This window comes from Alligator mississippiensis, chromosome 11 (assembly GCF_030867095.1).
Source record: "Alligator mississippiensis isolate rAllMis1 chromosome 11, rAllMis1, whole genome shotgun sequence".
Classification (NCBI taxonomy): domain Eukaryota; kingdom Metazoa; phylum Chordata; order Crocodylia; family Alligatoridae; genus Alligator; species Alligator mississippiensis.
The window spans coordinates 49,182,067-49,253,178 of record NC_081834.1 but is presented as its reverse complement, the minus strand read 5'-3'; the positions used below and the strand labels follow the sequence as shown (position 1 = coordinate 49,253,178).

Here is a 71,112-nt window from a genome sequence, read left to right as displayed (position 1 = left end):
CAGGAATGGGGAGTGGATCCCACCTTCCAGCACCTGCTCCCAGACTGAAGGGAGACCTGCGGGGCAGGCAGGGAGGAGCAGAGCCTGGAAGCCACTGCTGACCCGGAGCAGGTCAATGGGGGATCCCCGCCTCCCAGCCTTTTCAGCCAATCAGAGGCAAGGGGTGAGGTGGCAGCCATCCTGCCGGCAGCCCCTTCCCTCTTTCCCGGCAGGCTGTGCCATGGTCCACAGTGCCATGAAGACTGCTGGCTCCTTCTGGGGAGTCAGCATTTTCTTTTTTATTAGTATTTTTTTGCAGGGAGAGAGGAGGGGGAGGGGCAGGGGGCGGGGAAGAGGTTGTTTTGGGCTTTTTGCAGCCAGCCTAACAAAATGACAGAGTCTGCTGTTTTTCACATACCCCGTCATTTTGGCAGAGCCCGCCCAAATTGGTGGTTTCCGCAAAAATTGCACCGCCATGAATTTCGTAGGTCTCTATTCATGGAGTCATCTAGTCAACCCCTCCAATGTGCTGTGTTTGCTACTGTACACATTCAGGCTGTGCACGTACCTAGCCATGCTTAGTTATTCACATGCACTGGGCTATGTATCCAGGAAGAGAATTCCCCTGGGCATGTAAGCACCCAAAATGCCATGTAGGTAACCAAAAAAATGACCACTTAGATGGCCAAAAAAGTACTGAATGCCAGAACCCAGAATTGCAAGTCCAGTACAAGAGTGCCGTGGCACCCTGAGGTAGTGCAGGATCCTCTGAAGGGTGCTGCAAGGTGGGAGGAGATAAGCATAGACTCCGGCATGTCCCTGCCTAGATTATCCCCCACCCCGACTGCCTGGCCTCTGTGCAAGGAAGTACTGTAATATATAAATTAGCTTTTTAAATTGAGTGCCACCCAATTCACAAAAGTTATCGAGGGTGCCTTGAGTCTAGTGACTATTTCCTCAACTCTAAAAAAGTTGAACAGTACTGAACTAGAGAACTAAAAATTGTGAGAAGATTTCATAGATTTTCATAGACGTTAAAGCTGGAAGGGACCCTGGAGGATCATCAAGACCAGCCCCCTGCCCCAGGGGCAGGAAGTGAGTAGGGATCATAAGATCCCAGCAAGATAAACATCCAAATGTCTCCTGAAGCTGTTCAAAGTGGGTGCTTGAACCACCTTCGATGGCAGGCTATTCCAGAACTTGGGGGCTCGGAAAGTAAAGAAGTTCTTCCCTATGTCCAGCCTGAAACGGTCATAGAGGAGTTTGTGACTGTTCGATCTTGTCATCCCTTTGGGGCGCTCTGGTGAACAGACATGCCCCCAGATCCAGGTTAACACCCCCAATAAACTTATAGGTGGCCACCAGATCACCCCGGAGCCTGCGCTTTTCCAGGCTGAAGAGTCCCATAGCTCCCAGCCTCTCATCATAATGTCTTTTTTCCTGACCCTTGATCATGTGCGTGGCTCTCCTCTGCATTCTTTCAAGCTTCTCCACATCCTTTTTGAATCGTGGAGCCCAAAACTGAATGCAGTACTCCAGCTGCGGTCTCACCAAGGCTGAGTACAAGGGGAGAATGACGTTCTGGGACTTGCTTGAGAAGCATCTATGGATGCAAGCCAGTGTTTTGCTCACTTTACTAGCTGCAGCATCACACTGAAGGCTCATGTCCATCTTATGGTCAATCATGCCCCCCAAGTCTCTTTCACCCTAGCCAGCGTAGCACTGCTCAGCCTATAAGGATGCTGCAGGTTTTTCTTCCCAAGGTGGACAACCTTGCATTTTTTTGGTGTTCAACACCATCAGGTTCTAGACCGCCCATGTCCTGAGCCTGTCAAGGTCAGCCTGGATCGCCCTCCTGTCCTCAGGTGTGGACGCTTTACCCCAGAGATTCACATTCTGCTTTGGATTGAAAACATTAAAACTTGACATTTCCCACAGGAAAGAGGAAAAAAAAAACCTCTTAAAATGTCACTGAAGTAAAACTGACAAAAGTTTTCTTTTGTCCTTTCTGAAATGCTCTTCTCTGCCCTCACTCGCCCCAGGCAGAGGATGCCAAGACATTCTCCCAAATAGAAATCTGCAGAGTCGTCAAGTAACTGAAGAGAAAGTACAACTTAATTAACAACTAGGGACAAGATTCCCCTTAGATTTTGAACTTATCCCTGTGAGTGATGTCATGGCTCCAAGTTGGACCTGGCTTTTTTGAAAGACTGCATTTCATTCAATAAGTTCTCCTTCCGCTCTACTAGGTAATTTATTTGAGTAGCTCCAGAAACACATCTAAGAGTCAGAGGTATATGCTCCTTTGTTCAATAGAAAGGTGTTTTGTTTAATACCGAGTTCAAATTTGTTTGTTTTTTTAAATCTTGTCCATGCTGTATTTTTTCAACAGATTAAAATACTGTTCATTTTTTCAGACTAAAGGCCTGAATCATTGTTATATCATTTTGCTTTTGGAAATTCAATGCAATTCATGCCTGAAAATCTATTAAAGCAGTGTCCTGTGTTAGAAAAAGACCATTACCATATACTAAAAAAATGCTGTTTTAATTTTTAATTACCTTTAAATTATTATATTAAATTAAAGCTGGCCAAAAGAGATGTATGTGGCTTGCCCATTTATTTACTACTGCAACTGCTTTTGAGCTAATAACTATTCATTTCTTATAGATGGTCATATGCCTCTGGGATAGGAAAAAGAAAGCATGCGACAAGTAGAAAACAGGAGAAGAGACCTGGAAGACGCCTGGCTTGAGAGATTCTTTTCAAAGAGAGCCCCCTATTTTTGGCTGGAAATCGAACTTCGCTCTTTTCTAGAATGGTCCAAGGATGGGATAAAACAGATCAAGGTAAGTGATTGTTTTATATAAACTATGGCATGTAAGAATAGGTGTTTCTGAATTACACATCAAACGTTTATGCTACTTTAAAATCTGCATATAATAATCATAGAGAATTGGTCACATGAATGTTTCTCGACACATACAGAGGTACCCTTCAACTACCTGAAGTGGGGTACAAAAGAGGATGGAGGTAGAAATTGCCTGATCCTTTCTCTTATACCGGCATAACCTAGGAATGGGAGGGTGGGGAAGAAATCCTAGGTGAGGCGGGTAGGGGACATAACTCATGAGGAAAGAGTGAAGGACCCGGACTTACTTAGTCTAGAGGAGGGGAGACTGAGAGAGGAGTTAATAGCAGCCTTCAACTACCTGAAGTGGGTTCAAAAGAGGATGGAGCTGGACTGTTCTCAGTGGTGGCAGATGACATGGCAAGGAGCAATGGGCTCAAGTTGCAGCAAGGGAAGTTTAGGTTGGATACTAAGAAGAACTTTCTCACGAGGAGGGCAGTAAAACACGGGAACAGGTTACCCAGAGAGGTGGAGAAGCTCCATCCCTGGAGGTGTTTAAGACCCAGGTAGACAAAGCCTTGGCTGGGATGATCTAGTTGGGGTTGGTCCTGCTTTGAGCAGGGCCTTGGACTAGATGTGACCTCCTGAGGTCCCTTCCAACCCTAATTATTTTATGATTCTATGATATTTCACCTGCTATATTTAATTAAAGTTAAACATACATATAATTACTTCTAATTATTACATCTACTAGCAGTGCTACTAGGGAGATGTATTTAATTTCATTTAGATTTTTTAACTGAAAACAAGTTACTATATGATAATTATGCTGTGGAAAAGAGGCAGATAAGATTATTAATTATTTGGTCCTTGCAATATTAATGAACACAGAAAATTCCTGCTAGGATCTCTATATACATTGATGCATTTCAGAAAAATTGAGGAGGAAGAGGAAATTCTTGCTTTTAAGGAGTAAAATCCTGGCTCTACTAACATCAGTTACAAACTTCCCATTCATTTCAATTTGTCCTGGATTTCAAACACATATGAAATCCTGGATGGATTGAGATGAATGGAAATGTTGTCATTATAATGTATCCATATTTACATTCATAATACCACTTAATGCATTCTCATTTCTAATGCCTTTCAAACCCATCCAGCAGAAGGGACGTTTTGTTTAAATTACTCCACAGCCCTGTGTCCCACAACCAGGAAAGGAGGAGCGAGGCTTTCACTTCCCCTTTTTTCTACCTTTGCAGTTTATGAGCCTCCGTTCACCTTCTGTGCCAACATGCAGCTGCACAGGTACAGAGCGGCAGAGAGTAATACTTCTATTTTCTGAATACGGATTGTGTTGGTGCTGTACCTGTAGCGCTCAAATGAGACCCCACACAGGGTATTTGGCATTGTCACATGGTCACTCACTAGACATTTTTGGAATGAATACATAAATTGAGTGGGATCCCCCTAAATTGTTCCGCACCCTAAAATCATTTATGTTAATGGAAATGCTGATGGACATATTTTGTATTAATTATGTTTCAATAGTCTTTTAGTACACACAAGATTATTTGCTTGAAAGTAGTAGCAAAATGAAAAAAACATTAAAATAATATCCAAATGTCAAGTTTTCATTAAAACAGCTTTCCATCTTTAACCTGCTTCTGTCATGTACTTTATTTGTTCTTCTCCATTTATATCCCTATATTTGATATTATCTAATCCTTATGATTTACTGAACATCTGTTTTGGTTGCCAAAGTTGCTCTGTATTGATTTTCAAAAAAAAGCTGAGTACCTGCCCCCCCAAATTCACATGTATTTAAGGGGTATCAATTGGAGCACTTGAATAGTAAAAAACTAAAGCTAAGGAAAATCTTCTATTAAAAGCATATATGGTGGCACACTTGCTTTTAATGCTTAATAGAAAGTTATAGCTTTCCATTTTACTTCCAGAGTAAAATTACTTGAAATGATTAACATATAGCCAAATATTCTGTTAAAAAAATTCAACCTCCTCCACCCATAGCTCCGGGCATTTCTGGCACTCTTGAACCTACCTCATAATTTTAGATTACAGTGCGCAGATGTTTTCACTGTATATTCCCTCAAATATAAATTGTCCCACCAGAACGGCCGAACAGATGGGATAATGCACAGAGAGGGATTTTAGCATTTATTTATTAAATGCTGAGGTGTTGGGAAAGAGAGGTTTTCTTCACACCGCCGTGGGCAGTGCTTGAGCTGCCCTCTCAAGCTACTCCTCCTCCTTCTAGTGATAGTGGTGAACACAATCGGGCACTTGTCCACGTGACGGGGGCGTTTATTCGATGCCGCCTAAACTGAAATGTTGAAGCATCGAATAACACAGTGAGGACTAAACCGTTTGTATTTTTTCTGTCATGTTATGGTGATGGGCCCTACCCTTTTTTTATTTTTGTCAAAGCTGGAGCCTGCTCACGGCAGGGGGGTGAGCTGCCAGCGGGCCAAGCAGCCCCTGAGCTGGACGGGGCCCTGATCCTTCCCTCCACAGTGGTGCCACCTTCAGGGGCCACTGGGCAGGCTGGGAGTGGGCCGGGTGCTACTCTAGCTCAGAGGCATAACCTGACCAGATGCAACTCTTCTCCGAGCCCGCCGGGGTTTCCAGCTTCCCGTGCACTGTTCCCTTCACTTCCCGCTGCCTGGGACCACCTGAGAATGGGCTGGCTTGCACATGGGGCAGCATGGGACACAGCAGGAGGGCAGTTGGGTGTGCTGGCACGTGGAGAAGGTGGCAGGGATGGTGCACGGGGCACAGGAAGCCTGAGAGGGCTTGGGGAAGCTCGGGCTCGTTGGGCTTCTAGCACCTTGTGCACCATCCCTGCTGCCTTCTGCAGTGGCCAGCACACCCTGCCGCACTCCTGCTCTCTCCCCGCACTGCCCCAGGGTCAAGCCAGCCTGTTCCCAGGTGGTCCCAGGCAGCGGGAAGGCAGCGGGAAGACTGCATGGGATGATGGATGCTCCAGCAGCAGGGTGGCCATCATAGAGGTCAGTCTAGTTGTCCTTTATCCTCTATTGATATGAAACCAGATGCCTTTATGTCCTCTGTTTCTCTCTTCAAGAGTATCAGAAAACCAGAATGCCCTCTATGATGGCCACCCCACCCTACCCTACCCTACCCTACCCCACCCTACCCCAGCTCAAATGCAGCACCTGGCTGAATTCAACTCTTCCCCAACCCTGATCTGGAGCAGCACCTGGCTCATTAGCACCCTGGCCTGGCAGCCCCAAAGGGCACTGCACTGCAGGGGGAAGGACCGGGGTCCCCAGGATCTCATGGGCTTCTTGCCCTGCTGGTAACTTGCCTCCCAGACACGGGAGAAGCAGGCAGTCTCCACCAAAAAAATAAAGGATCAGGTGCCTGCTGAAGGAAAAAGCAGCAAGGGGCCCAATCCTCTTTCTCTGAAGAGCCTGTCCGCCTTCCTGCGGTCATGGGGTAAACTGAAAGCTGCATCATTGCAATTTGTAAAGTTGCAGACTAAACTACATTTGTATGTAGTTTAGTTTCCAGCAATGCAAAGTCATTTAAAACCTCCAAAGGTCTTGCATTTGTATATTGTGACACCATTAAGCCACAGAAAGTGACATTTGTCATCATGTGCACATGTTAATGGCATCACATGTACAAGTGCCAAAGTTATCTCTGCTGAAATAAAGAAAGATTAACCTGGGCATCTTAAGGAATTATGCTCCCTGAATCAAGGCCGCACACTCAGTGTGTGCTGACTTCTGCATTGCCATGACAGGGCTGCAACCGGTACCGCAGTGAACTGGATTAAACCTGGCTCTGGTGTCTCCTGACAACACTGCAGCTCATCCCACACCTGCAACATATGTATACCAAAAATTAAATCACTGCAACTCCACCTATCAATGGGCTTCCAGCTACATAATGCAAATCCTTAGATAATTAAATTACATGTTATTTAACAATCTTTAGACTAACTAAACACAATTTCCAAGGAAATGAGCCAGTGTATTTTATCAACCTTCATGTCTGGGATTTCTTTCACAGGAGGGACAGCCCAGTGACTGCCTCAGATCCCACTAGCGTTACCCAGTAAAAAGTGTGTGCATATCCCACAAAGCCTTGTTCTTCCCCACTGCTTCAGGCCCAGCCATGTAGAAGAGGAAATGGAGACACAAAATGCAAGTTCACCAACAGAATTTGTTCTGCTGGGACTCCTGCACCACACCAAAGCTCACTCCTTTTTCCTTGCCATCATTTTGCTTGCCTTGGTTACTGCCGTGTCTGGGAATACTCTCCTGCTCATTCTAATCCAGGTGGATTCCTCCCTTCACACCCCCATGTACGTCTTCCTCAGTCAATTGGCCTTCATGGACATCTGTCAGAGCCTGATTGTAGTCCCCAAAATGTCAGCAGACTTTCTGACCCCAGGAAACCCCATTTCTCCAGCTGGCTGTGGGGTTCAGATTTTCCTCTCACTGACAACGGGAGGAGCAGAGTGCCTCCTTCTGGCAGTCATGTCTTATGACAGGTACGTAGCTATTTGCAACCCCTTGCAATACCCTCTCCTTTTGAGCAGGAGAGTCTGCCTGGGCCTGGCAGCTGGGGCCTGGGTTGGGGCAGCTGCAAATGCCTTGATCCATTCAGTTTATACCATGCATCTGCCCTACTGTGCTTCAAAAGCTATTGACCAATTCTTTTGTGAAGTCCAATCCCTGCTGAAACTGTCCTGCTCTGACACCTCTCAATATGAGACTCTGGTATTTGTGAGTGGCATTGTGCTGCTCCTCATCCCTTCTTCCATCATACTTGCCTCCTATATTCACATCCTCTCTACCGTCCTGAGGATGAAGTCAACCAAAGGACAGCAGAAAGCTCTGGCCACTTGTTCCTCGCACCTGACTGTGGTGGGCATGTTTTATGGTGCTGCCATCTTCACGTACATGAGGCCCAATGCCCCTCGCTCACCAAAACAAGACAAGATGGCCCCTGTGTTTTACACCATCGTCACCCCAGTTCTGAATCCACTCATCTACAGCCTGAGAAACAGGGATGTCTTGAGAGCCCTAAGGAAGCTGGTTATGAAATGCAGAGTTCTCCAGCAAAACTGACAGGACTTGGTACTGGATGGGGTCAAAGTTGATAACGCTGCTGCAAGGGTTTTCTGGAACATTTAGGTGGTGATTGTATTGTAAAAAATAGCTTACCTGGCTAATGGTCTACATCCCACTGGAAATCAGGGGCACAAAGACTCTCCTATCACACATTGACTTTGGAAGTAGTTTCAAGACATCGTCCCCACTACTATAGGCCATTTATCTAGGCATAGTGATTAGTAACCTTTTGCTTGTGAGCACTACAGCTTACAACCCAGGCATGGCTGTAAGATCCAAGTCTTTCCCCCTGGAGTGACCGGCTGCCAGCACTCATTTTCACTGCCGATTCCCACACCCTGTGCAGTGAGGGAAGCATGGACGTGGCAGAGGAGCAGGCTCCAGAGTAGAGGGGCTTGTGTGGTGCCACCACAGGTCTGTCACCAATAGACCCTCTATAAACCTGTTGGGACTTCTTGGGGGGACAGATCTGGCTCATGGAGCTTAAGGTGCCACCTGTTGCACTGAACTGGACAACTCTGTAGCCATCACCCTGGCACTCTCCAAACCCTGATATTCTTCTGCAAGAAATAGGTCAAGTGCTTATGCAAGGTCATTTCCAGCAGCTCCTTGTCAGTACTTTGGGCCTGGAAGTCTTCTTCCTTGCCTTGGTTTTGAACCCATTTGACCACCACCAATGAGCCTGCCCCAGCCACCCTGCTTTTGCTTGGCACCTGACTAATTTGGAGATGAAGCAGTAAAGCCACCTCAGGGCACCTCCAGCACCAGGCTGAAGCTCTCTGTCTGCAGAACTGGTGGGAAGTGGTGCAGGTGGTGCCCTAAGGACTGTTTCCTCGCCTCTGTCTCCTTTGGCACAGACAGAGCAGGGGCGGGTGGGCAGAAACATGTACTCAGGAGGTCTGGGGATGTGGTACAGATGCAGTCACAGGTAGCATTGCCCTGAATTACACCCACTGTGCTAAGGATTCCCCTTCCTCTCTGCCCTGTCACAGAAGCAGGCTATTACTGTGTGGTTCAGGCAGTGACATGCTTAGCATAATAAACATATGATGTATAGTCAGACACCTACTGCTGGAACTGATTGTATTTTTATTTTGGGAAGACAATATAATAACCTTTTCATAATGTGATACATTTTTAAAAATTATTCTCCATGTCCAGGGCCAAATGGCATCTCATCCTGGGCCACTGATACAAAATGCTGGGTAGTCATTATTAATATGATAAGGATGTATCAACATAGGAAACGTGTCTTGCCAGTCAACGGTGTCCTCAAACATGCTGGGTTAACTGGTCCTTCCTTCCCACCCACCTTCACAGGAGCACATGAAAGGAAATATTCTGGTTCTGGTGTGGGGAGTAACATACACCAAATGGCCCAGTGGACTTAACAGTAGCATTGCCTAGCCTGATAATTTTGATAATGTAGATATAGCCTCATTGGTAGTTTAAGGACCTGGTTACACAGAGCTTGCCAGACTTTACATATGGGCAGTGGTCTAAGCTGCAAGGAGCAAATAGCTCATGATAGAAACACACTGCCTTGTCCATGAAGCCAGGTACAGGACAATGGAAGCACTGCCAGCTCTGGTGAGTCTGGCTCAGTCCTGCTGGTCTGACTAGAAGACTGACCAAACACCCAAGCAGCAGAATGACAGAAAATGCTCACAAGCTTTCAGGAGACTCGCTGGGGATTCAAGGGGAAAATATTTCGAGAAGCACTCCAATAAGGGACTTAACAATTTGTCAACTATTAAACCAGCTTAAGTTACCATTCTAGGATAGTCTGCAACACAGACATGTAGCATGTGTTTGGGTTTGTGTTGTATCCAATTCTTCATGCTATAATACAATCTTGCCATGACTGAATAAAACTATTTCAGAAGTGCTTTAAGAACCGTGGGTCGTTATTGCACTGGTCAAGCGTACCTGAGGAATGGAAACACATCCATGCAAGACACATTCATTCTACAAAACTCTACATGCCTGCTACTCACTGTAGACTGTAGCCAAATTGGACCAGTACTGAGGGGTTCATCCCGAAAGCCTGGGAAGGGCAGAGAAGTACTAGCAGGCCCCAGCCCAAGACACCTACTTTGGCCTGATCACTCTCTTAAGTCTTCAGTGAACTGGGTATCCTCTGCCAGTTCTTTTGGAGAGTCCATGCATTACTGTTTAGGGAAACAAAAGCTTGTCCTACGAAGCCTGCTCCAGTAAGATTTCCTTCAAGGTGTGCTAAGCCATTGTCTTAACCATCTCTCTGGTAGCAAGCCATTGGCTGCTGTGCTTGCAGGAAACCAACACAGCTTTCAACCTAGGAGGGCAACCTGTGGTGGACTGGCTGCCCAAAATGGGATAAACCCCATTTCTCTGCTGTGCTCGTAAGTGGAATCCAGATAGAGCAATTGTAGCTGTGTGGAACAGTGCATAAGCACAAATAATTACACTTACACAACTGCGTTTTCCTTGTAGGCTCAGGGTTGCTTATGCTCAGGAGGCTGCACTGTGGCTGCATAAGTACCCAGGGTTAACAATCACTTGGGCATGTGCTTAACAGAATAATCTCCAGAAACTTGAGTCTTCCTCTTTTCCTGGTATGTATGTCAGGTGGACAATCCTAATCCAGCACAAGAGAAAATAGAATCTGAATATTGGGCATATGCCAAAAATTGCCATAAGGCAACTATGAAGATGCCACTTGGTATGTCAAGGTGCAATAAAATTGAGCTCTAAGTATCCTGGTGAGGTCATAGCTTGCCTTGACTTTGATCCCTGCTCTCAAACCCTTTTCCTATACCACTGTTGTCTGAGCCTGGTTTCTAATGTTTGGTTGCCTCCTGATTATGGCTCAGGTCCTGACTGCTGGAGTAAACCTGAGCCAGCCCTGTCTCTCAGGACCTGAGTCTAGCCCCTAATGCTGGCCTGTTTCTGAGCTACTGATTCTGGTCTCTGGCTAAATTCCTACTCAGGAAGACTGATGGCCCATGTCCTGGTCACGGACATCCAGTAGAGATGGAAGGGCACTAGTTTAATGAAGGCCTGAATTAATAATAATTATTATATATTATTAAAATTATTCTATATTAATTATATAATAATTATTATATATTATAAAATTATTCTGTGAGCCAGAAAGCATGAACACTCACCAGGGCAGAGACATGAGCAGGCAGATGTAGAAGCAAAAGAAGAAAAGTGTGTGCATTTTCCACAAAGCCTTGTTCTTCCCCAGTGCTTCAGTTCATAATAGTTTCAGTTAATCAGATAGCTTGACCAGCATGGTGGGTAGGTACCGCAATGTGGCCCATGGGAGCCTTGAAGGATGTGGGCATGGGTGAATGCAGGAATTTGGAAAGAGGGGTGCAGGAGACTACACCTGTGTCCCCGTCCCCCACCAAGGGCAGGTGCCAGCATGACAGTGGCTGTGGGTGACTTTTTGAAGTCCTTGAAGTAGGTAAACTCTTCCCTCCACATCTTAGCACCCTCTCCCTTCCAGTGCAAGTACCCCTCCTCTCCCACACTCTCCAGCAGAGGTTCCTATGTGTTGCTTCTGGGTGGAAGAAGACTGACTTGTCCACAGCCCCCGATGTCCACAGGTCATCCAGGGATGGGGGAGTGCCAGGGCTGCTCCAGGCAGGGCCAAGGAGAAATGACACCCTGAGGTGACAAGCTTTGCTGGGGATAATGAGAGCAGAGGGTGGTTCCTCCCTTCCAGGCCCTGCTCCCAGACTGCGAGGGACACCTGGGAGGTGTCAGGGAGCAGGAGTGCCTGGAAACCTGCTGCCACTGCTGCCTCCAGCTGACCAAAGGCAGGTCAATGGGCAATTCCCCCATGCCAGGCACTCCTGCACCTGTCCAGCCTTTGGGTGTTCCCATTGGTGGAAAGGGACGGGGAAGCATGACAGGCAGCCCTCTAAACCAATCAGTAGCAACGATCAGGGTGGTAGCCATCTTGCTGGCAGTCCTTCATGCTGGCAGCCCCTTCCCCAGTCTCCCCTTAGCAGGTTGCATGGCCGGTCTACAGTGTCACGAAGACTTGTGGCTCGCTCTGGGGAGTCACCATATTATTTTCAGCAAATGTTCATTTAATTTGCAGTGAGCCTGCCAAAGTTGTGGAACCTGCCATTTGTCTCAGAACTCCACCCAAACTTGCAGTTTCCACATAAATTGCACAGTTGCAAATTTGGTAGGACCCTACTCATAAGGTCATCTAATCAACCCTGCAGTGGGCTATGTTTGCGACCGTACGTGCTCAGTCTGTGCTCCTACTCGTCCTGCTTAGTTATTCATGTGCACAGGCTATGTATCCACAAAAACAACATTTTGCTGGGCATATAAGCACCCAAAATACCACATAGGTGACCAAAAATGACCACTTAGATGAGCACAAAAGTACCAAATGTCAGAACCTAGAATTCCCTTTCCATTAGAACGGTGCTGTGGCACCCTCGGGTGGTGCAAGATCCTTTGAAGGGTGCTGCGAGGCACCTCTGCAAGGAAAGAAGTACTGCTATGTATGAATTTGTTTTTTTGAAACTGAGAGTCACCCAATTCACAAAGGTTATGCAGGGTGCCTCGAGTCCCCTGAGGAGTGCCTGTAGTCGAAGAAGGTTGAACACTACCGACCTGGACAATCGAAAATTGTGAGAAGCTTTACTTTCTGCTTTGGATTGAAAAAATTAAACTTTCACATTTACATCATGGAAAAAGAAAATATAACTATTCACACATCATATAAGGACAAGTAAAAAAAACCATGTTTTTGATCATTTCTAAAATATTTTGTTCTGTTTCCTCACCCACCCCAGCCAGAGGATGTCAAGAATTTCTCCCAAAGAGAAGTTTGCAGAGTTGTCAAGGAAATGAAAAGAAAGTGCAACTTAATTAATAACTTGGGACAAGATTCCCCACAGCCTGGGAAAGTTTTTCTCTCCTTAGTGTTAAAATTATCCCTGGTGAGTGATGTAATGGCTCCAAGTTTAACCTAACTTTTTAAAAGACTTTATTTCATTAAATAAGTTCTCCTCTCTCTCCATATGCCTCTGGGATAGGAAAAGGAAAGATCCTGCAAATATTATAGATTCTGTGATGATAGACCAGGCAGATTCTTGGCTTGAGAGGACAATATTTATTGCTGGAAATCAAGGCTTTCTTCTTTCTAGAATGGTCAAAGAATGATATAAAGTAGATCAGGGTAAGTGCTTACTTTATACAAGCTTAAGGCATTGAAAAATATGTGGTTTTGAATTCCACATAAAACCTTTGTGTTACTTTCAATTCTGAATATAATAATCTCAGAGAATGAGTCACATGAATGTTTCTCAAAACATATTTCAGCTGCTTTATAAAATTAAAGTTAAACATACATTTTATTACTACTTATTATTTTACCTAGAGCTACTACTAAGAAAACATATTTTATTTGTGTTAGATTTTATAACTGAAAACATGTTATTGGATGATAATAAGGATATGGAAAAGATGCAGATAGCATAATTGTTTATGTGGTCCTTGAAATGATAATGAAAACAGAGTCTTCCTGTTGGCATGTCCACATACATTGAGGCATTTCAGATGAATTGAAGAGGAAAAGGAAATTCTTGTTTTCAAGAGGTAATATCCTGGCTCTGTTGAAATCACTTATAAACTGCCCATTCATTTCCATGTGTCCTGGATTTCAGACATACGTGAAATCCTGGATGAATTGAGATGAATAGACATTTTGTCATTATAATATATCTGTAGTTACATTCATAATATCACATACTATATTTTCATTTCTAATGCCTTGGAAACCCATCCACTAGAAGGGTTGGTTTGTTTAATGTACTCCACAGCCCCGGTGTCCCACAACCAGTTTGGAAACCTAGCTCCAACAAAGGACAAACTAGGGTTCATCTCTTCCAAGTTGTCCCCTTTTTTTTACCTTTGCAATTTCTGAGCCAAATATTTATTAACCTTCTGTGCCAACATGCAGTTGCACAGGTATGGAGCTGCAGAGAGTAATCAGTAGCTCAAACATTCTGCCTGGCAGGTGCAAATCCCCTTGGGGAGCCTCAAATATGCACTTGATCTTTATGGAGATATCTATAGTATCTACTTCAGGGTTTTTTTCAGGCACTCCAGGCATTAAAAAAGTTGGTTTGCTTGCCTGGCAGGCTGTTGTACTCAGCAGCCCCAGCCACCCTTCTCCACCAGGTATAGGGAAGCCAGTGTGACAGCGCGACTGTTCATCTAGCGAGAAGAGGTGGTTTCTCTGTGGTTCCAATACTTCTACTTTCCTCATTTTCTGGATACTGTTTTTGTTGGTGCGGTACCTGTAGCACTCAAGTCAGACCCCACACAGGGAACTTGGTACTGTCACATGGTCAGTCATTTTCTGAATGAACATATAAAATTGTGTGGGATCCCCCTAAAATTGAGTGAGATCCCCCTAAATAGTTCTGCACTCTAAACTCATTCATGTTAATTCAAATACTGATTGACATATTTTATTATTAAAATGTTTTCAAACTATTATTTTGTATTAGTTACGTTTTAATAGTGTTTTATACAAACTAGATTATTCTTCTGAAAGCTGTAGCAACTAAAGAACATGAAAATAATATCTAAATTTCACATTTTTAAAAATGAAAACGGCTTTCCATCTTCTACCAGCCTTTCTCATGTAGTTTATTCATAGATTCATAGATTCGTAGATGTTAGGGTCGGAAGGGACCTCAATAGATCATCGACTCTGACCCCCTGCATAGGCAGGAAAGAGTGCTGGGTCTAGATGACCCCAGCTAGATGCATATCCAACCTCCTCTTGAAGACCCCCAGGGTAGGGGAGAGCACCACCTCCCTTGGGAGCCCGTTCCAGACATTGGCCACTCTAACTGTGAAGAAGTTCTTCCTAATGTCCAATCTAAATCTGCTCTCTGCTAGCTTGTGGCCATTATTTCTTGTAACCCCCGGGGGCGCCTTGGTGAATAAAACCTCACCAATTCCCTTCTGTGCCCCTGTGATGAACTTATAGGCAGCCACAAAGTCGCCTCTCAACCTTCTCTTGCGGAGGCTGAAAAGGTCCAGTTTCTCTAGTCTCTCCTCGTAGGGCTTGGTCTGCAGGCCCTTAGCCATACGAGTGGCCCTTCTCTGGACCCTCTACAGGTTTTCTGCATCCCTCTTGAAGTTCGGCGCCCAGAATTGCACGCAGTACTCCAACTGCGGTCTGACCAGCGCCCGATAGAGGGGAAGTATCACCTCCTTGGATCTATTCGTCATGCATCTGCTGATGCACGATAAAGTGCCGTTGGCTTTTCTGATGGATTCGTCACACTGCCAACTCATGTTCATCTTGGAGTCCGCTAGGACTCCAGATCTCTTTCCACTTCCGTGCCACCCAGCAGGTCATTCCCTAGGCTGTAGGTGTGCTAGACATTTTTCCTCCCTAGATGCAGCACTTTGCATTTCTCCTTGTTGAACTGCATCCTGTTGTTTTCTGCCCACTTGTCCAACCTGTCCAGGTCTGCTTGCAGCTGTTCCCTGCCCTCTGGCGTGTCCACTTCTCCCCATAGGTTTGTGTCATCCACAAACTTGGACAGAGTACATTTCACTCCCTTGTCCAAGTCACTGATGAAGACATTAAAGAGTATTGGTCCCAGGACCGAGCCCTGCGGGACCCCACTGCCCACACCCTTCCAGGTCGAAACCAACCCATCCACCACAACTCTCTGGGTGCGACCCTCTAACCAATTCGCCACCCACCGGACTGTGTAGTCATCCAAGTCACAGCCTCTTAACTTGTTCACCAGTATGGGGTGGGATACCGTATCGAAGGCCTTCCTGAAGTCTAAGTATACGACATCCACCCCTCCTCCTGTGTCCAGGCGTTTCGTAACCTGGTCATAAAAAGAGACTAGATTGGTCAGGCACGATCTGCCTGCCACGAACCCGTGCTGGTTTCCCTTCAGCATAATTTGCCTTGCCGGGCTCTCGCAAATGTGAGCCTTGATAATTTTTTCAACGACTTTGCCAAGGATGGAGGTGAGACTGACTGGCCTATAGTTGCCCGGGTCTTCCTTCCTCCCCTTCTTGAAAATGACCACTTTTCCAGTCCTCCGGGACTTGGCCCGTGCGCCATAAGCGTTCAAATATTCCCGCCAGTGGCTCTGCAATGATGTCGGCCAGTGCCTTCAGCACCCTCAGATGGAGCTCATTTGGGCCTGCCGACTTAAAGGCATCCAGTTCTTCCAAGTGCCTCTGCACCATCTCAGGGTCTACGCTTGGAAGTCTGGCGCCTTGCTGCTGCCTCTCTACAACCCCAGTGAGAGACTTGTCGTGCCCCTCGCTTAGGAACACCGAGGCAAAGAACTCGTTGAGGAGTTCAGCCTTGTCCCCCCTGTCCGTCACCAATTGTTTCTGCACATTTAGCAGGGGTCCTATTCCTCCCTGGGCCTTCCTTTTACTCCCTATATATCTAAAAAACAATTTCTTGTCCTTTACTTGGGTTGCCATCCTCAGCTCCATGGTAGCTTTGGCCCGTCTAACTGCCTCCCTACAAGCACGAGCAGAGGAGGTATATTCGTCTTTGGTGATCTCTCCCTGTTTCCACTTTTTATGTGCTCCCCTTTTGGCCCTTAGGCTGCCCTGGATTTCTCTGGTCAGCCAGGGAAGCCTCCTGGCCCCTTTCCCTCTTTTACCTCACACGGGGATCGTCTCGCTTTGTGCCCGAAGGATCGTTTCCTTAAGGCACAGCCACCCTTCCTGGGCTCCCATCACTTCAAAACTCCTACTCTGCAGCGTGTCCTTGACTAATCGCCTGAGTTCTTTTAAATCAGCTTTCCTAAAGTCTAGCACTTTCACCCTACTAGTTATTCAGATTTCTTCATGTATATCCCTATATTTGATATTATTATCTATTACCTATGATTTACTGAACATCAGTTTTGGTTGTCAAAGTTGCTTTATATTGTTTTCAAAAAAAGCTGCCCTCCAAAATTCAGATGTATTTAAGGGGTACGAACTGGAGCACTTGAAAGGTAGGATACTAAAATACTAGGGCTGAGAAAAATCTTCTGTTAAAAGCATGTATGATGGCACACTGGCTTTCAATGCCTGGTGGAAAGTTAGCGTTTTCCATTTTCCTTTCAGAGTAAAATGGCTTGAAATGATTAATATAGAGCCAAATGTTGCAATAAAGAAGTTGGACCTCCTCCACTCATGACTCTGGACATTTCTGAAAATCCTGACCCTACCTCCTAATTGGGTAGATTTCACTGTGCAGGTGTTTTCATGGTAGGTTCCTTGAAATACCGATTATCCCACTAGAACTGCCGAGCAAACAGTGTAATGCAGGACCACGTATAGGGATTTTAGAAGTTATGTATCAAATGGTGAGGTTTTGGGGAAAGAGAAGGTTTGTTCACACTGCAGCTTAAGCTGCCCTCTCAAGCTGCCCCTCCTCCTAGTGATAATGGTGAAAACAATTAATGTTATTGGGCACTTGTACACGTGACACAGGTTTAATCCCCAAGGTTTTTTTCAATGCCCCCTAAATTGAAATGGTGAGGCATAGCATAAACCCCTGAGGACTAAACCATTTGAATTTTTCCATCACATTAAGGTGATGGGCCCAATTGCTTGTGGGGTGGGGGGGAGTTTGGTCAGAGCTGGAGTCTGCCTGCAGCCAAGGGGAGGGCTGCTGATGGGCCAAGTGGCTTCTCGGTTGTGGGGGGCCCCAATCCTTCCCTTCCCTGGGGCAACATGGGGAGGCAGGTGGCTGGGTGTGCTGGCACCAAGAGAAGGTGACAGGGACAGTGCATGGGGCTCAGGAAGCCTGGGTGGGATGCCAGCACCTTGGCCACTAGCCCGGGGGCCCTGGGGGGGCACTGCCACTGTGGAGGGATGGATCAGGGGCCTCTGCACCTGGAGGGCTGCTCGGCCTGCCTGCAACCTGCCCCCTGGCCACTGGCAGCCATTGCAATTTTCAAAATTGGAAACAAAACTGCATTTGGATGTAGTTTAGTTTGCAATGATGCAAAGGCATTTATAATCCTCCAAAGTCATGTACCTGTGTATTGTGGCACCATTAAGGCACACAAAGTTACATTTTTGTCACTTTAACAAGTGGCCATTATTGTCTCTGCTGAAATAAAGATGAACTTTGACCTCTTAATCACAGAGGAAATACCTGGTTTTAGGCTCCTCCATGAGATTATAGCCTGTATACTTTCCCATTAACTTCAATAAGACTGATGTATAAACTGGGACTATGGCTACTAGTAGCAGCATGGAGCAGAGCAAGTGATTACACACCCTGAATCAATGTGTGCTGAGTTCTGCACTGCCGTGGTGAAGATGCAACCAGGACCTCAGTGAACTGGATTAAATCTGGCCTGCTATCTCCTGACAACACTACAGCCAATCCCACACCTGCAACATAAATATACCAAAGATTAAACCACCTATAGATGGGCTTGCAGCTAGACAGGCAAATTATGAGTTAATTAAAATTACGTGTTATTAAAAAATGTTTAGACCAACTGCACCATTTCCAAGGAAATGAGCCAGTTTTTTTTTTTTCTTTTATCAGCTATCATGTCTGGGATTTGTTTCACAGGAGGGGCAACCCAGAGACTGCCGCAGGTCCCATTAGCATTACCCAGTAGCAAGTGTGTGCATATCTCACTGAGCCTTGCTCTACCCCACCACTTCAGGCCCAGCCACATGAAGAGGCAATGGAGACACACAATACAACTTCACCAACAGAATTTGTTCTGCTGGGACTCCTGCACCACACCAAAGCTCACACTTTCGTCCTTGCCATCATTTTGCTTGCCTTGGTTACTGCCATGTCTGGGAATACTCTCCTCCTCGTACTAATCCAGGTGGATTCCTCCCTTCACACCCCCATGTACTTCTTCTCAGTCAACTGGCCTTCATGGACATCTGTCAGACCCTGATTGAAGTCCCCAAAATGTCAGCAGACTTTCTGACCCCAGGCAACCCCATTTCTCCAGCTGGGTGTGGGGCTCAGATTTTCCTCTCACTGACGATGGGTGGAGCTGAGTGTCTCCTTCTGGCAGTCATGGATTATGACAGGTACGTAACTATTTACAAACCCTTGCAATACCCCATCCTGCTGAGCAGGAGAGTCTGCCTGGGGCTGGCAGCTGGGGCCTGGGTTGGGGCAGCTGCAGATGCCTTGATCCATTCAGTTTACACCATGCACCTGCCCTACTGTGGTTCCAAATATATCGACCAATTCACTTGTTAAATCCAATCCCTGCTGAAACTGTCTTGTTCTGACACCTCCCAGTACGAGACTCTGCTGTATGTGACTGGCATTGTGCTGCTCCTCATCCCTTCTTCCATCATACTAGCGTCCTACACTCGCATCCTCTCTACTGTCCTGAGGATGAAGTCAACCAAAGGACAGCAGAACGCTTTTGCCACTTGCTCCTCACACCTGACTGTGGTGGGCATGTTTTATGGCGCTGCCATCGTCATGTACATGAGACCCAACGCCTCTCGCTCACCTGTGTTTTGTACCATTGTCACCCCAGTGCTGAATCCACTCATCTACAGCCTGAGGAACAGGGATGTCTTGGGAGCCCTAAGGAAGCTGGTTGGGAAATACAGAGTCTTCCAGATAAATTGACAGGACTTGGTACTAGATGGTGTCAAAGTTGACAAAGCTGCCAGCTGGTTTTGGGGAATATTTCCTAGGTGACTCCATTGTAAGAAATAGCTTGCAGCAGCTGGTGTTTCCTTCAGGGTCTCTCCCCGGCAGCTCCCTCCACAGAGTTGCTTCCCTTTGGCCCGGTCTCCCTCGCTTCCTCAGCACCACCGGCTCTCCCCACTGTCTTGCTGCCAGAGTCAGTCTTGTCCGGTTTCCTGTGTCCCCTTTTGCCTGCCCCGCGTCTCCTTTTATACTGGGGTTTTGGCTGACTCCCCTCCCCTCCTGCGGCCCGCTTTGCAATACAGGAGGGGCCATTTTACTTCTCTGGGGCTCTTCTCTTTCCTCACAGTGACCCGGGCCATGGGCCTGACCGTACCTGCCCCGCTTCTAGCCCCCAATTTCTGGCCTGTTTCTGAGCGACTGGTTCTGGTCCCTGGCCACAGCCCTAAATGTGAAGGCTGCCTGCCCATGTCCCACGGGCATTACACGGGCATTAGTGTAATCAAGGCCTGAATGTGTCAGACACTTCACAAAAGCACATCAAATTACGCCGTGATCCAGAAAGCATGAGCACTCAAAAGGGTGGAGGCATGTATGGGCTGATGGACAACAACGTGGAGAACAAAAAACTAGTTAATGTTCATAATCATTTCATGTAATCATGTGGCCTGGCCCGTACAGCAGCTGTGCACCACATTATGGCCCATGTGATCCCTGAAAGGTGTGGACATGGGAGGATGCAGGAGTTTGAAAAGAGGGGTGTGGGCAATTACAGCTGTGTCCCCGTCCCCTACCAAGGGCAGACATCAGCACAACAGTGGAGGCAGGACTTCTCCAGCCCTGCCTGGCCCTCCACACAACTACTTCGCACAGCTGGAGCCCTCAGGACATCGATGGAAACATGGTGGAGTGCAAGGGAGAGAAGGGATCGACACCCTGTGCAGCCACCAGCTGGAGAGGGCAGGAGTAGTGTGTGGGTCTTGGCACAGAGAAGAGTTTTACCAAAACAGTTGAATGCCTTTAAAAGTCTTTCATTTCTGGCTCTCTAAGATTTTTTCCCCATGGAAAATTACCAAAGGATCTGGTAATTACAGACAGCTCAGAGTGACGTGGCGTCCACTTTTCTTTCTCCTTAGGAACCATAAAGAGCAGAGCATGATTCAGGAAGAAGCTTATACTTGTTTTTAAGCTAGGGAATTTGTTCTGCCATATCTTGTCCCAAAAGTGAGAATTTTTCCTGACATCCTACCTATATTTCCCTTACTGCAACGTGACACCATTGCTCCTTGTTCAACTTTGGCTCTCAGGGTTTGTCCCTGCTACAAATTTTGGGTGGTACAGATACGTCAGTAAGTTGGGGGTGGTTAGGAGATATTTTTTGCCTGACTTAACTATGCGTTCTATGTAGATGAGGCCTTGTTTAAATGCTGCCCCAGATGCTGTGTGAAATGGTAGCATTTTCAGAGAGATTTTCCAAAGCACTGAGAGAAGCCAAGCACTCAATCCTCAGTGAAAGGCACCTACCTTTTATTTCTGCTTTTTCAAATTTCTACCCTAGATCCATGGCTCTCAAACTGTCTTAGACTTAAGGTCGCCCTGTTCAACTCAAACCAAACCTCGGAAAGTGCCAGCTCTTAGCTTTCACTTAGCTTTCACACTTTGAGATAATGGACAAAATACACAGCAATTTTTCAGTTGCAAAGGACTCAGATGAACCACAACAGGTCAGGATGATGTTTAACACTATCAGACTCCACCCATGGAATTTGTGCCTGAAAGTGTTTTTAACTAATTCACATCATTATAGAAATCATGTTGTCTCTCAGTAAAAAAATGCCAGCTTAACTAGAGCCATTTTGTTGTTTTATTATTTTAAAAATAATGGAGGTAAAAAGGTTTACATGGTTTGGTCATATTTAGTTTTCAGATGCGGAAACTGAAAGGGGACTTAATAGCAGCCTTCAACTACCTGAAAGGGGGTTGGAAAGAGTCTGCAGCTGGGCTATTCTCAGTGGTGGGAGATGACAGAACAAGGAGCAATGGTCTCACGTTGCAGTAAGGGAAATATAGGTCAGATATCAGGAAGAATTTTCTCAGGAGGAGGGTAGGAAAACACTGGAAGAGGTTACCCAGATTGGTGGTGGAAGCACCATCCTTGGAGGTTTTCATGATCTGGCTGGACAAAGCCTTGGCTGGGATGATCTTACTGGGGATGGTCCTGCTCTGAGCAGGGGGTTGCACTAGATGACCTTCTGAGGTCCCTTCCAACCCTGATTTTCCAGGCGACTATGAGCGTTTGTACACACCACAAGATTTCCTGTTTATCGCTGCCAAGTGCTGCCACAACTGTGTTTGTGTTTGCAAAAGCAGGATGCTTTAAAAGGTTTTTTTTGGCACATTAAAGTAAAACTGCTCAGACATGTTTTAGTTTGTGACGCTGCTGATTACATCACCTTATCTGTGGATTTGTGGCATGTTAAAACAAAGTGTAATGAGCCTCTTATCCACCTGATGGTGCTGTGGCTTTTTTTGCAGTTCACCCCTTTGTCTACCAGATGGTACTTCACATTGGTGAGACATGGCAGCCCCATCCCAGGGGGGTGGGGGGTGGGCATGCCACAAACCTCTCCTCTTTCCTCAGATGGGTAGAGGTAGGGCACTGGCATGTCACTGCCCTCCCTTGTGAGACAGGATTACAGTGCCCAGCGTCCCCTGGCTGTCCGAGCATGGTACAGTTTCCATGGGGACCCCGACCCACCCATGGACACTGTCTTGTCTCGGGGACTCCAGGTGCACGGTGTCCTCTCTCCATCCAGGCTGAGTTTCTTCCAAGGGGAGAGTTTCTTAACACTCGTGTATGTGCGTCTTACCAATCACTCAGGTGCAATAAAACGGCATGTTACCCTGTCTGTCTGCCTGCCTTCTTGTTTTTGTGAAGGAATGAAAATGCCTGTCTCTGGGTGGGGCAGGGTGGAGAAAACCCATTCCTCTGCCATACTTTCTCATTTTTCTGCACAGCAGGGAGAGCGTGGCCCCTCACTGGCTGCTCCAGTGCTTGCACCAGGAAGTTGTCCTCAACGCTTTCCAAAATCTTCCTAAATCACCCGGACACTGTTGTGTTGCCCTTCCGGCAGATGTCAGCATGATTGAAATCCCCCATGAGAGCCAGGGCCTGTGCTGGGGAAACTTGTGCTAGCTGTTTGGAGAAAGCCTCATCCCCCACTACCTCCTGGTCTGGTGATCTGTAGCACCACCACTATCACATCACACGTGTTGCTCACAGCCAAAGGAAGACGCATAACCATAGTCTACAGAGCCACACTTACATGAGGATCCATTTGCACTTAACCCCTGATCTGAGGTCAGGCCGTGCACAGCTCCTCGTACCTTATCTCAGATATGTTGCAAAGTCTCACAAACAGCTTCCTACTCATGTCTCTGCAGGTCCTACAGCTGCTTGTGCATGGGAGAGGCCACATTTGCCAGCCAGAGTGCGGCCCTAGGGTCATGGCTGCTGACAGCCATGGCCCTGAGGATGCACTGGCTCCACCAAAGGTGGACCCAGGACTGCATCATCGTGCAGGACTGGCTGGTGATGGCATTGGAGGACCGGCTAATGGACACAGGCCTGACAGGTGGATGATGTTGCCTGCAAGGGCGCGCAGGACTGGCATGAGGAGGTGTGGGACTGGGCAGACCGGGCAGTCTGGGTGCAGCTCCTGGCCCTGGAGTGCTAGTGGGGGGAAGCCCTGCAGGAGCACACTGCAGGCCTGCACAGGGCAGTGCAGGCCGTAGACAACCACTGGGTGCTGAATACTGTCCAGACCCTAGTGGTGGCCTTCATGCTACCGAGTGTCCGGACCCTGACCCTAGCCCCACCTGTCCCCTGGCTTCTGCTCCCAGAAGCAGGTTCCCCCATGCACCTAGGTGGACGCCCTGCACTGCCTCCAGAAACCAGGATCCCCTGGCCTGGCCCGTATCTTGGGTCCTGTGCCACCTGGCCCCCTCCAACCTGAGCCCAGGCCCACTGTTCAGCCCCAGACATATGCAGAGCTGTCTGCAGTGGCGCCAAGACTAGACACTAGCCCTACTGACCTTGGGTACCAGCTGCTAGAGGGGAAGCCACTGGATGCTGTGCAGGATACCACCACCCCTGGGTAAGCCCAGCGTGCACTGGACTCACCGCACTGTACGCACTTGCCGGGGAACAGCCAAAGACCAGGGTGCTGGCTGACTGTGCCCGGGCTCTGCCCCATAGGTGCCTGCACCCCATAATCCCCAACCCCAGGACAGCACATAAACATCTTCAAAAGACAACTGGATGCACACCTTGCTGGGGTTGTCTCAGTACAGCAGTCTTTCCCACCTAACAGCAGGTGGGCTGGACCTGTTGATCTCATGAGATCCCTTTCAGCTTCTAACTTCTAGGTATCTCTCAAGCTGGGAAAGGGTTTAAGTACATTGTTGCTCAGACCCAAGGAGAAATGTGTTGGAGGGAGAGAATTATTTTTCCTTTTTTGGGATGGGAGGTAGGGAAGAAGGCAGGAGGCAGGGCAGGAAACCAAGAAAAATCCCACCCCACCTTCTTTTTAAATTTACATACGAAGAATTTCAGATGCTTGTGAACTATGTGAAGCAAAAAAGGAAAGCCATGGCAGTCTGGTTGAAAATCCCCGGTACAGGGCCTGACACAGGCTGGTTAGTGCCCCATGCCCTGTTGTGCCATCACATCGCTATGGAGAGTGGTGGGAGAGAAAAAGGCACTGTCAAATATTTTTTTCCTCATACCTCAGTTGGTATCGACTCAGAGGGTGAAAAGTAATAAGGTTTCCTAGAGTTCCCAGTTTTATTATTGTATTATTAGTGGTAAGGATTTATATTGTTAGTAGTAGCTTAATGTTAGCTGGTTAATGCCAGGAGTTGCTTAATTTGTAGTCAGTACTTTGGGATTGATAGGAATTAGCATTTCAGAAATTCTTAGTGTCCCCCACTGATAGAGTATCCCCTAGTTGATACAGGTAGTGTTAGGAATAGAGCAAGAATGGAGCGATGACAAGGATCCCGCCAAGTGCATGGAAGTGGCTTGCTCGGCCTTCTCCTTCCTTTCTGCTGCTCTTGGTCGCAAAGGCTTTCAGACGAGCTCTCTTTCACCTGGAGCAGATTTCTGATTGTCTGGGTTTGTGCATGTTTGAGAGGACATGGGTTTCTTGCAACCTCTTGGTGTTTCATATGTGAGTCTCTTTGGACTATCGTGTTGTCTGTTTCTTTTTCCTGCTGCTTCTCAAGCTGTTTAGTGTAGACCTCTGACCTCCCAGTCCGTAGCTTGCCCTTTTGGAGTGGATTCACTGTCTGATCTCATTTTTGGGCACCTGCAAACCTGAAATAATTCCTGACCTCTCACTCTCTGGCCCTGCTTTAGTTATGTTATTGCTGATTCATTCCTATCAGGTCACACCAAATACATTTACAAGGCTCCCCCTATTTCTGCAATACCAGATGGCATTACTGAATGATACAGGCCCAGGTAACTATATAAATGTGAACTCTCCTTGTGTTCATTCTCTCCCTCTCGCTTCAGGTCCTGCTGCTGAAGATGTCAGTAGCTTCACACCTCTATAGTCTGTATCCAGGGGCGCGGAGAGAGACAGGGCTGTGGAGAGCCCAGCGACAATCCGAGTCCATGTGAAACCAAAGCCTCGGGGGGACGCTGTGTGAATACCATCTGCAAGGCTTGGGGCATGGTAAGGGGGCAGTTTGGAGCCACACATCTATCCCATAAGGCTGAGCGTGTCCCAAGACATCCATTTTTTAAGATGCCCTGAAAAGGTGGAGATGGGAAACAGTGGTGCTACCTTTGGCCCTCTCTCCTCACCAAGCACAATCCCAAGGGGAGCCAGTCCAACAGAGATTTATATCCAAGAGGGGAGCCCACCCTGGCCAAGCTTGCTTCCGGCCCTTGCTTTTCCTCCCCAGAATGGGACTCCTTCCTTGTCTCTCCCCGCTATGAGAGCAGAAGCACTTTGCACCAGGATTTGGCCCCTTCTCATTCCCACTCCTATTTCCCTTGCTAGAGCACGACTTGGACACCGGTTCCCAGCTGTATTCACCGCGCCCACCCCACCCCCCCCACCCCCGGCAACCACACACCAGGAATGGCCCAGGCATGTTTGATTTTAAACCTTTGACTTTCCCCATGATGTTGCCCTCTTGATTTAAACTCTGGAGTCACGCATGTAATGAGAGAACTGCTGAGCTTGTGTTACATTGCAGAGAAGTTCTTTTCCTGGGGGCGGCTGCCTGGTGAGCCCTGGGGCAGTGATCTGGGCATATCACTTAGACCCCTGCTTAGTAATGGCAAGTAGTGACCTGCAACATCATCTGTGCCTGCTGCTCCAAGATCAGCAACTGTATGAGAAACCTCCAGGCCGCAGAGCACAGAGATGAATGACCTACTCCTGGAGGCTCCTTGAGGGTAATGAGGGAGCAATTGATCCTATTCATCCCTCCAGCTGTAGGCAGACAGGAGCTTGAGGAGGGAGGGTTGGGCACCAAGCCCCTCTGCTCTGCCGCAGCCAGGTAGGGCCAGGACACAGAGCATGGCATTTCCTATGCTCCCATGCCCTCCACACCCAGCTTCCAGTTGGCGCTGCACAGTCGTGGCACTGCCCAACCCTGCTTTATCATAGTCACATCATCCTTTCCACTCCCTAGCTAAAAAAAGGAGTGACATGAACCCAGAGCTTCACTCTGAGGATTATGGCCTTTTTCCTCTTGCTTTCAACCCCTCCTATGCAACCTGCTGCAATCCAGGACAGCTCTGGGCAGTGCAGGCCTGCTGGGGAGGGGGAGGAACGGCCCCAGCCTCCCTCCACGGTTGAGCTGTTAACTCCTGACACTTGACATGGTCCTTCTCTTCCTGCACCCAGCAAAGGTAATTGTGGTTTTGTCCCAGGTGGGGATCTTGGCTCCAGCCTTGCCATTAACACAATGAGGAGGAGAAGGCAGACAAGGTTCCTTGAGTGAATTTGATATCTTTTATTAGACCAACCCAAATGGTTGGAGAATAGTTATTAAGCAAGCTTTCGGGTTCAAAAACCCTTCGTCAGGCTAAGGAAGCTGCAGCAGTTGGTGTGTGCTCTTCCTGGATGGGATGAAAAGTAAAGAAGCCAGGGGCTGGGCTGGGCTGGGGAGTCAGTTGCCAGGCAGATTGTAATGTATCAAAAATCCAATGTCTGTGTTTAGTCCCTGATCTCTAGTATCCAGCAGGTTGATGAAATGGAGCTCATAGGCTCGTCTCTGGGATGTGTTGTGTAAATTTCCCTTGAGGATCAGGACTGAGAGATTGGAGAGAGAGTGGCCCTCCTGTGAGAAATGGCCCCCCACCGGTAATTGGGTGTTTCTGTCTTTGATGGATTCCCGGTGTGTGTTCATCCTGGTGCGCAGTTGTTGTCTGGTCTCTCCTACATATCTTCCATCAGGGCATTTGGTGTATTGGATGAGGTATACTACATTTCTGGAGGTGCAGCTGTAAGATCCTGGGATGCTGATGGCTTTGTTGTGGGGTGTAGTAATAGTGGAGGTGGTGGAGATGAGGAGGAGAAGGAACACGATTCAAGTTCCTGATTCCTAGTCCACTTCCATTGTCTGCTGGGAGTCCACAGCCCCAACTGGGTGCTCCTGTGTTGGGACCATATTGTTTCTGTCCCTGAACACAAACAGGTCTGTCCCAACCTTTTCTCAAGGGTGTGCTGAGATCTCATGAGGCTGCAGCATATTCTCCTTAGTCCACCCACTCCTGATAGCCGATGTACCCTTTTCCAGCCCCATGTCCTCCTTTGCATGTTGTACCAACCAAGGTCACCAAGGACATCCTGAGTCCAACTAATTTTTAAATTCTTTATTAATATTGGGGGTTAAACTAAATTGGAGGTAACTTTCTTTTGGGGAAGAGTGAAGGCCTGGCCTGGGACTGCAGATCCCTCCAACATTTGTCCCTACAAAAAGAAGGAAGAACGGGAAATGTTAGGAAAACACTGAAACTCCCTGGAGTCTGGGCACAAATATCTAATTTATGGTCTCTGTGGTGCCCATGCTGGCTGCTCGCTGAGGTGGTCTGGGCTGAGCAGGATGCTGCCTGTCTTCAGTCATCACTTTCTGCCAGTGCGGGGGATGCTCCCCTGTCCCACAGCTGTTCTGGCACTTTCCAGCTGTTTAGGATGGCTGTGGTCTCCCAGCACAGTACCATGAAGCCTCCTCCCTGTCCTGCACGGCTTTGTCACCCTCACCCTGACAGACCCAAACAGCTCATCCTCTTGGGCACCAAGCGGAGCCTCAGTCCCAGACAAGCCCCTCCCTGGGGAAGCTGCTTGGGGTGGAGGGTACTGCGGTGCTCCAGAGGATCTGTAAGAGGGATGAATGGGAGGAAGGAAGATGTGTCAGAGGCCATAGAGGAGGTGTGTGTGAGAGGGTCCCTGGCAGGGAGAGGACTCAAGGCACAAAGCTGCTTATCTCCCTGCTGTCAGAGCCAGCCCCAATGACACCTTCCCTGGCTGCATGTGGGCAGGCATTGATGTCCAGAGAACTTCCACATGGGTCTATAAACAAGCCCTTCACCTTCCTCCTCCTCTTACCCAAGCCTTGGCCTCTGCTGAAGGAACCGCTCCTGCTCCTCCTCCCACTCCTGCTCCCGGTCCCGAAAATACTTCTCCTCCTGCTGCTCCTTCTCGATCCAGAACTGGAGGTTCAATGGGAAGCAGAAGGGAACAAAGGAGGAGTCAGTGCAGGCAGCAGTAAGTGACCCCACAGGACACATCCCCACCGACACACCAGGCACCCTGCCTCACCCCACTGCAGGGACACGTGAGAAACATTTACATTATACTTGATCAATGAATGTAACTGGGAGTGCACAATCATGCACACAGAAACCCTTCTCCATTGCACAGGGACATACATGTATTTGCCACAACACCCTCGCATGTGAACACAGACTCCCAAGTGTAGGCCCCTTTCTCTGCATGTGTGTGTTTGTGTTTGTACGCATCCATCATCCACAGCCCAATAAACCCATGAGTGACCTCTCAGCAGGCACACAGACTCATCTACCCCTTGAGAGAACAAAGCCATGTCCCAGGACTCCACCTTTCGACTCAGTACCCCCAGCTTCTCTATGCCGTGCAGCCAGACAAGGGCTTTTTCCAGCTCCTCCAGCTGCCGGTTTCGTTGGTCCCATTTATGGACAGGGAGGAAAGCCCGGCAGCTCTGAATTATCAAGCAGTCATGGAGACTGGTGACATCCTGCCAGGAAACAGAGAGAGTCCTTTAAGCACCTTAACATGGCCATGGGCTGGGGATCCTTCTGTACACTCTTAGATTCATAGATTCATAGACGTTAGGGTCGGAAGGGACCTCAATAGATCATCGAGTCTGACCCCCTGCATAGGCAGGAAAGAGTGCTGGGTCTAGATGACCCCAGCTAGAAGCATATCCAACCTCCTCTTGAAGACCCCCAGGGTAGGGGAGAGCACCACCTCCCTTGGGAGCCCGTTCCAGACCTTGGCCACTCTAACTGTGAAGAAGCCCAGTATGCCGTTAGCGTTCTTGGCAACAAGGGCACACTGTTTGTTCACATGCAGTTTATTGTCCACTGTAACCCCCAGGCAATTTTCTGCAGAGCTGCTGCCCAGCCAGAAGGCCCCAGCCTGTAGTAGTGCATGGGACTGTTCCATCCTACGTGCAGGACGTGGCACTTGGTGCTGTTGAACCAGACGAGATTTCTTTTGGCTCAGTCCTCCAATTTGTCTAGGTTATTGTGAATTCTAGACCTACCCTCCAGCATATCTATTATTCCCCACAGCTTGATGTCACCTATGAACTTGCTGAGGGTGTACTCTGTGCCACCTTCCAGGTCGCTGATGAACATATTGAACAAAACCAGCCCCAGGATCGACCGCTGGCATACTCCACTTAATACTGGCTGCCAACTAGACATCAAGCCATTATTACTACCCTCTGAGCCTGATGCTCCAGCCAGTTTTCTATCCACCTTACAGTCTATAGTACCTGGGCAGGCTGGATAGAGTGGCACTGTAGGCTAGATCCAGCCTAAGAGCTGTATGCTTGACATCCCTGATCTAAAGTGTCATCCACTAAAAAGCTAATACCTCCCTATACAAGGCTTTTACAGATACATCATGAAGTTGGAGAAGGCATATGAAAAATTAACAAAGACCAATGCACTGAATATGTAATGCAACCAACACTGGAATTATATATGTAGGAAATAATTACCTGTGATGTCTCTTTTTTATATTGTGTAAAAAGAAGGAGTTAGTCTACTAGTGTTTCTACTGCAGCATCCTTAGGGTAGCATATGTGCCCTTTCTGAGAAAACACAACTTGAAATATACATTTCTTGGTTCACTAACCAGTTGAGATTTTCTTGTATTTTCCTTTACTTTGAACTCTCTTGATTGCAAATGTCATCCATGCACAAGCACCAATAATGAAGTTCAAACTATGCCCCAAACTTGTGCAACATTACTTAAAGTAGTTCATTTTGAGATTACAAAACAGTTTTTATTTTCATTTCAAGTTTTGCATTTGCATTTTTCCCCATCATTACCACTACCTTTAATTCCAAAAAGGAGGAAATGTAAAAGGTGAAATTTTTTTTCACCTGGCAATTATGAAATTATGTTTCCTGTTTTAATAGCCCAAGGATATGCATAACAATCATCTGGAATAACTCTGCAGTAAATAAAGATATCACCCTCCAAAACCCTTGCCTTTCACGTAATTCCTAGACCATCATGGTTGCAACATCACAAATACCTGGCTGCAACATCACAAGTGGCTGCAACATACAAATACCAAATATTTGTGCTATTTTTAGCAAAAGTTTCAGAAACCAACTAGAATAAACTGAACCAATATATTAATGGACATTTCTCTTTTCATGAAGTTCAGCTTCATTAATGTGTTTCCCTCTTCAAGAGCACAAAGAAAGACTAGGTACCATGCTGCTCCTGTTCTGAGAAGTTATGTCTGAACAAATACAAAACCAATAAACACAGAAAGTTGCATCACTTTGGTTACACGTTTAGTAACTGCGGTCTAACTTCGTACATGGGCACCATTGCATTAATTTTAACATGCCTTGTGTCCATGCAGCAGTTTCCTCCTATTATAAAACAAGGTAAGTTCTGGGTGGGCAGAACCCTGTCAGTGGACTATATATCTTGTTAGGTTCTTAGCAGAAGGGTGAATTTCAGCCTTGGGGGAACAAAGAAGGACATATATTGCTTCCAACACCAACTCAGGCTCTCCAGAGTTTGCTTTCAGTATAAAGCCTTGGCCCCAGTAGCTGTACCTGCCCAGTTATATTATGCCATAATGGGTGCATCTACACCTGACCCTTGGCACTACCAGGGGCGCTCTCCTAGATAATGTCATCTCACCAAGTCTCATGCGATAAACCCAGAAATGAAGCAGTGAAGCCATTGTGAGACCACCCACCTTAGCAGCCTGCAAGCATATCAAAGAGAGACATTTTGAGAGTGGCTGGTGTTGGTTTGTGAGGACAGAGCATATACTGACAGAAGAGGCTTTATCACCAGACTGGCTACACAACGTCTTTGAACAACTTAAGTCAAAGCTGGGAAAAGCCCTCTTTTGGAAGCATTTCTGGGTGTGTCTACACATTCATTAATGCTCAGCAGTTACTGCACATTTAATTTAGTACTTGCTTAATGAAGTACTAGCTAAACATGCAGAAACTAGAGGAACTGGGCAGGAGTGCCAGCGAATGCCTTTTTAGTGACACTACTGCACAGTAGCCTAATAATACTGCACAGGAGCGTATTAGCACTGTCCATGCTGTGATGCACTACTACGCAGTGTTAGTAGGCTGCTGTGCACTAAGTGTCTTGTGTAGATGCACCCCCTGTGTCCTAAAGAGGGATTTCGCTTATGATTATTTAGCATCCCCAGCCAACATGGCTACACTGGCAAAAAGGTGATCTTACCTAAGTCTAAAAGAGATGACTGCAGTAGTGATTTTCATATGTCCTGAGAGTTTCTCTGAAAATGTTCTACCACTTGAATAATGATTCAGATCATTTAACCTGAGTGGATCAAGCCTGAGGATCAGTGTGGTTCACAGGCATAACCAGTCAGGACTCCTGGGTTTTGAAGGTAGACTTTTATCTTTCTGAAAGTTTTATTATCAGTCTGGCCCAGATCTAGGTGATCTGATTTGCAGTCCCCGTGACTCTAGCCTGTAAGATACAATTTCTCTCTCATTTTGAAGAAGACAATCCAACAGTACTGACTCCCATCCCCACCCTGCCCTCATTCATGAGACCTTTCTACTTTCCAGGAACGGAGAAATAGCCAGACGTCCTGACTTCTTTCTCCACTGGCTATAAGTCACTAAACCCCACTCCCCTCCCAGACTAGGATCCAGAACCGAGGAGCTGGGAGCCACAGGACCATTCCTCCTCCACCGTAACTCAGTGGTCCGTCTTGCCCATCATTTGGAGTACGGCTGCTTTGACCTCCTTGTTCCTCAGGCTGTAGATAAGAGGATTCAGGAGGGCAGACACAACATTGTACAAGAGGGAAAACATTTTGTCCCGCTCGGGTGAGTAGCTGGAGGCTGGGTGCATGTACATGAACATAGAAGAGAGTCACAACAGTGATGTGTGAGGTACAGGTGGAGAAGGCTTTGAACCTCCCCTCAGCTGAGCTGATCCTCAGGATGGCTTCCAGGATGAATACATAGGAGATTAGGATCAAAGACAATGGGGTCAGGAGTAGTATAACTGCCATCAAAAGGGTCACCTGCTCAGTGAGGCGTGTGTCTGCACAGGCCAGCTTCAAGATGGCTGGCACCTCCAAAAGAAGTGATTGATTTCATTTAAGCAGTACAGCAACCTCATGGTGAAGCCTGTATTCATTATGGAAAGAAGGAAGCCAGATACCCAGAAGCTGATGGCCATCTTGACGCAGACTGACCTGTTCATGATGATGGTATAGCGCAAAGGGTGGCATATGGCCACGTACCGGTCATAGGCCATTACAGCATAGAGTATACACTCAATTATTGCCAGAGAGAGGAAGATGAACATCTGAGCAACACAGGCAGCATAGGAAATGCTTTTCTTTGTGGAGAGGAGGTGCACCAGCATCTGGGGAACGGTGGTGGTGGTGTAGCAGATATCTAGGAAGGAGAGGTTGGCCAAAAAGAAGTACATGGGTGTGTGGAGACAGAAGTCAGTCTTGACAAGGCCAATGAGGAGGCTGTTCCCAAAGAGGGTCGCCAGGTAGATAGTTAGGAAGAGCACAAACAGCAGCAGCTGCGTCTTGGGCTGGCTGCAGAACCCCAGCAGGATGAACTCTGACACTGAGGTGCTGTTCCCCCAGTAATATTCCTCATGATTTCCCACCTAAGATGAAAAGGGAGTGGTGAGAGAAGCAATCACGCAGAAGGATAAAACCCAAAAGGGCTAAATTCTGTTTTGCTTTGCATCCCACAGTGGCATTTACACAGCCATGTAACTGCAGATTTTGGCACTTACATAGTTTAAAATTCACCTTGGGACTTGCAAGTGTGCACATGTGTGTTGAGCATCCTAACTACACACATGCACAGTATCCTATGCTTATGCAGGTATGCACATAGCCTGGAAAGCCCAAAATAGTAGTCTGGGAAAAATGTATCATTAATCAGTAACAAATGATAACAAAGGGCTCTCCCATGGCCAAGGTTCAAATGAAACTTTGACTCTTGGGGCAGGGGGACTTTGATTTCATTGATTAACAAGTCCACCTAAATGAAGGAGCAATCTTATCAGAGAACCCCCCAGGTTATGATTTTCAAATCTTACAGGGGGCTCTTGTCTCTTATCTCTTGTCTCTAATTTGGACATTGTGCATTGCTAAACTGAACAATTGGAGCACTAAGTCCATGCTAAGACTGCCCTGAACCTGGGGATTGGAATCTGCATTTTCTACTGGTATTAGCTCATAACCTGTTGCTGCTCCAGGCACCAAGCTACCACATAGTACAATACAGACACTTCCTCAACCTCCCCAATTCTTCTGGCCCACTAAGCAGCCAAGAGACATGGGGAACTAGAAGAAAGCCAGCTAGCTAGAAAATGCAGTGGTCAGTGAGGTGGCTGCTTTCCTGGATGGGAAGAAAGCAGCCTGTGAAGAAACTTTCCCAGTGCTATTTATCCACTCAAGAGTAGATGGAAAATACTCTAGGCAATGCTGAAGGTCAGAAGATGGGAGGGAGGTTTAAACTTGGGTCTCCTGCTCCTTGGGCTTGTACCCTAATAACTAGGTTTGGGAGTAAACCATGGGAGGGACTTCCTTCAGGACAGTACACATGGAGGGCAATTCCATCCCCTAATTCAGTAGGAAACAGAATTGCAAACTCTGCACAAGTTCCCAAAGCTGCAGTTATGCAGCTGCATACATGACATTTCACCATGCAAAACAAAGGAGGAATTAGCTCAAGGAAACTACAGCCTCTACCTAAGTTACTAACTCCCACTTAGCAAGGAGTCCCAGCTTCCCAGCAGCCCATTTCGATTCTGAGATACTGCACAGATTAAGTGACAGTCTTGCCATGGTCAAAGCTATTGTTTTTAACCAACAAAGATCAAGACGTCACCACAGCAGATCCTGGACCTAGATGGGCAACTCCTGTTCCAAAGAGCTTGCTGTCTCAAATGATAGAAGTCAAAGAATGAGAGGAGAAAGAAACACACCAGATCACTAGTACAGCTGCAACCAGCAACCTAGTCTCCGATGTCCCATTCCAGTGCCTCTTGTCTAAGTCATTCTCCTGCTGAAAATTTGGGTAGTGGGGGCAGATGCCAATCTGATGTTTTCCACTATTCTTGGGTTTATTCACATCTAGAGTTTGGTTGAAGCCTCATGAAGCACTCAGATACCATGATGATGGGTGCCTGGACAAATGGACACACAAACTGATAGAAAGGCAGAATGTCAGACATAAATCTCTATCAGGTCATTTAGGGCTCTCTTTTCAGAAAAATGTACAAATACACTAAATAGATATGCTAGAATTAATACAACCTTGTTGGTAGTCAACCTGAAAATGTTCTCCTTCCTAGAATCAAGGGCTTATCCAGTTACATCTTTTATTGGACCAACTGTATACCTGGAAGAAATGTTAGAGAAGCTTGATTTTGTGCCCAAAGGCTTGTCTAACAGCTCTTTCAGCTATACAGTTGGTCAAATAAAAGATGTTAACAAAAAAAGCCTTGTTTTTCACATATATTCTGGACTTTCACAGCTACAATAGCACTCCAGGTCTTCCTAGAGGTATTTGAGAAAGTATATATTCCTTGAAGAAACAATTGTGGCTATTCCTTAATTAAAATGATTCATTATTTTTTCACAAGTTCCTCAGAAAATCAAGATAGTTACTGGAAAAAAAACCAACTAACTGGTATTGGAAAATTTCTGACCTGCTATAGTCCTGCAGTCTTTCCATGCTCTTAAGCAGATCATTCCCTAAGGGAATCTCCACTTTGACCATCTTAACTCTATTGCTTGAATGGTCAACAGCAAAACAAAGTGGAGCCACTTCCCTGTTCTGCTTGGGGGTCCAGGTCTGCATTTCTCCACTGACCCAAAGCAACTGCAAACCTGTCTCAGAAACAGCCAGGTCATGGCTCCCTTGGCCCAGCAAAGTGCATCAATGTACTCATCACTTCTCACTGACTCTGACCTATGATGTAGGATTTCAATTGGGCAGAAACACACCTAAGTACAAGAAACTGTTAACAGGATGCTGAGTAGAGCAGAGAGGCATTTCAATGGTCACAAGGAGCATCAACATAAATCAGACTAGCTGGCCACTCAATGAAAGACCCTCTAATGAAGGACATGCACTCTACGGTATTCAGTACTGAAACTCACTCCAATGCACCTACACTCAAGCACTATCCATCTCCCCTAGTCCTTTCCTTCTGGATTAGACCAATGATCCAGCCATTCCAACTCCTTACTGATTATTCATAGGAGCACAGGAATTCCCAAACTGGACCAAGCTACTGGTCTATTTGTCTGACTGCCTGCCTCCAGCTGTAGCCAGTGCCAGCGCATGAGAGGAAGAGGCAAGAGGACAATTATGGAGCAAGAGGGCCACGGAAAAGGCATATATTATATGCCCATACTTGAAGATATGCTTGTATTCTGTTCCTCACCTTCACTAATACCAATTCTTTGTTTTTCCTCTAACCTTAGTGCTCAGTATCTACATCCCTCAGTCTAGTATTTTCATCCCAGCACAGTTCACAGGAAATGCCACTTACCTTCATTCTCCTTTTCCACCTGAGAGAGCAGGACATTTCCTTCAGCTACCAAAATCCATGATCCAGATGTACCAGGCAATAGATCACCATAAATGAATTCCTCAGACCAAGGACAAAATAGTTGCTAAATCTTTCTTTACTTGTGGAAAACTTTGCCTGGATGGCAATCATATATGGCAGATACAGAAAAAATAATAATAATTCCAAAAGATAAATTAAGCAGCTTACTAGTAGATCTACCAGTAAAATAAAATTGAATGGCAAACTCATTACTAACTTCATAGCTACATTTTGTTTCAAGAGAACACAAAGTTAAAATTATAACTTTAAAAAATTTTAGTTTGATCCAATTAGAAGCATATTGGGGAGCTAGCAATTTTAGTCCTCTGTATGTGAATCTATGGGGTTATTATCCTTCCTTTTTTTTCATCAGCAAAAAATATAGGTTTAGAGAGATTCATTCTCTTCCCAATTTCACTGCTCTCTGCATAAACTGGAAAGCTTATAAGTTACCTCAAGAACGTTTTCAATTATTTCAAAGCTAGCTTTGAATCCCTAAGTCATTTATTTAAAAAAGTCAGTCATCAATGGCAAAAGCAACTTGTAACTTTCTAGTCCTCTCCTGGGTTTTATTATCCAATCATTCAATTAAAACAAAATTACTAGATTAAGACGAATGCAATGGCAAAAAAAAAAAAAAAAAAAAAAAAAAGGAATCAGGCCTCATGGTAGAGGTGATATCTTTATTAGACCAACTAGATGCTTGAAAATAATGGTAGGTGCTGCAAAACCAGAAAACTATGGAACAAATGGGAGCAAAGGACTGGAATCATGGCTGGCCACCATGTCTGAACCTATTTTACTGAAAAGACTGACCTCTGCTCCCTTCCTTCCAAAGCACATAGGCACCGACCTGCAGCAGCGGGTTCTGGGCTGTAAATGCCAGGAGGATGAAGGGGCTCTCTCTGTATCGAGAGTCATAGAGTGGACTCCACAACAGCGAGCACCCAGGCCTGGGACCTGAAGAGAGCAACCCAGCAGGGCAGACTCAGTGCTTTTCTGCCTCCAGCAGCTCTCTGGTCAGTGCTGCCTGTTGTAAACTCCATTTGCTGTCTCCTACCCCTCACTGTGTTTTAAACAGAAATCTCTATTCCTGACCCAGGATGTAGAATATACTATTGATGCCAGCTAACCAAAAGACCCCTGCCAGATGTTTAGGTCAAGGCACAATGGCACCTGATGTACAAGCCACACAATCACGCTTCTTCCCATGACACACATGCATGGCAGAAAGTGTGATGGTGGGATTGAACATCAGACCCCATCATGCAAAATTAGCAATGGAGGGGGACATCAAGTTATTACACATTTTTTGCGGAATAACGTTGTGCCTTATTCCTTGATTTACGATGCTATTAAATACAGCCAAGTTACAACTTAAGATGTGATTTACTAGTGAATCATGTTTTAAGTATACCATGTGGCAGAGGCCTAAGTCAGGCACTTTACAGCTCATCATCATGACACATAAGTCCCTTTCTGGACTTGAGCTTTCATTTTCCTACTCCTCACCATGTTTTACACAAGGAACCTCCATTCCTAACCCCCAGTGTGAAATCCACATTCAATTAATGGCATGATAGGAACCAGCCATAACATTATTACACATTTTTGTGGCATTCTATTGTGGTTCATTCCTTGTTTTATGACGCCTTTAATTTCTTTAACATGCAACCGGGTTACAAGTTAAGATGTGATAAACTAGTGAATCATGTCTTAAGTGTAACATGTGGCAGAGACCAAAGTCAGGCACTTTACAGCTCAACATCATGACATGTAAGTCCCTTTCTGGACTTCGGCTTTCTTTCTAAATTTCCCTTTTAAGTAAGTAACTGAGATCTCTGGGCCCTAGAGATGCCGGGCTGCCTCCATGAACTTCATCCATTCTCATCTCCTGCATGTCTTCATCCCCTAGTCACCCAAGTTTAATTTCTGTATTTCCCATACTGGTTTGTCACTGCAGAGCAAAAACTGCTTAGCAAAAGCACTGGTCTGAGCTTGTCGTGTCTTTTTTATGTCTTCTAATGAATAGGCCCTAAGCTACCATTGCTTACCATCACCCCTCCCACCATGGGCCAGTTGTTAGAGCATTTTCTCAGGAAGTGAGAGGCCTGAGCTCTAGGCACATTTCAAAATAAGCTGGGAGTCAGACTTGTGAGGTATGTGATCTCAAACATATTGATGCCAGCAATAATTACCATATAATTTTCACTCAGTAATCCTCCTTGTTTTATGACACTGCTTCACATGTAATACACTAAGAATGGAATGAAATGAGCAGCCTGGAGGCAGGTATTCACACCAGGGCATTTTTGAATATTCTCCAGCACTAGAATACTTTTTAGGAATTCAGTTCCCTGCTTGATAACACCTAGCAGAATTTGATTTGAAGAGCTTTAATTCAACCACAGACAATCAAAGGAACTCAGCATCAGGTCCTACCTCTAGGCATGAAAAAAACTTAAAGGTGAGTCATCTTTTACCAGCAAAAATCAAGACCTCACCATAGCAGATGTTGGACATAGATGCGAAGCTCCTATTCTAAAGAGCTCATTGACATGATAAGTCAAAGGATGAGCTAGGAAAGAAACACACCCTATCTCACCACATCTCATATAGGGTGATATATGTGAGATCTGTCAGCTCCACATATCAGTGGAGTTTGTCACTGATGGTGCAGTTGTTCCCCAAAGCCTTCATGTGAAGGCAGTGCCATAGACCTTGTTTCCCACATAGGCAATCCTGATGGCAGGGACATAAGAAAGCATCAATCGAAAATGACCACCATGGTTTCATTCTATCTTTGCTCCTGGAAAAGAAATTAATTCTCAGGTGAGTGAACATACTCATCTGGTGAAGGAAAAACATCTTCAGGGGGGAGAAAAAACAAGGAATCTTTCTGATTGACATCCAGCTCATATTATTTCTGCATTGATAAACCTACATCCTCCTTCCTCCTGGATTCCTGGACTTCATGCACGCTGGTATCAAATGACCAGAAAACTTCGCTGCAAGTGAATCTCCTCCTCAGGATTGTGTCTGAGGTGAGGGTCATTCCATGAGAAGACAATAAAAACAGTTTATGGTTAGGGAGGAAACAGAAAACATAGGGATCGTGTAAGAGTGGTACATTATACAGATATTTTAAGATAACTTTCCTTGTGTCATCCTATCACATGAACCTCAACAAAGTTCCAGCATAACTTATTGTCCAATGCTTGCTAGTGCTCAGGGGACAATTGAAAATTAGATGGCATAAACTCATTTCAGATACAAGAGAAATCATATTGGCAAGGTGGGGGAAGCACTCTCAAAGTCAACCTTTTCTCTGTACCCAAGGTGAATAAGGTTGTCATCATTTGAAACAGAGTTTAGGGGCTTGATTAGATCCAATGTTGCCTTATATCTGCTGTTCCTGGGATGGTTCCCCGTCTAGTAGCTGAGGGTGCGACTGCATGTAAAATCATGTATGTCTCCATGGAATTCAGTCTTACGTCAAACATCACAAGCCCTAAAGGGTTTGTGACCTGTTTTAGCACCTCTTTGTATGTAACGCGTCTGTTTTCATATCCAACAAGATCCTACACTCCTATTCAGTCAATGAAAGGGGGAATAACAAGATGACATGCCAAAAAGCAACAAGTGAATCTGGAGGGATTAAGAGGAAAAGCAGGAGCTGCAACTTAACAGTTCTGCCTTAGATGGTTTTCGGCTGGCTCCCTCATGTCAATTTTAAATGATTGTACAAATGGCAACGGGACCCAAACATTAATTCTGCTCCCAAGGTTATATGCTCACCAAATGCAGAAAAGGATGCAGAAAAGGCATCCATTAGGCATCCAGTTGTCCCCTGAGCACCAGCAAGCATCAGATAATAAGTTACACTGGAACTGTGTCGAGGTCCATGCAGAAAAGGCTGAACTGCTCAATGCCTTTTTCACCTCAGTCTTCACAGGCAAGATCAGCTCCCAGACTACTGCACCTGGCAGCACAGTTTGCAGAGGAGGTGAGCAGCCAACTGTGGTGAAAGAACAGGTTAGGGACTATTTAGAAAACCTGAGCATATACAAGTCAGTGGGGCCAGATGGGACTCATCCGTGGTTGCTGAGGGAGTTGGCTGATGGGACTGCAGAGCCACTGACCATCAGCTTTGAAAACTCATGGCTATCAAAAAAGGTCCCACGTGACTGGAAAAGGGCAAACATAGTGCCCATGTTAAAGAATAGGGAAAAACAGGAGACTCCAGGGGCCTACAGACCACTCAGCCTCACCTCAGTCCCTGGAAATATCATGGAGCAGATCCTCAAGGAATCCATTTCTAAGCACTTGGAGGAGAAGAAGGTGATTAGGAACAGTCAGCATGGATTCACCAAGGGCAATTTATGCCTGACCAACCTGATGGCCTTCTCTGATGAGATGACTGGCTCTGTGGATGCAGGAAGACCAATGGATGTGGTGTACCTTGATTTTAGCATGGCTTTTGATACAGTCTCCCATAACATTCTTGCAGGCAAACTAAGGAAGTACAGGTGAAATGAATGAACTGTAAGGTGAATAGAAAACTGGCTGGAGAGTAGTACTCAATGGCTCAATGTCTAGTTTACAGCTGGTATCAAGTGGAGTGGCCCAGGGATCGGTCCTGGGGCTGGTTTTGTTCAATGCCTTCATCAACAACCTGGAAGGTGCCATAGAGTGCCCCCTCAGCAAGCTTGCAGATGACACAAAGCTGTGGGTAGTAGTAGATGTCCTGCAGGGTAGTAGTGCTAGGATTCAGAGTGACTTAGGGTGCGTGTAGATGAAACGAGGCATGTGTGCACAACACTTTAAGGTGAGTTAAATGCTTTTGTACCACTTTAATGGCGTTGGTGTTTGCATGTGTTGGCAGCGTATTGCACATTAATTCCAGCCGCTGTAGCACATTCAGAGGCATAATGTGCATTAAATTATTTTGGGGCACAGCAAACTAAAACACATCTGAAGAGTTTTAGTTTGCTGCCCTACAGCTGTGGAGAGAAGCACCGGGCTCTGTGCGGCTCAGGAACTGTGCAGGCAGCCCATGCAGGCAGCCTCGCAGCAGTCTGGAAAGGCAGGCTCCATCAAAGAAAAAAAAAAGTGGTGAGCCTGATCTTCTTTGTTTTTTCCCACTGGAGCTTGCCTGCCTGCATGAGCTGTGCAGGCACTTGATCCCTCCCTCTGCGGCTGTGGTGCGCCCCAGGACCGCCCAAGCTGGGGTGCCCACAAGCAGGTGCTGCCTGGGCGGGTGGGGGCTGCCACTGCCACAGAGGGAAGCACTAGCCCTGCCCCTCGCCCCCCCCTGAACCCAGGGACCTCTCCACCCACCAGCAGCTCGCCTTCCACTACCCACCGCCAGAGAGGCAGGTAAGACATGGGTGTACACGACACAGGGGTTTACTTTGCCCTACATTGAAGCGGTGTTTCTAAAAACCCACCACTTAAATTTAGGATGAAGTAAACCCCCGTTTCATCTACACGTTCCCTAGACAAATTGGAGAATAGGTCTGAATGGACTCTCATGAGGTTCAACAAGGACAAATGCAAGGTCCTGCACTTAGCATGGAAGAATCCCATGCACCGGTACAGGCTGGGGGCTGACTGGCTGGGCAGCAGCTCTGCAGAAAAGGCCCAGGAGGTTTCAATGGATAATAAAATGAATATGAGCCAACAGCATGTCCTTATTGCCAAGCAGGCTAACAGTATACTGGGCTGCATTGGCAGGTGTGTTGTCAGCAGGTCACGGGAAGTGATTATTACCCTCTGTTCAGCACTGGTGAGGCCACATCTGGAGTACTGTGTTCAGTTTTGGGCCCCCCACTACAGCAAGGAAGTGGACAAATTGGAGAGAGTCAAGTGGAGGGCAACACAAATGGTGAGGGGGCCGAGGGACATGACTTATGAGGAGAGGCTGAGGGAACTGGACTTATGTAGTCCAGAAAATAGAAGACTGAGAAGGGATTTAATAGCAGCCTTCAGCTGAAAGGAGGTCTGAAAGAGGATGGAGCTGGACTGTTTTCAGTGGTGACAGATGACAGAACAGGAAGCAACTGTTTCAAGTTGCAGCAAGGGAAGTTTAGGTTAGATATTAGGAAGGATTTTCTCACTAGAAGGGTAGTAAAACGCTGGAACAGGTTACCCAGGGAGGTGGTGGAAGCTCCATCCTTTGTCCCGGCTAGACAAAGCCTTAGCTGGGATGATCTAGTTGGGGAGGGTCCTGCTTTGAGCAGGTTGGACTACATGACCTCCTAAGGTCCCTTCCAATCCTAATTTTCTATGAAAAATCTCTGAAAATCTCTGAATCTCCAAATCAGCCAGGCCAGGTCCACCCCCTGCCCCTCTCCCAGCCTGGCAATGGCCACCCTGCCCGCCCCAGCTCCCAGCACTTGGGGGGAAAAAAGCCCCAGCTCAGCTGGTGCTGCCAGGTGGGGGCTGATGCCTGCTGCCCCACGCTGCATGGGGGGCTCTGCATGAGACCCCCACCCCCCCAGCCCCCTCACAGGTGTCCCACAGAGGCCAGCTCCGGCCCTTTAAGAACAAAAAAAAACCTGAAGAAACCCGGGGACTCACTGCTTCTGCTGGCAGGGGGCAATCCCCGCTGCCCCCCGCCATGTGGGGGGTCTGCAGCAGCCCCCAAAGTCCCAAGGCTGCACCAGGAGTGATAAGTCCCAGGGCTTTTCTCGGCTTTTTTTTGCTTAAGAAGCCAAAGCCCCGGCCGGTGGGGCAGCCATGGGGGACCGGAGGAGCAGGGGTGGGGGATTTGAGGGGCCTCATGCAGAGCCCCCATGCAGCGTGGGGCAGTGAGGATCGCCCCCTGCCCAGGAGCATCAAATTGGGCACCGGGGATTTTTTTTAAAGTACCGAGCTGGGGCAGGCAGGGGCAGCCATGGGGGCACTGGGAGAGTGGACAGGGGTCAGGGGGGCTGGCAGGGGTCCCCCCATGGTCCCCTCCCCTCTCCCCCAGCCCCCACCTCTCCTGCCCCTAGTACTTACCAACTCGGAGTGGCTGCGGCTTCCTGCTGCTGTCACCGGAGACTGTCCACATCATCAAAGCTCTCTGAATCTTTGCCGAAGATTCGGAGAGCATTGGATCAATTCATACCTTTAAATTGGTCCCCTGGTTCGATTCGGATTTGGAGATTTGGCCACCGAATCGGGCCGAATCTCCTCCGAATCGAGTCACCACCCGAAGCTTCACACAGCCCTACTTACTACCTTCCAGGAATAGAAAGATAGGCACACATTATGACTTTTATTCTCCACTGGAAATGAATTACTAAAATCCCCTCCCCTCCACTCTCATCCAGTAGAGCCACCGGACCATTCCTCCTCCACCGTAACTCAGTGGTCCGTCTTGCCCATCATTTTGAGTACTGCTGCTTTGACCTCCTTGTTCCTCAGGCTGTAGATAAGAGGATTCAGGAGGGCAGACACCACATTGTAAAAGAGGGAAAACATTTTATCCCGCTCGGGTGAGTAGCTGGAGGCTGGGCGCATGTACATGAACATGGCAGCACCGTAGAAGAGAGTCACGACGGTGATGTGTGAGGTGCAGGTGGAGAAGGCTTTAATCTTCCCCTCAGCTGAGCTGATCCTCAGGATGGCTTCCAGGATGAATACATAGGAGATTAGGATCAAAGACAGTGGGGTGAGGAGCAGTATAACTGCCATCACAAAAATCACCAGCTCAGTGAGGTGTGTGTCTGCACAGGCCAGCTTCAGGATGGCTGGCACCTCGCAAAAGAAGTGATTGATTTCATTTAAGCTGCAGTAGGGCAACCTCATGGTGAAGCCTGTGTGAATCATTGCAGAGAGGAAGCCAGACACCCAGGAGCTGATGGCCATCTTGACACAAACTGACCTGTTCATGATGACCGTGTATCGCAGAGGGTGACAAATGGCCACATACCGGTCATAGGCCATTACAGCATAGTGTATACATTCAATTATCCCCAGACAAAGGAAGATGTACATCTGCGCAACACAGGCAGTATAGGAAATACTTTTCTTTGTGGAGAAGAGGTGGACCAGCATCTGCGGTACAGTGGTGGTGGTGTAGCCAATGTCTACAAAGGAAAGGTTGGCCAGAAAAAAGTACATGGGTGTGTGAAGACGGGAGTCATTAATGACAAGGGCAATGAGGAGGCTGTTCCCAAAGAGGGTCGCCAGGTAGATAGTTAGGAAGAGCACAAACAGCAGCAGCTGCATCTTGGGGTGGCTGGAGAACCCCAGCAGGATGAACTCCGACACCGAGGTGCTGTTCCCCCAGCGAGATTCCTCATCATGTCCGACCTAAGAACAAAAGGGAGCAATAAGAAAAGCAATTACTCAGAAGGATACAGTAGAAAAAGGCTAGATTCTGTTGTTCTTTGCACCCCTGATAGCAGACAGCTGCATGACTACGGATTTTGGCACTTATGCACAGTTTGAAATTCACCTCTGGGCTTGCAATTATGCAAATGTCCATTAAGCATACTGACTACTCACAAAGGGCTCTTTCATGGTTTAACTGCACAGCTGAAGCACTCACTCAGTGATCAGGAGTCTTTGGTGCTCAGCCTGCCCTTAAGCTGGGGATTGGAATCTGCATTTCCCACTGGTACTAGCCCATAGCCTGATGTGGCTCTAGCCACCAAGCTACCAGATAGTACAATGCAGACACGTGTCCAGCCTCTCCAATCCTGCTGGCCCACTAAGCAGCCAAGAGACATAGGAAACCAGAAGAAAGCCAGCTAGCTAAAAAATGCAATGGTCAGTGAGGTGGCTGCTTTCCTGGATGGGAAGAAAGCAACCGGTGAAGAAATTTTCCCAGTGCTATTTATCAGCTCAAGGGTAGATGGAAAATACTCTAGACAATGCTGAGAGGCACTGGGAAGGAAGTTTAAACTGGGGTCTCCTGCTTCTTGGGTTAATAGCCTAATAACTAGGTTTGGGGGTTAAAAAAGGAAGGAACTTCATTCAGGACAGTACACATGGAGGGCAATTCCAACCCCCATTTCTGTAGGAAACAGAATTGCAAACTCTGCACAAGTTCCCAAAGCTGCAGTTACACAGCTGCATACATGCCATTTAGCCATGCAAAGCAAAGCAGGAATAAGCCCAAGGAGACTACAGCCTCTATCTAAGTAACTAACTCCCACTTAGCAATAGTCCCAGCTTCCCAGCAGCCCATTTCAGTTCTGAGGTACTGAGGTATCAGGTGGATGAAGTGCCAGACATGCCATAGTTAAGGCAATTTTTCCTTTGCCAACAAAGTTCAAACCTTTGCCACAGCAGATGCTGGACATAGATAGGCAGCTCCTATTCCAAAGAGCTCACTCTCTCAACTGACAGAAGTCAAAGGATGAGAGAGGAAAGAAACACACAAAGTCACTAGTACAGCTACAAGCAGCATCCTAGTCTCCAATGTCCCATTCCAGTGCCACTCCTCTCAGTCATTTCCCTGAGGCAAATTTAGCTGGTGGGGACAGATGCTGCATTAATGTTTTCTACTATTCTGGGATTTTTTTTTCAGATCTGGACCTTGGCTGAAGCCTCATGAGGCACTCAGATACCATGATGATGGTGCCTGGGCAAATGGGCACACAATCTGATAGAAAGGCAGAATGTCAGACACAAAAGTCTATCAGGTCATTTAGAGCTGTCTTTTCAGAAAAATGTACACATACATTGAATAGCTACAAAAGAATGAATACAACCTTGTCCCGCATCATCCTGAAAAAGTTCTTCTTCCTAGATTCAAGAGCTTGTCCGGTGATCTCTTTTATTGGACCAACGGCATATCTGGAAGAAATATCAGAGAAACTTGATTTTGTGCCCAAAGGCTTGTCTAACAGCTCTTTCAACTATACAGTAGTTGGTCCAGTAAAAGATATTACCAAAAAAGACTTTGTTTTTCACATATCCTGGACTACTGTAGCCACAACAGCACGCCAGGTCTTCCTAGAGCTATTTGAGAAAGCATATATGCCTTGAAAAAATTGTGGCTATTGCTTAATTTAAATGATTCATTAATTTGTTCATGAATTCCTCAAAAAATCATGGTATTTACTGCTGAAGGAAAAAAAAAACAGACTACCTGGGAGTGACTACATGAGACACTACATCATTGTTGTGACGAGTTATGGCAATGCAGCATTGGCAGGCACAAACCGTGATGCCAATGCTACATCGCCATAGTGGTCAGCTACACCACCGTAGCTCATTGCTACAGCAACATAGCATCTAAAAGTAACCGTGCACTGCCAGAACTGTGCAGTACCAAATGCGCAGTCCCAGGAACATGCAGATGCGCCAACTGCTACTGGAGTATTTCTGACCTGCTATAGTCTTGCAGTCTTTCCATGCTTTTAAGCAGATCATTCCCTAAAGACATCTCCACTTTGACAGTCTTAACTCCATTGCTGGGATGGTCAACAGCAAACCAAAGTGGAGCCAGTTCCCTGTTCTCCTCAGGGGTCCCTACATTTCTCCACTGACCCAAAGCAGCTGCAAACCTGTCTCAGAAACAGCTAGGTAATGGTTCCCTTGGCACAGTGATGTGAATCAATGTACTCATCACTTCTCACTGACTCTGACCCACGATGTAGGATTGCAGTTGGGCAGAAACACACCTAAGTACACAAAACTGTTAACAGGATGCTGAGTAGAGCAGAGAGGCACCGCAGTGGTCACAAGGAACATCAACATAAATCAGACCAGCTGGCCGCTCAATGGAAGACCCACTAATGAAGGACATACACTCCATTGGATTCAGTACTGAAACTCACTCCAGTGCTTATTCACTCCAGCACTATCTCCCCTTGCCCTATCCATCTCCCCTTGCCCTTTCTTTCTGGATTAGACCAGTCATCCGCCCATTCCAGCTCCTCACTACTTATTTGCAGGACCACAGGAATTCCCAAATTGTACCAAGCTACTGATCTACCTTATCTGATTGCCCGCCTCCAACTGTAGCCAGTACCAGCTGCATGAGAGGAAGGAGGACAATTATGGATGTGGACGAGGGGACAGTTATGGAGCAAGAGGGTCACAAAGAAAACCTATACTAAATACCAATACTTGGAGATAGGCTTGTATTCTGTCCCTCATCTTCACTAATGCCAACGATCTGTTTCTTCTTTAACCTTACTGTTCAATGTCTACACCCCTCAATCTGGTATTTTCGTCCCAACAGAGCTCATAGGAAATGCCACTTACCTTCATTCTCCTTTTCCACCTAAGAGAGCAGGATCATTCCTTCAGCTACCAAAATTCATGATCCAGATGTACCAGACAATGGATCTTCATAAATTAATCCTTCAGGCTAAGGAGAAAAAGGTCCTCACACATTGCTAAAGCTTTCTTTACTTGTGAAAAGCTTTGCCTGGATGCCAATCACATTCCGCAGTTAAAGAAAAAATTATAATAATTAAAAATGATAAATTAAGCAGGATGCTACTAGACACACCAGTAAATTAAAATTGAATAGCAAGACATAACCAACTCCATTTCTACATTCTGTTTGAAAAGAATATGAACATAAAGTAACATTTTTAACTTTTAGTTTGATCAGATTAAAAGCACATGGGAAGCTGGTTTATCGTCGTTTAAGTCACCGTATGTCAATCTCTGCAATTACGATACTTCACTTGTTTTTCTTCGGCAAAGAACCCAGGTTTAAAGAGATTCATTCTCTTCTCTGTTTCACTGATCTTTGCATAAACTGTGAAGCTTATGATTTCACTGAAAAATTATTTCAAAACTGGCTTTGAATCCCTATAGCATTTCATTGAAAAAAAAGTTAATAGTCAAAGGCAAAAGCAGCTTGCAACTTGCTAGTCCTCTCCTGGGTTTTATTATACCATCATTCAATTAAAACAAACTCACTAAATGAAGAGGAATGCAATGGGGAAAAAAAAGTTTTTTGTTCCCTGAGTTTATTTTATTTGGGGAAAAAAAACAGGACTTCAAAATATTTAGTTTGGTTTATTTCAATGAACAGGCAGACAAGGGAATTTAACCATGGTCTCCCACACCCCGGGTAGGTGCTGCAAGACCAGGAAACTATTGGACAAAAGGGGCAAAGGCTGGAACCATGTCTGGCCACCACGTCTGGCCCTCTTTTACTCAGAAGACTGACCTCTGCTCCCTTCCTTCCAAAGCACATAGACACCAACCTGCAGCAATGGGCTCTGGCCTGTAAAAGCCAACCAGAGTGAGGGGCTCTCTCTATATTGAGAGACATGGAGTGGACTCCACAATGGCCAGCACAATGACCTGGGAGCTGATGGGAGCTATCAGGAGGGCAGACTCAATGCTTCGCTGTCCCTCAACAGCTCTCTGGTCAGTGCTGCCTGTTGTAGATTGTATTCAATATCTCCTACCCCTCATTGGGTTTTGTACAAGGAGCCTCTGTTCCTAACCCAGGATGTGGAACCCACTGCTGCTGCCAACTGACCAAAAGACCCCTGCCAGATGTTCAGTAAAGGCACAAGGACATCTGTTGCACAAGCCACACAACTGTGCTTCTAGCCATGCCACATGCATAGCAGAAGGTATAATTGTGGGATCAAGCATCAGATCCCATCATGCCAAAGTGCTGATGCAGAGGAAGCCTGGTGTGTTCAGTAGCAAGCTCCCACAGCTGAGAGCCCTGTCAGGTGATCTAGTGCTGATCCACACCATGGTGATCTGCAGCACGGTGTTCCCCCAACGCTGAGAGCCCAGATTACCTGACAGGGCTCCAAGATTCAGGGATGCCTGGCCACACATTCAATTAATGGCATGATACGCCAGCTCTCAGCTTTCAATCACTGTTGGACTAGAGCAAAGCAACGGAGCAATTCTTGAGTTGCAAAGAACTCAGGAAGACTCCAAACAGTCAAATGTTTTGAACACTGTGGACTCCTAGTGAAAATCTCTGGGTTTATCTGGACTCACGTAGGTGTTTGCAAATCTAGCAGCACTCATGTCGTGCATCCCTGCAGAAGGAGCTCCCAGCGCCCTGGGGCAGTGGCTTTTCTCAGTTTACCCACATGGAGAAATCTGTGCACCCAAATAATCCCATTTCAATGCAGGGGGCTGTAAATTGGCAGCCTGCCATGGCCGAACCACATTTGGCCCGGGCAAGTCTCTGGTCAGAGATGTCCAGAAGAGTTCCCCAGTGGCACAGAGATGTGCCATGAGGTTGCCCAAAACAGGATATCTAGCTATGATCCCAGCCCAAAATCCAGGTCCTTTTTCAGGTCCATATACTTAGCACAGTGGCTAGCCTGCTGTCAATTGGCAGCCTGGGACGGCCAAACCACGCTTTGAGCCAGGCAAGTCTCTGGTCACAGATGTCAAGGGCAGTCCCTCAGTGGAGTCAACAGGAAGTCTGAGGTGTCCCAAAATGTATTTTGCCCCATAATCCCATTTAAACCTACCCATCATTTAGGGCTCTGTACTTGATGCAGAATATTTTTATCAATATTAATTAGTAAACGTGCATAGCTAATGACATTCTCTCTGTTTCAGATGTTTAATTCATTAATAACAAGCTTTTATTAGGTCTAGATTAGCTTTGAAAAAGGAACTGGGCACTGGGAGTAAGAAATAGGGAACTGGGAATAAGGAACTGGGAATAAGCAATCGATTTTTGATTGCTCTAGGTAGCTGGTTCCAGTGTTTGACCACCCCGTAAGTCTCATACTGCAGATCTCATACAGTGTTGCAAAATGATGTTGGATGCCTAGTTTCAGCCAAATGTTGGCTATGTTTGCTACACCCAACCCCTGGGGCTCAGCTCCTCTGTAGAAATCCTCTTTGCAGAGACTCAATTCAGGAACCAGTGCAGCCAGTGCCACGCAGCACAGGGTGAGGCCAAGCCCAGCAGCGCAGCTGGCCCCATGGCACGTGGAGCAGCAGGGCAAGCACTTCTGCAGCTGCTAGTTTGAGTTTCCCTGGGGGATCTCCCCCACCCCACAGCCCCTCGCCCTGACAAGCTGCTTGCCATGGGCTGTTGGCATCCAGGCAGGGCCCTCCCTAGGGCAGGGCTGGGCCACGTAGCCGCAGCCCCATGTGCATCACGTGCCAAGCTTTTGTCAGGGCCCTTCTTGTTTGCTCCTCTGAGGAAAAGAGTCTCAGGCTCCAGTCTCCCCTTCCACATCCCCTCAGCACAGCTTTTTCTGAGAGGTTCAGATGCCGGTGCCACACTGGGACACACGGCCATTCAGTGCAGTGCCAGGGAGTGCCCCTGTGCTGGGAGACACGGGATTGAGACCCCAAGACACACGTCATGTCCAGCGAGTCCAGCTTCTGTTAGCCGGGCTGAGAGCCGCTATCAGTCCCAGCTGAACTGGGCTGGTTGGACATCACTTGTGGCCCCGAGGTGTCAGGTTGGGCACTAGCACATCCCTGGGGCAGGCAGAGCCCCTCCATGGGGCTGGGGTGAATGTGCACCCAGGGATATAATTCCCGTGTCAGGACATTGCAGCACCTCAGCGACGTCCTCCTCCTCCCCCACCAACACTGATCACACCCACCGTGCTGGAAGCCCAGGGCAAGGCTGCTGCGCCTGAGGAGATGAGAAAGTGTTTGCAGTCTCCGGTGCGGGAGGCCATGCACAGTGTGCCATGCATTTGCTGAGCTGCCTCAGACACAGAGGACTGTTCCCTGTGCTCATTCACCATCTGTCTGGACCAGTGCAAATGTGCTGGGAAAACATAGCAGCATACCGGAGATTTTGCATGGGCCTGGATACCAACTGCAAGCTTTTCCGTTCCCTTCTTTTGGGTGTCCTGGGTCTTGAAGGGGGCTGGGTGGGCATTGAACCCCTGCTCCTCACATGTCACATGAGAGCAGTGACTGTGAACACGTGCTTGAGGTCAGGGGGGCAAACAACCAGCCAGGAGCTCCCAGTGCAACGCTGGGAGGAAACATCCCGGGGACGTTGGACAATGTAAAAGCAGCAGTGTTGGGCAGGGGTGCTGTCTTTTGTACAGTGTCGGTGTGAGTAGTACTGGGAGCCATAACCAGGTCTGGGGGTCGCATGCGGGACAAGGGGGAAGAGGAGAGAGGCGTCAATAAGAACCAAAGCAGTGACTCAAAGCTTGGTGAGAACAGCTCCCAGCAGGGTGTCAAAAATACGGCCGGTGAGCTGGATCCAGTCCCCAGAGCCATGTCCTGTGGTCTGCAGGGCTCCTGGAGGGGCCAGGGATTTGGGGTGGGACAAGATGAGGAACCGCCACTGAATTGCAGGGTGCGGAGCCGCCATGGACGTGTGCTGCAGCGCTGGGGGGTGACTGACGGCTGAGTGAATCCCTGAGGCTCCCTGAGCTGACACCGATCTGCTCCGACCATGGGTGCCACTGCTCCCAAAACTGCAGGCGGGGGTCTGGATCCAGACTGTGCAGATCCCTGCAAGCCAGACCTAGCCCTGAGTGCCGGGGGGGGGGGGGGGGGGCTAAGTGGGTTTATTCCCAAGGGCCTTGTTTATTCCAGTGGAAAAGACTGGGAAGATCCCTGTGCTGCAGCATGGATACAGAGCTGGGTCTTCCCAACCCACACCAAACAAACACAGCTCAAAACCCCAGAAACCCCACAGCCCCCATGACTGAGAGCTCTTGACTCCAGTGACTTTGTACAAATATTAGCCTGGAATGGGCTCCATGGATCGCGCAGGGGGAGTGGGGCAGGCAGGGGTTTGTCCCCTGCTATTCAGATAAGCCTGTTACAAGGGCCCATTTGTACACATTGTACTTTCACCAGAAAAATATACTGTGTAGCAAAGGGCCCTGCTTATTCCAATGAAAAGACTCTGGAGAAATCTGGGTTCCAGCTGGGATTCACAGCTGGGTCCTTCCCTTCCCATTGAGTGCCTTCAGCACCACAAAGCCATTGCTCCTGAAACATACTCCCCATCCCCATCTCTCTTCTATTTCTCCCTCTGGTCTTGACAAAGACCAACCTAGAGAACAGTTATTGGTTGTGGCAGTGGGTGTTTGTGCCCAAAAGCTTACAAAGAACATTTTTTCCAAATATATCTCCTAAGAGATATCACATCTACCCAAAGCACCTCGGCAACCTGGAGCAGAGAGAACTTTTCCCGTTGCAACTTTCTTGAAACACCTCCCTGACCTCCCAGCGTTGACTTGTTGAGGAATAAAGGTGGTTTCCCATTGAACAGTATTAGCAGTTTCTCAGGCAGCTCGACCTTGACTTTCTGAGCTAAACATGCCAGGTTTCTCCTGTGTGTTGTAGACCCTGTTCTCTACAGCAGTGGATCACCTTGTCTTCTTTCTTACCTTGCATGTCATGAGCTTGTATTTCACACAGGAATTTGAGATGAACACCAACACTTATAAGAAAAGAAAACTAAAGCTTAACTTTATTATCCTACATCTACTCTTAGTTTCTATAACATCTATGTTCAACATTACACATTACACTAAATCTATGTTCAACAGTGCACATGGTTTATGCCTTTGCTCTCTTCACTCCCTGAATGGCTCTTGATGGATTCAAGGACAGGCTACTAACACAACAGACGCCGGGATGGTCTGACTATGTCCCGATGCCTCAGAGGAAGGCGAAAAACCCCCAGAAGTTGGTTCCATAAATGAAGGGGGAAAAAATTCCTTCCTGGCCCCAAATGGCGACCGGCCAAAGCCCTGAGGCAGGGGTCACAAAATGCCATCCACACAACAAAAGCATCGTCCACTTGGCAACCTGGGCACTACGAACTCGTGGTGCCTGGTCTTTCCCCAGCCCTTTGCAGAGCTGGGCTGGAAGATATTCAAGTTCTTCACCACGAGGGTTTCTCAGGCTGCTCCTCTTGCAGAGGCTGACTTGGCTGTGGAGGATGGCTCAGACTGGATGATGACTTGTCAGTCGGTGACGTGTGTGGTGGCTTCAGCGCTGTTGCAGCTTTTCTCTGTAGCCATCGGGCTCCCGGTGAGGTTGGGGAGGTCATCTTCTCTCATGGAGGTGCTGTCAGGGTTGAGGTGGTCTGCAGGTGTTGCTACGCAGCGTAAGAAAAAGCAGCAGAAGATTAGATCCATGCATTGGGACCATGATACAAGGCTGCGATGTGAGGAAGTGGGGACTGGGAGCTTTCCCAGGACACAAAGGCCTGAACATTTGAATGAGGGGAAAAAAAATAGATGGTGCTTAGCCTCCTGCCTGGAAGAAGCTGAACATCTTTAGGCATCACTGCCCAGCCACGTTCAAGATGAGGTAGATGCTCTGAATGGACAACCCCAGCCCCAAAAAGACCATGGCTGAGAGAGCTACAAGCAAGGGAAAGCAGGTCTCCGACTGTGGGAGTGACAGCAGCCTTTAACAAGAGGCAGAGGGTCCTGTCTGTCCTGGGGTGGCTCAGCCACTTGGGAGAGGTCCCGGGGCTCCTTCATGAAAGATGGCAACACCCTGCAGGCCCACCCATGCCGCCCGGGGCAGAGGGCAGGTTTACCCGGGGGCAGCAGGGCACGAGGAAAGGCTCCTGCCATTGAGAGGAAAAAAAGGAAAGACCTGCGGAGGACGGATACTAGGACAGGACTCTGTAGGGCAGAGGGGAGAATTGCCCACATGCGGCAGGGAGCAGGTTTGTGTTAGTGCCAAGAGCCTCCCCGTCCCTTCCCACTGCTCCCTGCTCCCCAGGGGCAGAGGGGACAGGACAGTACCTGCAGGAGCAAGTGTGGGCGGCTGGAGAGAGGCGATGGCGCTGGAGGAGGTGACCAGCAGGCTGTGCCCTTGCAGATCTTTAGGCAGCTCCTTCAGGCAGGTGAAAATGAAGAGCTTATTCAGGACCCTGATGGGGATTTCTTTCTCCTGCAGAGGTACAAGAGCCGGTCATAGCCTATCCTACACCCAGCAAGGACAGGGGATGTGGGGAGGGGTCATGGGGCAGGGATTGGACTGAAACCAAGGGGTCTTGGCAACAGCTCAGGGAAATGGGGGGCAGGTTCCTTGAGCAACATTTTTCTGAGAATCGTGGTAAAGACAGAGGGTGGCAGCTCTGGGCTCTGGGCAATGGGGCAGATCAGCAGCGCCAAGTGCCTGAATCCTCCATTCTCCCTAGAGCAAGCACAGGATCGTGGGCAGGAGAAGAAATGTAGCCATGCGGGGACCTGTGCACCTCCTAAAGACTCTTGACTGCAGACTGGGAATGGGAAGCTTGTCCTGAGGGAACACGCTGTGTATCTTTGGGCCTAGCAAGAGACCTTGGCCCTCAGGGGCATGACATGTGCAAAGGACAGGCTGGTGCCATCCTGCCTAGGCAGATTAATTCATTCCTTTCTCCAAGGCACTTGGCAGGCCTCCCGTTCTCCTCAAGGCCAGTTTGCTCAGAAGGCAAGGGAGATTTGCACCTTACAGACAGGGGCAGGTCACTAATTGAGTTAGTCTGTGAAGTACAAATGGACCCCACTGTGAGCTAGAGCTCAGACTCCGGTGTGTAGTGACCTCTCTCTGCTCCATGTTGTCCCCACACAACAGGTCGTGATGGGATGACAGCAACTTTACGTGGAACAGAGACGAGGGGCCGTGAGCTCACTCTCCTCCCTCCCCGCACTCCCCAACGTAGCTGCTGACCTTGTGCCCCATCAAGCGGCCGGCTTCCCCCAAGATTGCATACAGGAAAACCAGCCCAGCTTGGCTGATGTGCATCGGTCCATTGTGAACTGCATGAAGGGCCCTCTGCAGGAAAGCTCTCCTTTGCTCCTCCAGCAAGATCTTTCTCAGCCCCTGAAACAGGAGAACACAAGGCTGGGTACAACCCACACACACGCTCCATCTCTGGGGCTGGCACCACATTGCCCTGGACACTTGCAAGGCTGTAACCCACCGCAGGAAGACCCCTGCCAGCTGGAGACAAGCACCAAGCCTTTCTCCGAACCCCTTCATCACACCATCCTCACCTCTCCCACTCTCGCCAGGTCCCTGTACTTCTGGACCTGGCTCTGATCGTTCTGGCGCTTGCACCGCAGCTCCTCTACCCCTCACATGTCTTGACCTAGGACAAGTGGAGACACATGGCTCTGAGCTGCCATCCTAGCTTTGGTGCTCAATGTCCACCCAGTGGGGCTCTGGCTGCCCTTCTGGCACCATGAAGGGCAGGGCCCCAGCAGGGAGGTCATTGTTCTGCAGGAGTCAATGGACACCACGTGTCCTGGGACCAGTCTGGGCTGGGGGCCTGGGGATGGGCTCCCTGGTTCCCGCATGAGACACCCAGGATGGGTGCATTAGCACAGGCTGCAGTACCACAGCTCGGCGCTGAGGTGAGGAGGCCCAAATCATTAACGCCGACACCCTAAGCTGTTCCCAGGTTGGGAACGGACAGATGGAGACAAAGCGTCTGGCCCCGCACCTGGGACCAGGGTTTTGGAGGGAAACTGCTGGCATCAGAGCCTTGTACTCCAGCTGGGTCTCCTTACCCCTCTGATGAAGGAGGATTTGAGCGAGCAAATACATGCACGCCCTGGCCTTGCAGCTGATGGTCTCCTCCGGGTCGTTGATGGACAGACCCAGGCGGGCTGCCATGTCCCCCACCTCCAGTATGTCAGAGGAGCCCTAAGCAGGGGGAGAGGATCAGGCAGTTCATGCATGCCCCACCTTCCTTCCCCAATACGTCCCCAGGCACAGTTCCCTCTCTCCACCTCTCCGCACTACCCAGCAGGAGGGCAGGGAGGCAGAGACCACAGTGCCAGAGCATGACACCCCTCTCTTCCCATGGGAACCTGCAGCCCAGGGACTTGCTCAGGGCCCCAGGATCACTCCCGGTGCCTCATGCTCCAGGGCTAGTAGGCCCCATGTCCAGGGCTGACCATGCCCAGAGCAGGCCATGGAAAAGAGACCCGTAAAGAGTCAGGGGCACCACTGAGGCAGAAGCAAAGCCCTGGAGTGAAGCTCCTTGTCCAGCTTTGACCCCACTCTCCCAGGAGGGCCCTGGCAAAGGCAGGGGACCAGGACACTGGGGAAGGGGCTCACTGACCTCAAATTGTGGGAGGAGCTGCACAGCCAAGGCAATGGTGCCGGTCATGATCTTCATGCCCAGTGCACGGTGCTGGGCATCCGGCGCCTCAGTCCACGATGTAAAGTGCTGTGGGAGGAAGATGTTAAGATGAGGGCACATGCCCTGCTGAACCCAGCAGCCTTGGGGTCCTCCTCCTCAGGACCCAGGTTTCAAGCTTGGGCTTGACCATCTTCCTTATGCTTTGAGAGAGGCTTGCTGCAGTGCACAGGGCAGGAGCTGTCCCGGCCCGAGCCCAGCCCCTCTGCATGGTGCTCACCTCCCAGATGGAGTAGAGCTTGCCCAGGCTGGGGGCGCTGGACAAGACGCAGCACAGCAGGCCCTCCAGGTACTCCTCGTACAGTCGCTGCATGACCTGAAAGGGGAGGCAGACCGAGGGTCAGTGCCACGGAGCCTGGGGCCACTCCTGCCAGGGGGTAGCTTGTGGGACCTGGCAGTGGCAGGGGGACCTACCTGGTTTCAATGGGTTTCACGCCCTATGTCCAGGAAGCTCTTCTCCACGGCGGCCCGCAGGAGGCGTGACTCCAGCGCTGGCTCCAGGCTGAGCTTCGGGTCGCTGTGAGGAGAGAGGAGCCTGCGTCAGATTGAGCTATGCGGGGCGGCGGTGGCACTGGGGTGGGCAGGAAACAGCCTGGAAAGCTGGGCCTGAGCAGTGGGGATCCCCCTGGCCCACAGCAAAGTAGGGAGAGTCAGTCAGAGGTCCCTGTACCTGAGGCAGCGGATGGCGTCTATGCTGTACGCCAGGATGTGTTTTCGGTCGCCCTCCACTGAGATGGTCTCCATCAGGTCCTGTGAGCCCCAAAGGGGACGGGGAGGTAAGGATCAGCCACATCCCCCACGGGAGACCACCCAGTGCCGCAGGCGCAGGCAGCAGGATCCCAACCAGCCCCCTCCCACCCACCCAGCTGGGCTGGCCCTCTCCCTCCCACGGCCTTGCAAGCATGGCACTCAAACCTCTCCTGATCCCACCCTCACCTGCCCTCCAGATGCAGGATTGCCCAACGCTCAACATCCAGGTCAGGAATCGACCACTATCTCCCTCATCTATTACCCCCATGTAATGCCCAGGAAAAGGTGCGCCTGCCATTCTCCCTCTTATCCCGCTCCACCTCTCCCCTCCTTCCTGGTCTCATGAGACAACATTTCCTCTCCTTCCTTCTCCCCACACCATCCCGTGCTACTCACCACGATCCTCTCCAGCACGGCCACTTTCAGGTCCTCCAGCTCCACAGCCACCTCTCTGCTCTGGTCCGCAGCGATGGTCAGGCTGATGATGGCCAGCAGGAAGCGCTACCTGTCCTTCCCGTCCAGCATCTACCAGGAACGAGACCAGGGCTAAAGCAGGCTCTTAGCCAGGAGCCTCCTGCTCTTCCCCAAGCCCCCTGTGGGACTCAGGCCTCCTCTGCCCCCACGGTGCTGAGATGCATCTCCTCGGGGCAGGTGTTGTAAAGAGCAGGGCAGTGTCCGTGGAGGGAGGGACCCAGCTGGGGCTTCACAAACACCCACCTCGAGCAGCGCCCCTGGGCTGAGTGTGTCCCCTTGCGGGCTCTGGGTCCCAGGGGGTGACCCCCTGCCATGGGCCGCATGGGGGAATGGAGGACTGGTTGGGTGCCGGCTCCGCTGGGGCAGTTTCATACCTCCCCTGGGTCCTGCAGGTGTTTCTTCACAAGGAGGAGGGCAGCTTCTTCCGGGGACCTTCCATCTTCCTCCTCCTCCTCTTCCTCCTCCTCTTCCTCCAGCTTCTCGCCGGCCGGGCTGGGAATCGCTGCACAGGGAGGAAAGGGGAGAGGTCACTTGTGTGCCCCTGAGTGGAAGGGAAGTGGGTGTTGGGGGAAGACATGGTGTCGTGCTCCCCTCATCAGCACTAGGGTCCCCTGCCTGCCCCAGGACGTGCCAGGGAGGTGTGCGGCTCAGCCCCCTCACCTTGGCCAGGATCCCCCTGCCTGGCCCCATGGAGGGTCCAAGTGGCCTCGCTTAGTGAAAGGTGCTGAGACCTCCAGCCCCAGCGGCTCCCCTCACCTGTGCGGGTGGCACCGGGGGCCGGGCTGGTCCCAGACTCCAGGGAACTACTGGAGTCCTCCGAGGAAGAGCTGCTGGTCGAACTGGTGGTGTTGGACTCCTCCGAGCTATCGCTGTCCTCCGAGGAGGAGCTGCTGCTCGTGCTGGTGCTTTGGGCCTCTGGGGAGTTTTCAGGGTCCGAGGAGGAGGAGGAGCTGCTGCTCGTGCTGGTGCTCCCGGACTCCTGGGATGTGTGCCAATCATCCCAGGAGGAGCTGCGGCTCAGGCAGGGGCTGCTGTGGGCCTGGCTCAGCTCCTGCCCCAGGGCGGCTGGGCTGTCGTCCCCGGCTTGGCACGTGGCTGCCTCCTGCTGCGGGGCTGCAGGGCCGGGCTCCAGGCTGCCCGATGACCCAGGAGGGGAGCTGCATGGCTCTTCGGGTGCCAGGAGTTGTGATGGCGCTGGCTCCCGCCTGCCCAGGCGTACCCACGGCCACCTCCATCTGGACTTGGAGGTGGCTGATTTCTTTCCCTCCTTTCCCCTGCCACTGGGAGCTGCCAGTTTACTTCGGCAGCAGATGGGGCACAGCCACCTCCTTGCCCTGATGGGCCCCTCCTCATCATGGAAGGTGGGGCCCCGATCCTCCTGCCCAGGCTCCCTGCTGCTCTCTTCTCCCATGGAGAGCACCTTGGCCGACCTCCTCCTGAGCACCTGCCGCAGCCTGTCCATCCTGGCACCGAACAGGGGCAATTATTACTGGGGTTCAAAGCATCCCCTTCACACGTATCCACCCCCTCCTTTGCTCATCCAAGACACAGGCAGGTGAACCCTGGGTTACAGCCATATCCACAGCCTCCCTGGCACTAGGGTTGGCAGATGGGGAGAGCCCTGGGCTCAGGGTGCAAGACCTGCAGCTGGTTTGGACACACAGCTCCCTGCTCCTCTACTCCCCTCTCACCCCACATGACTGGCCATGGGATGAGTACCCATGCATTTGGGAATGCCAAGGAGAGGAGGACAGGGGCCTTTTGCCTGGGACCTGCAGGAGCCCAGCAGCGCCACGGCTTTGGGCTCCCTGCACGCTCAGTCTGGGCAGCACTGGCTGGGCTGGGAGGGGTGGGGAGCTTCAGCACCTGGGGATGTCTCCAACCCGCTGGAAGTGGTGTGAGGGAGCACCAGGGGCTGCGGGCCCACATTGCAGGGGGTGGATTTTCTGCCCATTTCTACATTTCCTGCACAGAGGTGGGAAGCCCCCGTGGTGCTGCAGGCCCCTCACCTGCCCTGGGGGATGGAGCGCTGCTGGGCGGGTGCTCACAGGCCCTGGTGACGCTGCACTCCTCCTTTCGGCTCTGGACTAAGGTCTCCTGCCTCTCTTCCAATGGATGTCCCTCGCCGCCTCAAGCTGCAGTCACTGCCGTCGATGGGGGGACGCCTACCCCTGAAAGGGACTATGCCATCCTGTTGGAAGCCATCCTCGTGCACAGCCTCTTCCCCCAAAACAAAACTACACCTCTCCTCCCCCCCGCCTATTCCCCTCTCTGTTTGCCAATGCCAGGACCCCTTTTCTTCCCTGATCTTCTCTTCCTGGCCCTATCCTGCCACCCAACAGAAACTCCTGCCACCCTGCGCTGGCCTTGTTCCACCTCACAGGCGCTACTGGCTTGTGCCTGCAGCTTTACTCCATGCGTGTTGGTGCCCAGGAAAGATCAAGTGTCCTGCTCTGCGCCATCAAGACAGGAGGCTTTAAGTGGATTGTAACCGGGGTCCAGTCCACACTGGCTGTGCACCGCGCTCCAGCCATCCTGGCGGGGAGGGGAGCCCTGTCCCGGGTAGCTTTGGGAAGAGGTACGACACCGGTGTGAGAAATGATGTTCTGGATTGGAGATAAAACATGCAGAGTTAAAGGAGAAACATTTCTCATCATGGCCTCAGCAGGGGGTGGCATCCAGAGCATGCCCAGCTCCTGCACCCTACACACATGACTGCAGGGAGCGTTACTCAGCCCCTCATGCCAAGGGCAGGGTCCTGTCGGCTCCATCTTGATGCTTCACATTTTCCATGGACACGGGCCACAGGCCTGAAAGCACAAGAGCCCCTCGCTCCCCTCCCAGCTCGACCCCTGCCGGCGTCTCCGGCAGCGTTGCCCAAAGACCGATCCTGACCTGCTCACTCTGGGCTGAGAGATCGCAGAGCGAAATCTTCCCTTAAACTGGTTCTGCTGTCGCTCTCCAAACGGCGCCTGATGATTACTAACAGAAACAAGACGGAACATTAAAATCACATGAACACGGAGGAAATACTTACTCTTCCCCCTGGACTGTTATTTCAAGGAATAAATTAATTGATATGGGTTTGTTCTTCAATTCTCCCCTTCATTAAAAAGGAGGAGAAACCCCATCTCCAGGTGTCTGCGGTGGGGCAGCTCGGCCGCGCTCGGCTCCGTTTCCTCCCTCCGGGCTTTACACAGGCACAAACCACCCCCGAGGGAAAGGCGCAGACCTGGTGCCCACTCTTGGCTGAACACAACCTGCAAGATCGGGTCCCACTGCCCTTCCCGGTCCCATCGCTGGTGGGGCTGGTGCAAATCCCACCCCGTCGGGCCGCGTCCCACTAGGACACCTCGTCCAGGAGCAGGAGGGCGCCGGCCGCGCGGCTCTTTCACGTCTGACTCTGACAACCCCTGGGGCAAGAGGCCTCCTCTCGACACCCGCGTTGCCTCAGGCGGGGGCACAAGAGGGGCAGCGCTCTCTGCAGCCGGCTTACCCATCTGTGCAGACCCCGGGCGCCCGGCAGCACCGCTCCAGCCTCCGCCGGCAACTGCCTGAAATCCCGCGGCGCCGCGATGATACGAACGCTGCCGCGGCAACGCCCAGGGACCAGCTCCATCGCCGCCCGCACCCAGCGCCGCAGCCCCCCGCGGCACCGCAATGTCCCCTGGGGCCTCTGTCCACGTACCTGGGGATGGGTGTCGCTCAGGACAGACCAGATGCTCCCCCAAATTGAGGGCGGGGGAGGAAATGCCCAGTTTCCCACTTTACCATAACTACTTTGTTTTTCACCGGTGCCAACACGAGAAACAGGCATGGCGGGCACTGCATGGAGCAGTGTGCACAGCACCGGGGCCCTTCTCACAGCTATACCCCTGCTGGGCTCCCTGGGCTTGCTCTGTGCTCCCTTCTTTGAACAGACACCGGGGACCAGGCACAGGGCCATGCACCAACCCTGCCCCCAAAGCCTTGCTCAGGCTGCTTCAGCAACCCCAGGAAGCAGAGCCTGAGACACCTCATGACAGGACCTGTCCTGGGAAACCCACAGGTGGCATGGGAGACACCAGTCGATGCATCTCCAGTTGCCAAAATAGCCCTGCAGCAAAAGGACCCTGCCACTCAAAATGCCAACCCCAATGCTGGCAGCTCTCCCAGTCCATGCCCCACTGGGGTGCTCTAGGGTCCAGCTTGTGCATGTGGGCTGCCCTCTCCCACCGTGCCCTAAATACATCTCTGGGAGACCAACCAACTCCAAGCAGGAAGACACCTCTATCCCTTTCCTGCTCCTAACCCTGGTCCCAAACCTGACCCTAACCCGCGCTCAGCTCCTCCTGCAGGAGACCCCGCACAGCCTGGCTCCAGTGACTGGCCTAGAAGTCCCAAAACCCCGTCACTGGTCCTGCTGCAAATTTCCTTGCTGCCAAAACACGTCCCGGATCCAACTCCAGGTGGGGCCCTCAGGCTCCATCCAGCTTCTTAGCAGCGTGGAGGAGGTGATGCACTGCAATACAGCACTAACAGGGAGTCCTACTCATCCCGAACAGACAGACAGCTCCACATTTGCCTGTTCTCAGTCCCTAGCCAAAACCCAGCCCCTGTCCCAGCCCCTGCCCCTGCCCCTGCCCCTGCCCCAGTTCAGGCTGCTCCAGCAGCCTCCGGCAGGAGCCCCTGAGCAAGCTGACTACAGCCGAGCCCTAGCATGGGAAACCTGAGCTTGACCCTGGGGTAAGTCAGCCTGGGCCTGGAGAGGGAAGAAGGTATGGGCAAGGGAGCTAATACAAAGCACCTCTTTAGGATGGTCAGAACTCCTGGGTAAGGATTGTTATGAGACTGCTACGTTTCCCTCTCCAGCAGCATCTCCACAGCCTGCCTCGCCATGCCTCAGCCTCGCTGGTGGCCTCTGTGGTCCAGCAAGTGCACGGCACATCTCTGCAAGCCTGGCCATTGCTGCACCCTCCTGACCAGTTCAGCACAGCAGTTTGAATGATATGCCGTCCAGGCCTGCCAGTCATCTGCACCCACCGCTCTCCTCTTCCTGGTCTTTCTTATTGGCTGCAGCCTGGCCCCTTGCTCAGCTCCCATCTCATGCAACGCACCAGCAGCAGTAGGAACCTTGCCCCTGACAGCTCTTGACCCTAGAAAGCAAATAAAGAAACAAGGCATCTGCTAAACTTGTCCAACTTGATGGTAAGCTCTGAACTCGCCGTCTCCTTTTACATTCGGTCTCAGAATCCTCTTTGCATTTGGTTCAGGCTCCCAAATCTGTCCTGAGGCTCTGGCCCTGGGATCCCTTTCTCTTTATGGCTGCCAAGCTCCCCTTAGTGGTACCAATGAGAATAAATCCTGGCCAGATCCTGGCTCCACCCATGACAGGGGCACAGTCCCTTGTTCATGTGAAGGCAGAGGGGACGGGAACAGACTTCTTCTATTTGGGGTCAGACCCAGGAGACCACGATCACATTCCCAGCTCTTCAGAGGCCACTGCCCATGCACCTGGGGATGGGTGTCCCTCAGGGAAGCCTGGACACTCCCCAAATCAAGGGCAAGGGGAGGAAATGCCCAGTGCAGTCGCCCACTTTGCCACAACCATTTTTTTCCACTGGTGCCAACACGAGAAACAGGCACAGTGTGCGCTGTGTGGAGCTGTGCACATGGCACTGGGGCTCTTCTCACAGCTGCACCCCTGCCGGGCTCACTGGGCTTGCTCTGCGCTCCCTTGTGTGAACAGATGCAGGGGACCAGGCACAGGGCTGTGCACCAACCCTGCCCCCAAAGCCTCACTCGGGCTGCTCCAGCAACCCCAGAAGGCAAAGCCCACGGCAAAAGGTCCATGCCACTCAAAATGCCAACACCAATGCTGTCAGCTCTCCCAGCCCATGCCCAGCTGGGTGCCCTGGGGTCCAGCTTGCTTCCTGCTTCCAGTGCTGGCCTCTCTCTGTGGGGGAGGGGGCTCTGGCTGCCGCTGAAGGAGATGAGGTTGCTTTTGCCTTGCCTCTGCTCAGGAGACTGGAGTTGAGCCTCCTTCGGCTGCTGCTGCGGCTGCTTCCTTAACTGTGTTTGATGTGTTGTGGGTTCTGCAACAACACTGTGGACCCTGCTGTGTTGAACTAGGAGTCATTTATTATTATAACTCTCTGAAATCATATCCAGGGTGGATCTTAACATTTGCATCCGTATATGTATGCAGATCTTAGACCTGCTCTGCCTCAACTCAGTCCAGTCCTGTGGAGGGAGAGGAAACAAGAAATGCCTCTGGCTCCTCATGGCAGAGAACAGGGAGTCCCAGTGCTGCAAAAGTGCCACAAGCAACTGAGCCCTGCAGTGCTGAGCATGAGGCTTTAGCCTTCAAGGGACAGCGCAAGGAAAACACAACAAGACACAACTGTGTTGGCAGTCTGGTTTTGAACCTTTGACCCCCACTCTGGTGCCTGGTTTCATTATAATTTGTCCCAAGTAATTAGTAACATGTCACTCTGCCACCAGTAGTAATAGGGCCTTATAGTTTCCTCCATGGGCCTGGGCTTATGAAATCCCCTGGTGTTCACAGTTCAGGGTTGTGCTCTGGCAGGTGCTGCTGGGGCTGTGCTGGGAGACGCCTGCACTGCAGCCCCTGACGCCCAGCCCTGGGGGCACTTTCTGCAGTGCTGGGACCAGCGCCCTGGGCAGCCCGGCACCAGCTCCTGAGCCAGAGACTCCAAGTCATGGGGAGAGACCTGGGGGCAGGCAGCCCAGGGGCTCTGCACACGCGGCCCCTCCGCACCCATCGCTGGTCCCTGCACGGCTGCGCATCCCAGAGCTGCTGCCCTCACTGATATATAGGGCACGGGCAGATCCAAGGCAGCGCACTTGCTCTGCTTTGGTTCCTGTTCCACCCAAACTTTAAAACCAGCTGCCTGGGAGAGGCAGCATCATTTCTACTTGGAGGGTGCATCTATACAAGGTGCTTATTGTGCATTCGCCTATTAAAACTGCACAGTAGCACGATGGTTAGTCTCTTCATGTTTCTACTGCAGCAGCCTTATGGGAGCATACGTGCCCTTTCTGAGAAAATACAACTTGAAATGTACATTTCCTGGTTTACTAAACATTTGATATTTTCTTGTGTTTTCCCTTACTTTGAGCTCTCTAGATTTCAAATGTCATCCATGCACAAGCACCAGTGATGAAGTTCAGAGTACGTTCCAAATTTGTTCAATGTTACTTAAAAGAGTCCATTTTGCGATTAGGAAACTTTTTTTTATTTTCATGTAAGGTTTTGGATTTATTTTCTTAGTATTGCTACTTTTAAACTTGTGCAAAATGAAGGAAATGTAAGAAATGAATGAAAGCAGATACAAAATATTATATTTCACAATAGCTAGTACATTCTGAAAAAAAGGTTCACCTGGCAAGCATAGATTCATGAAATTATGCTTCGTGTTTTCAATAGCCCAAGGATATGCATAATGCTCATTTGACTTAACTCTGCAGTGAATAAAAATATTACCCTCCAAAATCCTTGCCTTTGACATAATTCCTGGGTACTCATAGCTGCAACATCACTGTAAAACTATTAAGTACTAACAGCATTTTTAGCAAATGTCTCAGAAACCAACCAGAATAAACTGAACTGAAATATATTAATGGGCATTTCTCTTTTCATGATGTTCACCTCCATGAATGAAATTCAGTCTTCAAGAATATAAAAAAGTCTACACAACACGCTGTTCCTGTTCTGAGAACTCATGCCTGAACAAATACATAACCAAGACATGCAGAAAGTTGCACCACTCTGGTTACACATTCACTGAAAGTGGTTAAGTTTGTACATGGGCACCACTGCATTAATTTTAACCTGCCTCGTGTCCATGGAGCAATTCACTCCTATTAAAAGACAAGGTTAGTTCTGGGTGGACAGAACCCTGTCATTGGATTATGCATCTCATTGAGCTCTTGGCAGAGAAGCGAACTTCAGAAGCCTTTGGAGAATAAAGAAGGTCCTCTGCTACCTCCAGCAAAAACTCAAACTTTCTCAGCTTTTTCCTGCAGCACATTAGCTGTACATGCACAGCTATATCATGCCATAATGATTACCCTTACAATGCCAGGGGCACTCACCTTGATAATGTCATCCCACCCATCAACTCCCAGTCCCATGCAACAAACCCAACAATGAAGCAGTGAAGCTACTGTGAGAGCACCCTACTGGTTTCTCCACAAGCAAATCAGAGAGAGACATCTTCAGAGTGGTGGAGGTGGGCTTGGGAAGACAGAGCATGTACTGACAGAAGTAGCTTTATTAGAGTGCCTACACAACATCCATGAAGAACTTAAATAACAGCTGGTAAAAGCCCTCTTCTGGAAGCATCCCTGTGTCCTCACCAGGGATTTTTCCTATGGTCTTTTAGCATCCCCAGCCAACATGGCTACACTGGCAAAAATGTGACCTGACCTCAGTCTGAAAAAGATGAGTGGAGCAGTAATTTTCACACGTCCTGAGAGTTTTCTTTAAAATCTTCTACTACTTGAATAACAGATCAGGTCATTTCAATTAAGTTGGTCACGATTGAGGATCAGTGTGATTCAGCAGCATAAGATGTCAAGACTCCTGGATTTTGAATCTAGCCTTTTCTCTGTCTGAAGGTCTTACGTTCAATGAAGCACAGTTAGTCTAGCTCAGATTCAGGAGCTCTGATTCCCAGTCCCTGTGACTCTAGTCTGTAAGACACCATTTCTGTCCCGTTTGAAAGAAAACAATCCAGACATACAGACTCCCAGCCCCAGCCTGCCCTCATTCACGAGACCTTTCCATGTTCTAGGAATGGGAAAAGAGTCAGACGTCCTGACTTTTTTCTCCACTGTCTATAAGTCACTAAACCCCACTCCCCTCCCAGACGAGGATCCAGAACCAAGGAACTGTGAGCCACCGAACCATTCCTCCTCCACCGTAACTCAGTGGTCCGTCTTGCCCATCATTTTGAGTACGGCTGCTTTGACCTCCTTGTTCCTCAGGCTGTAGATAAGAGGAGTCAGGAGGGCAGACACAACATTGTACAAGAGGGAAAACATTTTATCCCGCTCGGGTGAGTAGCTGGAGGCTGGGCGCATGTACATGAATATACCTGCTCCATAGAAGAGAGTCACGACAGTGATGTGTGAGGTGCAGGTGGAGAAGGTTTTGAACCTCCCCTCACCTGAGCTGATCCTCAAGATGGCTTCCAGGATGAATACATAGGAGATTAGGATCAAAGACAGCGGGGTCAGGAGGATTATAACTGCCATCACAAAGACAACCAGCTCAGTGAGGTGTGTGTCTGCACAGGCCAGCTTCAAGATGGCTGGCACCTCGCAGAAGAAGTGATTGATTTCATTTAAGTTGCAGTAGGGCAACCTCATGGTGAAGCCTGTATTCAGTGTGGCAAAGAAGAAGCCAGATACCCAGAAGCTAATGGCCATCTTGATGCAGACTGACCTGTTCATGATGATGGTGTAGCGTAAAGGGTGACAAATGGCCACGTACCGGTCATAGGCCATTACAGCATAGAGAATGCACTCAGTTATCGCCAGAGAAAGGAAGATGTACATCTGCACAACGCAGGAGGTAAAGGAAATGCTTTTCTTTGTGGAAAGGAGGTGAAACAGCATCTGGGGTACAGTGGTCGTCGTGTAGCTGATGTCTACAAAGGAAAGGTTGGCCAGGAAGAAGTACATGGGTGTGTGAAGATGGGAGTCAGTCTTGACAAGGGCAATGAGGAGGCTGTTCCCAAAAAGAGTCACCAGGTAGATAATAAGGAAGAGTACAAAGAGCAGCAGCTGTGTCTCGGGCCGGCTGGAGAACCCCAGCAGGATGAACTCCGACACTGAGGTCCTATTCTCCCAGTGAGATTCGTCATGATTTCCCACCTAAGATCAAAAGGGAGCAGTAAGAGAAGCAATCACTCAAAAGGATAAACCACAAAAGGGATAAATCTGTTTTGCCTTGTACCCCTCAATGGCAGTTACACAGCTGCATGACTGCAGATTTTGTCTCTTATGCACAGTTTGAACTTCACCTCTGGGCTTGCAAGTGTACACATGTCGATTGAGCATACTGACAATGCACATGTACAGCAACACATAGTTACCCAGGAATGCACATAGTCTGGTAAGTCCAAAAATAGAAGGCAAGCAAAAAAACCATAATTAGTGAATAATAAATAATGACAAGTTCCTGAAAAAATCAAGCTATTTACTGCTTGAGGGGAAAAAAAAGCAAGCCAACTGCTACTGGAAAATTTCTGATCTGGTATAGTCTTGCAGTATTGCCATGTTCTTAAGCAGTTAATTCCCATAGGATATCTCCACTTAACACCACTTAATGATAGTCTTAACGCCATTGTTCGCATGGTCAACAACAAACCAAAGAAGAGCTGAATTCCTTGTGCTGCTTGCGGGTCCAGGTCTTCATTACTCCACTGACACAAAGCAATGGCAAACCTGCCTCAGACGCATGGCTCCCTTGGCACAGCAAAGCGCATCAACTCATCACTTCTCTGTGATTCTGACTCCTCATATATAATTTAAATTGGGCAGAAACAGGCCAAAGCACAAGAAACTGTTAACAGGATGCCAAGTAGAGCAGAGAGGCACTGCAATAGTCACAAGGAACCTCAACATAAAACAGATTAGCTGGGTGTTGAATGATAGGCCCTCTGATGAAGAACATCCACTCCACAGGATGCAGAATGGAAACTCACTCAGTGCCCCTTCACTCCTGCACTATCCATCTCCCCTAGCCCTTTCCTGCTGGACTACACCAGTGATCCATCTATTCCAGCTCCTCACTGCTTATTTGCAAGGGCACAGGAATTTCCAAACTGTGCCAAGCTACTGGTCTAGCATGCACGACTGCCTGCCTCCAGCTGTGGCCGGTATCAGCTGCATTAGAGGAAGGTACAAGGGGACACTTCTGGAGCAACAGCTCCACAGAGAAAGCTAATACTGAACACCAATAGTTGCAAATAGGCTTGTATTTTGTCTCTCACCTGCACTAATACCAATTCTTTGTTTCTCCTTCAACCTTAATGTTCAGTGTCTATACCCCTCATTTTGGTATTTTCATCCCAGCAAAGCTCACAGGAAATTGCACTTACCTTCATTCTCCTCTTCCACCTGAGAGAGCAAGATACTTCCTTTAGCTGCCAAAATCTACGACCCAGATGTACCAAGCAATGGATCACCATAGAATAATCCCTCAGCCCAAGAACAAGATGGTCCTCACATGCCAATGATGTAAGGCAGGTAAAGAAAAAATAGGTAAATTAATCAGCTTGCAAGTAGACCCCCCAGGAAATTATTCTTCAATGGCAAGGGATTGCTAAGTACATTGCTCCTTTCTGTTACAAGAGTATATGAAGTTAATTTGTAACTTTGTTAAAGATTTTAGTTTGATCAGATCAGAAGAACAATCTGAGGAGTTTGTTATTCAATCACAGATTTAGTCCTTTTAATATGAATCTCTAGGATTACTATCCTTCACTTGTTTTTCCTGGGAAATTGGTAAATTTCTGGTTTTTTAATATAATTTCTCTTTTCACAGTACCATGTGTCTGATTCAATATAGGACTAAAAAGTAAAGGGACTGTTCACAGGCAACTGCTAAAATGCCCAAAATGTTCATATAATAAAATATTATAAGAAAAGTGTGAGACTACTCAAAGAGTGCAAGTGTGGAGAGATTCATTCTCTTCTCCGTTGCACTGCTCTTCACATGAACTGAAAAGCATATGAGTTAATGCAAGAGCATTTTCAATTATTTCAAACCGGGTTTTGAATCCTTAAGTCATTTCTTTCAAAAAAGTCAGTCACCAAAGGCAAAACCTATTTGTGACTTTCCAAATAAAACTCTCCAGGGTTTTATTCTCAAATCGTTCAATTAAAACAAAGTCAAAAGCAATTTGTAACTATCTCATCTTCTCCAGGGTTTTCTTCTCCAATTGTTCAATTAAAACAAACTCACTGGGTGAGGATATATGCAACAGAACAAAACGCTTTGTTGTTTGCTGAGTTTATTTTCCTTCAGGGAAAATACAGTGTGGGAAAAGAGTGGGGAAGAAATGGCCAAAATAATGAGACCCCCAAATATTTTGTTTGGTTTATTTTATGAAAGGCAGATTTGGGAATTTAAACATGGTTTCCCACACTCTTGGTTGGTTCTGCAAGACCAGCAAACTATTGGACAAAAGTGGGCAAGCCTGGAACCATTTCTGGCCCTATTTCACATAAAAGACTGAGCTCCACTCCCTTCCTTTCAAAGCAGATAGCCACCGACCTGCAGCAGTGGGCTCTGGGCTGTAAAAGCCAAGAGGAGCGAGGGGCTCTCTCCACATTGAGAGACATTGAGTGGACTCCACAACGGCCAGCACAATGACCTGGGAGCTGTTGGGAGCGACCAGCACGGCAGACTCAATACTTTTCTGCCTTTTAACAGCTCTGGTCAGGGCTGTCTGTTGCTGATTGCATTCAATGTCTCCTACCCCTCTCCATGTTTTATACAAGGAACCTCCGTTCCTAACCCACGGTGTGGAATCCACATTCAATTAATGGCATGATAGGAACCAGTCCACTCCACTTCCCTCCCTCCCCGCTCTTCAGGTTCAACCCCACTCCACCCCTCTCCCCCCAGTAGGAGTCCAACCATGCCCCGGCTCCGCCACCCACTTCAGATCCAACCCTCACCACCCCCCTACCCCCATTCAGGTCTGACTCTGCTCCCCTCCACAGTTCGGGTCCAACCCAGCACCCCTTTCCCCCCAGATCAGGTCTGATCCCACCCCTCCTCCCCCCGATTTGGATCTAACCCCACTCCCCCTCTCCCCCTCTTCAGGTCTGACCCTGCCTCCCTCCACCCAATTCAGGTCTGACCACACCTTCGCCCTCCCCCTCCCGCCGTTTCGGGTCTGAGCCCACCCCCTCACTTCGGGTCCGAAACTGCCACCCCTTCTGCTCAATTCAGGTCTGACCCTGATCTACCCCCTCCCCCTCAATTCAGGTCTGACCCTGATCTACCCCCTCCCCCCCAATTCAGGTCTGACCCTGATCTACCCCCTCCCCCCCAATTCAGGTCTGACCCTGATCTACCCCCTCCTCCCCAATTCAGGTCTGACCCTGATCTACCCCCTCCCCCCCAATTCAGGTCTGACCCTGATCTACCCCCTCCTCCCCAATTCAGGTCTGACCCTGATCTACCCCCTCCCCCCCAATTCAGGTCCAACCCCACTTCCTCCCCGCTCCTCTGCTTCAGGTCTAACCCCAGCTCACCTCACCTCCCCTCCCCCCCAATTTGGGTCCAACCCTGCTCCCCCCACCCCTTCAGTTCCGGTCTGACCCCACTCCCCCCCTTCCTCTTCCTCTGACCCCGAGCCACCCTCCCCCCATTGGGGTACAACCTCGCTCCCCCTCCGCCCTGCTTTGGGTCCCACCTCATCCCCCCTTCTCCTCCATTTGAGTCTGACCCTGCTTGTGCCCCCTCCCCCTGCTTCAAGCCCAACCCCTCCCCATTTTGGGTCCAACCTCTCCCCCCTGGCTTTGGGTCCAACCCTGCCTCACCCCACCACTGGGTGCAAGTCTGTCCCTGCTCCTCACCCCTCCCTGCCAGTTTGGGTCTGACCCTGCTCCCACTTCCCCCTGTTTCAGGCCTGACTCCAGGCTACCACCCTGCCCACCATTTCAGGTCCAACCCCACTCCCCCCCCTCTCCCGCTCCCCCCATGCAGGTCCAATCCTGGCCCACGCCTCTCCCCCCCCAGTTCTGGTCCAACCGAGGCCCAGCCCTTTCCCCACAGTTTGGGTTGGACCCTG

General features: G+C 49.0%; 3 protein-coding genes and 1 pseudogene across 3 annotated transcripts; 1 reads left to right on the top strand and 3 right to left on the bottom strand.

The window, feature by feature from the left end:
• Positions 1-7,005: 7,005 nt before the first annotated feature.
• LOC102567808 (olfactory receptor 2T27-like) lies at positions 7,006-7,950 on the top strand. The gene has a single exon (XM_006276911.3). The coding sequence runs from the start codon at positions 7,006-7,008 to the stop codon at positions 7,948-7,950; it is 945 nt and encodes a 314-aa protein (XP_006276973.3).
• A 24,177-nt stretch (positions 7,951-32,127) lies between these two features.
• LOC132244063 (olfactory receptor 2B2-like) lies at positions 32,128-35,976 on the bottom strand (annotated as a pseudogene).
• Positions 35,977-43,383: 7,407 nt separating this feature from the next.
• Positions 43,384-68,412, bottom strand: LOC132244061 (olfactory receptor 2K2-like). The gene is made up of 4 exons (XM_059714989.1): positions 68,407-68,412; positions 66,566-67,177; positions 60,239-60,252; positions 43,384-44,299 (listed from the first exon to the last, which is right to left on the bottom strand). Exons 1-4 carry the CDS (start codon positions 68,410-68,412, stop codon positions 43,384-43,386), a joined length of 1,548 nt encoding a protein of 515 aa, XP_059570972.1.
• Positions 56,492-59,526, bottom strand: LOC132244077 (osteocalcin 2-like). The gene is made up of 6 exons (XM_059715002.1): positions 59,305-59,526; positions 58,052-58,758; positions 57,670-57,797; positions 57,218-57,346; positions 56,742-56,821; positions 56,492-56,588 (listed from the first exon to the last, which is right to left on the bottom strand). The coding sequence occupies exons 2-4, from the start codon at positions 58,755-58,757 to the stop codon at positions 57,323-57,325; spliced, it is 858 nt and encodes a 285-aa protein (XP_059570985.1). The 5' UTR covers position 58,758; positions 59,305-59,526; the 3' UTR covers positions 56,492-56,588; positions 56,742-56,821; positions 57,218-57,322.
• Positions 68,413-71,112: the final 2,700 nt, after the last annotated feature.

Bases quoted from the DNA above. Each gene is read 5' to 3' on its own strand.
- LOC102567808 (XM_006276911.3), top strand. From the start codon at position 7,006: ATGGAGACACAAAATGCAAGTTCACCAACAGAATTTGTTCTGCTGGGA.
- LOC132244077 (XM_059715002.1), bottom strand. From the start codon at position 58,757: ATGGACAGGCTGCGGCAGGTGCTCAGGAGGAGGTCGGCCAAGGTGCTC. The intron at 57,798-58,051 runs GTGAGGGGAGCC...CTCCCTGTGCAG, and splicing joins CCCCGGTGCCACCCGCACAG to CGATTCCCAGCCCGGCCGGC. The intron at 57,347-57,669 runs GTATGAAACTGC...CGTTCCTGGTAG, and splicing joins ACCTGCAGGACCCAGGGGAG to ATGCTGGACGGGAAGGACAG.